Here is a 69758-nt window from a genome sequence, read left to right as displayed (position 1 = left end):
GAATCACAGAATCACAGAATCGTTTAGGTTGGATGGGACCTCTGGAGATCATCTAGTCCAACCTCCCTGCTCAAGCAGGGTCCTCTAGAGCATATTGCCCAGGATCACATCCAGACAGGTTTTGAATATCTCCAGGGAAGGAGACTCCACCACCTCTCTGGGCAACCTGTTCCAATGCTCTGTCACCCTCACAGTGAAGAAGTTTTTTCTCAGGTTCAGATGGAACTTCCTGTGGTTCAGTTTCTGCCCCTTGCTTCTTGTCCTGTTGCTGGGCACCACGGAGAAGAGACTGGCCTCATCCTCTTGACACTCCCCCTTCAGATACTTGTACACGTTGACAAGATCCCCTCTCAATCTTCTCTTCTCCAGGCTGAACAGGCCCAGCTCTTGCAGTCTTTCTTCATAGGAGAGGTGCATGGAGCCCTCTAATCATCTTGGTAGCCCTCCGCTGGACTCTCTCCAGGAGTGCCATGTCTCTCTTGGACTGGGGAGCCCAGAACTGGACACAGTACTCCAGGTGAGGCCTCACCAGGGCTGAGGAGAGGGGCAGGATCACTTCCCTCGACCTGCTGGCCACACTCTGCCTAATGCACCCCAGGAGACCATTGGCCTTCTTGGCCACAAGGGCACACTGCTGGCTCATGTTTAACTTGGTGAAGAAGGTGATTGGGCATAGTCAGCATGGATTTGTGAAGGAGAAATCACATATAATCAACCCAACAGCCTCCTACAATGAAATGACTGACTGGGGTGAGCGGAGAACAGTGGATGTTGTTCATCCTGACTTCAGTAAGGCTTTTGACACTGTCTTGCCCAACATCTTCATAGATGAAGTGATTTAGTATGGACAAGATGAGCAGGTAGTGAGGTGGATTGAAAATCTGCTGAACTGCTGGACTCAAAGGGTTGTGATCAGTGGCATGACGTCCAGTTGGAGGCCAGTCATTAGCAGTGCACCACAGGGGTCAATACTGGGTCCAGTCCTATTTAACATATTCATTAATGGTCTGACTAACAGGACAGAGCACACCCTCAGCAAGCTTGCAGATGATACAACATTGGGAGGAGTGGTTGATAGACAAGATGGCAGCACAACCATTCAGAGGGACCTCAATAGGCTGGAGAAATGGACAGAGAGGAACCTCATGAAATTCACCAAAGGGAAAGGCAAAGTCCTGCACCTAGGGAGGAACAAGTACATGCGCACCAGTACAGGCTGGAGGATGGCCAACTGGAAAGCTGCTTTACAGAAAAGGACCTGGGGATCCTGGTGGACAACAAGTTAACCATGAGCCAGCAATGTGCCCTTGTGGCAAGAAAGGTCAACAGCATCCTGGCCTGCACTAGGAAGAGTGTTGCCAGCAGGCTGAGAGAGGTGATCCTTCCCCTTGACTCATCACTGGTGAGATCAGATCTGGAGTACTGAACATTGAAGTTGCAGGCATGAAAGAGAGAACTGAGAAGTGTGTTGGGGTGCCTTATCACAGCTATCGGGTGGGGAGGGTACCAATTCAGAACAAAGATTCTGTGGCACAGCAGTTTCCAGCCTTTGCTTCTGAATACCCTGAAAACTTCTGGCATCATCAAAGGACTTATGGGAAGCCATCTGGGAAGCTTTCAGGAACTTGAGGACGCCTGTTGCTGCCAGAAAAGGATGGCTACAGGAGGCCTTGACTTCTAGCAAGTTTCAGCAGCTCTAATGACCTCTGTAAGCTCAAAAGGCTTTTCACAAAAGGGAGCTTGGAGCTTTTATTTCAGTTGACCCCTGATTAGGGAGGGTCAAGCTCCATTTTAGCCAGTGATTGGGAGAAGCCTATATAAGAGCCAGACCTAGAGTGCAGCTCCCAGAGTGTAGTGAATAGAGGCAGCAGGGAGTTCAAAAGGGGCCAGCTGTTGAGGCCAGTATCCATGTCCTCAGTTATGGTGGTAAGCAGCCACAAGGCATGTTTCCCTAGCGACAATTTGAACAACTTTCCCTGAAACACTGCAGTCCTCGACCCAGAAGAAGAGTGCAGCTTTGCAGGTCTCAGGCTGCAGGGAGTGCTTGGGGGCTCTGTAGGAGACGAGGTAGCTGTGGGAGATGGTCTTACATTGTATCGTATGATTAAGGGACTGGAGCATCTGTCATCTGAGGAAAGGCTGAGAGAGCTGGGATTTTTTAGCATGAAGAGAAGGCTTAGGGTGATCTTATCAATATGTTATCAACATACCTGATGTGGGCATGTAAAGGGGATGGAGTTAGACTCTTTTCAGGGGTATCCAGTGACAGGACGAGAGGCAAAAGACACAACTAGAAACATAGGAAATTCCATTCAAACATATGAAAATGTTTTTAGTGTGGGGGTGGTCAAACCCAGGAACAGATTTTTCCAGAGAGGTTGAGGAGTCTCCCTGTTTGCAGATATTCAAAATCCATCTGGACAGGGTCCTGTGCAACCTGTTCTAGTTTAGCTTGCTTGAGCAGGGTGATTGGACTAGGCAATCTCCAGAGGGTTCTCCCAGCCTCAACTCTTCTCTGATTGTATTAGCTAAACTTGCCTCTTCCAGATACCTGATTTTAATGTGGCACTGCACCAGGTGCTGAGGTGCAGGGATGATTTTTCCAGGATATGATGAAAAGTCTCTTCTCTTTACTGTTAGCCCTGAGTATGTGCTTTATTTTTTTTCTTCTTTTTTGCAGGTGAGGGATGCTTTGCAATGACTCTGTTGTCCTTGGACTTCTGACTGTGGGATTGACCTGATTTCTTCCCTCCCCACCACATATGCTGTGCATTTGCTGCCATGTGCCCTTTGTAAATCTCAGGAAGTGACTTTGAGGAAAGGGTTGGAGGGTCAGTAGATGAAGTAGGTGCATAGAAAGGGATGGTTCACTCTTTTATAGTGCAAGAACTATCAGGTATAAGGCTTGATACAAAAGGATGTTTTGGGGGGGTTTTTTTGTTTGTTTTTTTCATGCAATAGGTTGTTCAGACAGATCTCTCTGCTGGAGGAAGTTATCATTGCAAATGGATAGACGGGGGCAACAGAGGTATGGAAAAACTTTAATTAAATAGAAATTAGTCATTTTTAAGTACAAAGGAACCACATATGATTTAAAGTCCTTGTTCTCATGCCTGATAGCTGTAGGATTACTAGAGTAAAGTGTTCTTTGCAGATTTCTTGCTCTTGTACTCTGCCTCATGCATCTGTTTCTGGCCACTGTTGGATATGGGGCAAAAAGGATCTTTGTTCTTAACTAAGGGGAGTCAACAAATCTTACCTTGTCTGTGCTCTGAGTTAAAAAAAAAAAAGAGAGAGAGAGAGAGAGAGAGAGAGAGACCATAGTGACAAGCTTAGATGGAAGAGAGAAAGAGAGAGAGAAAACACAGTGACAAGCTTAGATAGAAACATCTAAAATATATGTTAAATCCCCACCTGCTCAACCTGACCCAATAGTCACAAGTGTCCAAAATCACATGGTTTGCAAGATTCAAGATCTGCAAGATTTGAACACAGAGAAACTGTCACGGCATAGAAAGATCTTCCCATTGTCATGCTGGGAAGCAAATTTGTGTTTGTGGATACAATTGTCTGAAGAAGAGGCTCTGCAGGGGACCCTGTTCCACCTTCAACTGAAGTTAGTGAGAGAGTCAGTTTGTATACAGTGGTTCAGTCTTTTTCAAACACTGTGGTACGTAGTCCACACAGTGATATACAGTCATACAAAAACATTTGTGTTTTCATTTCAGTGCCAGGTGACTTCTCTTTTGTGTCCTTTGAAGAGCTGGATTTTATTTCCCTCTTCCTCTATACATTTTTACTCCTGAATAAGCGGAAACTGTTGCAGAAAGGTTGCTATATACTGAAAATAAAATTATCAGTATTATTTTTTTGGTAGATGAGATAATACTCACTTCTCACTAAAACATCGCACATACTTGTGAAAATGAATATAGTTCCATTCAGGTTGTTAGAGATATTCTCACTTGAAGGACTTGATTCCTGATTTATTTTTAACAAACTTCCAGAAAGACAGAGACTTTTTAAAGAATATTTGTGTATGAGCTGCCCCAATTATATTAATACTCAATTAAATTTCATTCTACATTTTCTAAGCCTTTATGGACTTATTTATACTGGCACATCATTTTTTCTTGACAAATAAAAATGTGTCAATATTCACTCATTTTTCAGAGCTTATTTTGGTTTAGCTGTTGGTGACTTTTTTTGTCTTCATATGCCAGAAGTTATTTATTCATTAAGGTATGTGATGTTTAATATTTCTTTTTTGATATAGATGATTGCCATTTTTATAAGGGTCTTTGGAGGGCTTTTTTCCTGATTATATAGTCTCATTAGTTTTTTATTCCCAGTTTTTCTAATTTTATGAACTAGATTATTTGACCACTGATTTGGCTATGCTTTGGACTTTTTATTTATTGATATAGAATTTTAGCTGAGTTTGAGAATTTGGGGAACATGCAGTTATAGTTGACTAAAGTTGGCTTTTCATTTGATTTTTATCTGACTTTGATAATTTTGGTTAACGTTTACCTAGAATTGTGCAGCAATTTCTGAATCCTCAAATTTAGCTCTAAGATACAGAAGGAAATAGCAATATTTCATCTGATTCACAAATCTGACTCATTCCATGCTGTATTACTAGCTTGTTTATTAGCATTATTGTTGTTACCAAGTATAATGCTACATCTCTCTTTCTCTCTTTGTATATATAAGTATGTATACATATGAATATCAGTTCTGGTTAGCTTCCATGCAGGACAAAGAGAGGAAGTTCTGAAGACCTTCTGCCACAAGCCTGAGTACTTAACAGCTGTCCCTCCCATCACCTCCACTTTCTACTTAAACCTACCCAGGCCAGTGAGACTTCACACAGCCTATCATTGTGTTCTGACAGTTAGGCAGCCTTTTCCCATGCTAAGCCTTTGGTTGGCCACAGAAACACACCTGTCTTCACAGCCGCCCACAAACCACATGCTTGGAATGCTGTGGTTTAAAATTTGAGCTCTGTATTTGTCTTTTCTCTCTCTGTCTTGGTGCATCTCCTCAAAAAAACTGCAGGAGGAGCTCCAGTACTCCCAGTGAGGTGCTAGAAATCATGCTCCTCCTTGAGTTTTACTTCAGAGAAAAAGAGAAGAGATGGAGATCCCCATTCTTCCAGAAAAGTATCCTAGGCAGATGAGGGCAGGTTTTGGAGTGGAAACAGTATTTGGTTTGTGTGTGCATGGTTGTCCGACTCCTTTCAGAACTTGCTAGAAGGGCTACACTGCCTCTTTCCAGCAAAATGATACTCGACCTTCCATCACAATGCTTCTTGACCCCCAAATAATCTCAATTTGTATTTTAACCCAATTTCCCATTTCTGGAACAGCCCACTCTGAGCCTAGCTCCCAGCATATCCCCCTGATTTCATTACACAGTTATAAGTGGCTGCGTCCATGGCTCTTTCTTGCAAGGAGAGGGGTTTCTGGGACGCAGCTGTAAAGAAGGTGACTTCTCTCTTAAAGGATGGGATGGGCATTATGTTCCTGTGTGGGCAGCACCATCCCATACATTCAAGTCCTCTTCCATGGCAGAAATGTTTCTGGTAGTGGGTTCCCTGGAGATGGTGTAAGTGATTGTATGACACTGTGTATTTCCTAGGTCGAAGCATGAAGTCACAACTTTCACTTCTGAGAGGAAAGCTGAAAGTAGTGATTTAAAGTGGGATCTGTAACATCTGCTTGAGGAAATCCCTGAGCTGCAGATAGCTGAAGTAAGGACAGGGATAAGGAAGGAAATAGTGTCTGCCCTATATTTATAGCCCTTGCAAGACACCTGACATTGTCCAGACACACAGGCTACTGGGTTGAATGGCTCTCATTTTAACCCCCCACAGCCTTTCATACATGGAGACCAAATGTAGTACTGGGACAAACCTTGAGCATCAGTGTTCTCCCAAGTATCTGTTGGTAAGACTCTCAGGGTGCAATCACACAAATAGGGCAACTATAGCTTGCACAAGCATCTACATGAATAAGTACTTCCAAAACCATAAATAAATAATGCTCCACCCCACCGCACCCTAGAAAAAAAAATGCACATATTCAGATGGAGTCAGAGCTAACAATACAGAGAAGAGACTTTTCTTCATATGCTGGAAACATCCTCCCTGCACTTCAGCACCTGGTGCAGTGCTACACGGAAATCAGTGCAACACCACGTAACAGAAATTAGGCCCCCTCCCTATTCCATATACTGGATTTTTGAGACCAGTTTAGCTAATGCAATCAGAGAAACAGGAATGCTCAGACCATTACTCGCTTCAGAGCAGGACCAGAACACTGAGGAAAAGCTGGGCCATGCTGGAGAGAAGGCACAGGCAACATGCACTTCACTGCACAGCCTCTAAACTTTCCAGATGGGGCATAAATCCTCTCACGTTTCCAATTCCCTCCCTGAAAGGCACCTCCCTCCTCTGCCTTTCACTGCAAGCAAGGGTAAAGGCTAATCCTTGCACTAGCTATTGTCTGGCCCTAGTGTCTGACCTGTGGCTTCTTGAAGAAGATGCAGAGAAGTGTGGACTCCCTCTCAGCCAGTTGCTGTTCCATGCTGCTAAAGAGCAGCTCCAGTGTGAGCCAAGCACCGCAGTAATACACCACCTCACCACCTCACTTTGTTGCCTAGATCCTCAGTGTGAATCTGTTCTGGGACCTCTCCACTTTTCCCTCAAAGCAAACCCAGAAACCCTAATCCTCTATGTAGAAATTGTCGTCCTCCAGGCTGGAAAGCCCTGAACCCCCTGCCAGTAACAGAACATGTAGTAGTTGCTCATGCGGCACTGGAAGGTGCCTGCCGTACCCTCTCTCACTGCCAGTTCCCCCATGTGTTGCTCCAAGGCCACCTGGCCATTGTGGGGTTTCTCTTGTGGGGAACAAGAGAGAGCCACAGTCATTCCAAGAGTGCAATCCTGGCTGGGGATCTGTAATGTCACTGGTCCAGTGAGGAGGACGAAATTCTCCTCTTTGAACCAAATGAATGAAGATGGGCAGAGGAACAGCCTCTGTACAGGGAAGCACGCCTCATGAGGAGGGAAACATCACACCTCCCTCCTTCCATTTCCCTGTCAGACAGGGAGCTTTTCCTAACTTCCCCATTGGAAGCAGGTAGTTCTTGCACCAGGGGAATGAGTCCCTTTGTCCCTTTGTCCCTTTGTCCCTTTGTCCCTTTTGCCAAGCTGGGATGGCGAAGGACCCACTTTTCTGTCCTCAGCACAGCCCCACACCCACACAGGAAATATGGGGACCTCTCCTGGGCACACAGGTTTGTGTCGCTATGCCACCTTCTTCAAATTTGTGCTTGCAGTATAGACAGCAGTGCCTCTTCAGCAAACTGATGGTCCCACTCCTATGCAACAGGCCATGAGATGTGGGTGTAGCAGCCTTGGGAGGTGCCCCTGTGCCCTGTCCACTCTCATGCTGTGAAGGCAGTGGACCAGATGCAGTCACCCTTCCCACGGCTGGAACTGGAGCAGAGTTGTTCACACAGTTCCCAGAGTCTCGTGTTTCCTCATTCAACTTCCCTAGGATTGGCAATAACCCTATGCACACAGCAGCCCACATGGCCAGGCCTGCTCCCCCTTGCCTCTCTCCAGCTTGGCTCTGTCCACAGAGCTCCTCCGCCCATCTTTCACCTATCTGTGCCCCTGTCATCCTCTGGCACAGCAAAGCATGGCACCCACCCCGTGTCCTGGATACAGCCTAATGACTCCCTCAGGCTGTGACTCACATGCATACAAAGGGGGGGGAGGAGAGGAGTAGAGGAAATTGATTTTATTGGGGCACCCATGGATGTTTTGCACCCATGCAGTCCACTAGGACTGCAGACAGGCCAGTCTGCAGTATAACAAATCCCATCTGGTAGTCTTAGCAATATCATGGTGGCTGGCACAGAAGTCATTGGAAGTGTATGTGGCTGTCAGGGCATGCAACTGCAGGGAGCTCTTGGTCCTGGATTAGCCTGCAGAGATGGTACCTCAGCCTTTGAAGGACAGGGAATAGTGTGCAGCATCCTTTTCTGGATAGAGACTTCCCACATGTTCTGACTCTCCCCCATGCCAGATGTGGTTTGTACTGCCCTCAGCATCTCTGGAAATGGTACCAGTGGATCCTATACCAATGCATGGGTTCATGCAGCCTCAGCTGCAGAAATGGACACAACTCCTTGTTTAGTTTCAGATTGTTTCTATGCCTGTCTCAAAGTTGTGACTCATGCCAATAACTGGGCACAGCACCCTCCTTGCTGGAACAGCTCTGTCTCCCTGCTGTACCACAGCCATGGTCAGGGAAGGTGCTGGCTCCTCTCCACCCACCTTGCCTTGTCTCAGCAGGTCTTGAGGCATCATGCAGGGCAGTGCGGGCAGCTACACGAGTCTCTCCTAGGGTTCTGTATCTCTCCATCCCACTTACCTAGGAATGACAATAACCCATGCACACAGCAGCCCACATGATCAGGTCCTCCCTGCCTCGTCACTCCTCAGTTTCACTCTGTCCACAGAGATGCTCTGCTTGCATTTCTCCATCTGCGGCTCTGTGACCTCTGGCCCAGCCAGGCCTCTGCCCCATGCCACAGTCCCAGCCCAGTCACTCTGTCAAGCTGTGACATGCATGAAAAAAGTGGGGAGAAGAAGGGGAAGAAGTAAGTTGTTATCACAGGAGCTCCCACGGGTCCCTCACACCATAGCCCCTCTAGGGTGCAATAACAGAGCATGCTGTCAGGTAGCTCCAGTGCAGCAATGCCGAGGGTGCTGGAGCTCTCCTGGACCAGGCAGGAAAACTTATTGTGGGCAAAAGGAGCCGTGCAGCTGTCAGACTCTCACAGCCCTTCTTCTTGATGATTTAGTACAGGGGCCCACAAGGAACTGTGTGCTGGTCCTCAGGGCAGTGGATCAGCCTCTTGGTGTCCCCATCTCCCTTAGTGTTGTGGAGCGAGCTACTGCTCCCAGGCATAACCGCCCAAGCCTGGCCAGGGCACGCCCAGTCAAAGCCAACCCCACCCCCCCCAGCCCAATCCCTCTGCCACGACCCAGCCCTCTCCTCCTCAGCTCATTCCCTCCTGCTGCCCCTCCTTCAAATGCTTCTCCCTGAAGCAAGGGCCCTTGGTACTCCCACGCAACCAGGGCCACATGTGCCTGGGGCAGGTGAGAGCAGGGCTATGCTTGGCATTGCAGGGGTCATAGAGTCATGGGACTGACCAATCCAGCTCATTCCCCACTACTCCTGTTGGGCTCACCTGGGGACCACAGTGTTTGCACTCCTCAGCAGAACAGCAAGTCTCTTTTTTCTGCCCTCAGCGTGCTTGGGAGGGATCTGGAACTCCCAGCAGGACACTTCTAGTCATGGGTCAGGACAGAGTCCTGCCACAGTATCATGGTCTCAGCTGCTGCCAGGGAGGGTGACCAACCCACAAAGCCTCTGGGTCCTGTCCCCTCTTCCCCACCTCACTTCCACATGGTGCTCCAGAACCTGGTCCCTTGGGGAGGAGTTGCAGGGCAGAGGTGGGAAATGGAAGTGTAGAGAGTAAATGGGAAGCAGGAGCCCAATGGAGCTGGAGACTTCAGGGTGGGAGGAGAAAGGGGAGTTGCAACGCTGCGGAAGGGAACGTCCTCGGCAGAGACAGAGCAGGGCGCCTCTAGTCACTTCAGGTTGTCCAAGTGTGTCAGGTGTTGCAGGTTCCCAGCAGCCCCCAAACCCATGGAGGGATGGCACATTGTTCCAGCCAAGGGTGCCCTTAAGAACCTCTTGGTTGGGATCCCCCATATAAATCCATGCTGGCCCCCCGCATACACACGTGAGCCAGAAGTAACAACAAGAAGGAGAGACTTTTCACCTTGTCCAGGAGAAAATTGGCTCTGCAGCTCAGCTCTTCATGTTGCATCATTGTGGGGCTCCCTAAAGAACATGAGGTAGCCAGCCACACTTGATTCAACTTGGGCTTTCCTTGTGAAAATTGCAGTCATACAAGGCTCTTTGTGCTTCTTCCTCAAGATGTCTTTCCTTGTCATCTTCTGCGTGTGAGAGAGACTGAAGGAAGGAAGGCGGTAACAGCATGTTCATGGCTTTGGGTGGGCTTGCGAGAGGGTCTGCTGCTGCAATCGGTACCTGTGTGCCCCTTTCTGGGAAGGCCAGCCCAGGCTTGCCACGAGAAGGCTGGGAAGAGGGCCTGGATCCCTGCAGCATTCCGCTTCTACCAGGGCCCCACAAAACCACCAGCTGAGAGGGACTCACCCCAGGCAGCACACCCGAGGCTGTGGGGCTCTGAACCCCGCACCTGGGCAGAGCCAAATGTCCAAGCTGCACAAGAGCAAAGCTGTGATACCATGCTACGGGAACGAGTGTTTCTATTTCCGTGACCTCACAGGGAATCAGGAGAAGCACAGAGAGGAAACACATAATGAGTTCTCTAATCTGGAGGCACATTGCTCTCACAGACACAGCCACACCCAGGAAAGTCAGGCACACAGGAACACAGCCAGTAAAGAAGCAGGAAAGGCCCGATACTCGCTCCCTTGGCAGCAGCATCAGAGCACTGAGGAAAAGCTGCGCCATGCTGGACGGGAGGCTCAGGCAACGTGCACTTCACCGCACACCTCTGAACTTCCCAGAAGAGCTCACATCTGGGCCATAAATCCTCTCACATCTCCAAACACACCTCCCTGCAAGCACAGGAAAGGCCTGCTTTTGGAAACAGCTGGTGCCATCTTCTGACTTGTGGCTGCTGGAAGGAAATGCTGAGTTGTCTGGACTCCCTCTCAGCCAGTTTTTGTTCTACCCTGCTAAAGAGTTGCTCCAGTGTGAGCCAAGCACCGCAGTAATATACCGCTGTGTCCTCTTGCTTTGCTGCCCGGATCTTCAGTGTGAATCTGTTCTGGGAGCTCTCCACTTTCCCCTCAAAGTGACCCTCGAAACCCTCTCCGTAGGCACCACCCTGATTGTAAATCCAGACCAGAGAGCCCTGCAGCTTCTGCTGGTACCAGAACATGTAGTAGCTGCCCATGTTGCCTCCACTCATGCTGCACTGGAAGGTACCTCCCTCGCCTTCTCGCACTACCAGCTTCCCAGGGTGTTGCTGCAAGGTCACCTGGCCGTTGACTGCTGTGGAGAGCAAGAGGGAGCCGTGGTCACCTTGAGAGTGGGCAAGGGAGAATGCAACCCTCGTGGGGGCACTGCAATGTCACTGGGCCAGCGGGAGGACTACATCCTACTCCTTGAACCCAGTAGATGAAGTCATGGTCAGGGCCACAGCCCCAACACAGCAACCAGGCCCTGTGAGCAGAGAGACACCGTATCTCCCTCCCTCCAGTTCCCGCTCAGATAGGGAGCTGCTTCTGCCTTTCTCATTGGAAGCGGGTACATGCAGACCTCTCCTGGGCACATGGATCCCATGTGCCTCCCTCCTCGACTCTGTCCTTGCAGCATGCACTGACCGCACTTGCCGCCCTCCGCAAACTGCTTCTACCAGTGCTCCGCAACTGGCCCCGAGGTGTGAGCGGAGCAGTCTTATGCCCCTATGCCCTGCCTGTCCCCACGCTGCGGACGTCGAAGGCCGAAAGGAGGCACCTAACCCACCGCTGGAGGCTGAGCAGGGCTGCGCCCAGACACAAGCAGCAGATGAGGCCAGCGCGGTGGGGGTAGCTCAGGCTGCTGAACAGCCCCGCAGGACGCTGCAGGGTGCAGCGCCACGCTCCGTTCCCGGGCTGTCAGGGCTCCCCATCCTGCTCACTAAGGCTGGACAATGACCCCACGCAGACCCCGGTCCAAAAGGCCAGGCCTGCTGGGTGTAGCCTTCCCCTGCTCCTGAGGGCAAGGTGATTTGCAGGAGACAGCGTCCTCCGCATGGCAGCAGGAGCAGCTGGGGCCCGGGATGGGCCACAGGCACCCGCAGGCAGCCCCAGCCCGCCCAGCCCCGGGCGCCCCTCACCTGCCGGCGCCGCTGCGAAGGACAAGGCCAGGAGCCAAGGCACCATCCGGGGCGGCATCATGGCCTGCTGGAGTGGCGCCGGTCGGCGACAAGGCAGCTGCGGCGGGAGGAGGAGAGGAGCAGCGCTGAGCCCCGCTCGGCCCCGCTCCTGCCCGCACCGGGATCGCGGCCCCTCGCCGCCGCGGCCACGCTGCCGGCCCTGCCCCCTCCGGACCCGCCCCTCGCTGCCGCAGCCCCTCTGTGGGAGGCAAGGGGGGCCCGACTAGCGGGCCCGGCCAGGCCAGGCCGGGCGAGGTTCACCAGCAGAGAAGGAGCGCGGCGCCCCCACAGGGCCACAGCAAGAGACTTTTCTCCCAGGACGGCTGCCAGGGGGTCCGGGCTCTTTAGGCCTGTGGAGCCCTTGGAAAGAAGGACCCCGGGCAATGCCCCCACGGCAGTAGGGGAAAGCTGCTCACCTGCTCGCTGGCTGCTCCAGAAAGGAAAGCGGGGTGAGGGGCTGTGCGCTGTGTGGGAGCCGTGCAGGTGGCCAGGGACAGTCGGGAGCAAAGCAGAGCTAGGAGGGTGCTGCTGCACCCACAGCCAGGCCTGGGCCTTGGCCAGGCCCCACTCGGGTCAGCCCCAGGGACAAGTGGCAGCTCACAGGGTCCCCTGGCAGGACTCCCTCTCCATGCCGTGCACCCTCATCCTGCCCTGCCTCATCCCCGTCCCCTGCCCACCAGGCCACCAGGCCAAGGTGGGGAGAAGCATGGGGAAAAGAACCCAACACAGCCTCTCCCCCTGGCGTCCCGGCTCCGTCCGCAAGGGTGCAGGCCACACACCCACTCCAAACAAGCTGTGCCACGGTGTCACGGTCTTGGCTGGTGTCATCTTTTCCGCGCTGTCGCCAACCCCGCAGAGTGTGCAGCTCCTGCCCCTCCCTCTTCCTCTGGGTGCTCCAGCCTGATGCCTCCGGGAGGAGGCCCAGGGCAGGGGTGAGAAAGGGACATGAGGTGGGTAAAGGGGAGGCAGGAGCCCACGGGAACGAGGCAGCTGGGGTTGGGCAGGAAATGGGGGATGTCAGGCTGTAACAGGGGGAAGACCCTTAGCAGAGAAGTCCCCTAGGCACTCTAGTCTGGTCCCTTGGGGAAGAGGTCCAGGGCAGGGGTGGGAAACGGAGATGCAGAGGTTAAAGGAGAGGCAAGAGGCCACTGCAGATGGAGACTAGCGGGAGGAAGAGAAAGCAGAGATTCCAGGCCACGGCCAGGGGAAGGTCCTCAACAGCGGAGCAGGGCACTGCTGGCCCCTCAGGGCTGTCGCAGCAGGGGAGGCGCTTCTGCGTCCTCTGCAGCCCTTAAAACCTGTGGAGCACTGGGGCAGCTTTCTGGGGCATGTTTCTGGCCCAGAGCACCCATAGATCCTCATGGTTGGGATCGCCACAAAATCCCAAGCTGGCCCCCCATGTGCATATATGCGCATGGAGCCAGAAGTAAACAGCAAGGAGGAGAGACTTTGCATCCTGTCCTTTTCCTGGGGAAAATCTGCTCTGCAGCTCAGCTCTTTGCGTGCATTACTGTGGGGCTCCCTAAAGAACATGAGGTAGCTAGCCACGCTTGATTCACCTTGGGCTTTCCCTGTGCAAAAGCTCATGTTCAAGGCTTTGGGTGGGCTTGCGAGAGGTTCTGCTGCTGCAATCGGTACCTGTGTGCCCCTTTCTGGGAAGGTCAGCCCAGGCTTGCCTCCAGAAGGCTGGGAAGAGGGCCTTGTCCTGCAGCCAAGCACAAAAACACCCTGCCTGATTTTGACCCCCCTCCTCCCATTTCTACCTTTGCCTTGCCCGTGCTTGACTCACTGTGCCCACTGCTTAGCTCTCCGGTAGTGCAGAAATAGGTGGCTGTGTCTGCAGCTGCTGCAGAGAGCAGGTCCAGGGACAGCTGGTGATTTGGCTTTGCAAGAACGAAGCAAAGTGTTGGAGTCCCGGGAAAGGATACTGCAGCACTATGTGGTGCAGGTCTTTGCCAGGAGTCTGCCGGAGCCAGTCGCAAGCGTAGCTGCTGCCAGCGATGGGTGTGCCAGAGATGTGGCAGGTCAGGGTGAGAGGCTCTGAGCCCTTCCCTGTTGTGGGCCCAGGGGCCTCTGTGTGCACCTGAGAAAGAGCACCTGCAGGCACACGAGCCAAGCATGAGCAGATGGCAAGGGCTCAAGCAATCACTTTATCTACTCTCACATTTGCCTGGCCTCCTACTTCACACCTCCAAGAGCCTACAGCTACAGGCATGTGTTCTCAAAAGCTCTTGCTCCCGTTACATTCTCCGATCTGGGAAACAAGCGCTCAGGCAAAACCAAAGAAACCAGAAAGGCACCATGGATGATAAACGCACTCACACGTGTGTCCGCCAGGGCCCTCAGAGCCAGAGCAGAAGGGGAAAGTCCTGAAAGCTCTGACTTTTTGCAAGATGCCTTTGCAGTCCTTGAGGGGAGGTCCCGACTGTAAACATCAAACAATCTCATTCACAAGGCAAGGTGCACTTTTGTCCTTCCTGGATCATTCTGCATGACAAATGCCCTGACTCTGACTTCCCTTCTCTCCCAGGGAGCTCCAGAAATGACATTTGGCACAGGAATGTTGAGGGAATGTTGTTCTCCTCTTTTGACTGCAAGTTGCTCTGCTGGAATCTGAAAGACAAATCTGCAGGTCAAACAAAGGCTGTCTGAACGATTAAAAAGAAAACCCTCAGCCAAGTGAGCAGTGCTGTTAAGAATGCTCTTGTCTGTAGCGTTTAAGGTGCGTTGTTGTTTTGGAAATACATAGCTGCTGGTACATGCACGTGGTTGACACGGCACCAGTATGTACCCAAACCTGGAGCCGGGCTTTGGGAGGAAGGGGAGCAACTTGCATCCCTGTTAACTGACTTCATCTGCAGGGGCCACTGCTCCTTCTTGGAGCCTGAAGAGACTGAGAGCTGGCCATGGCTCTTCCTGGGCAGAGGGTCATGTATTTCTTCAGAGTACCCAACTGGCTGCTGCTGTGTGAGTCCCACCCACAGCTGGCCCTGGGCGCCTCACCTCCCGATACCAACACACGTTAACAGTTTTTGAAGCTGAAGCTGTATGCAGGACAGAGAGCTTTCAGCATAGCCAGGCGCTCCTCTGGCTGTGCTGGTTCTGCAGGTGCCCTGAGCAGGCAGAGGCCAGCTATAAGGGCCTTCCATGGGGACCCAGTGAGTCTGGGGAGGCTTTGGGCAGAGTCTCGGCTGCGGTTCTCCCTGTGCTGCTCAGCCTGCGTGGGAATTGGAGCCACACTGCAGCTCTGGGGTGGTGCAGAGCCGCTGTCGGCCCCGGCTTTCCCTGAGCTCTGGCGGCTTTCCAACCTCCCCCTTTGCAGGACCGGGTCACTCTAAGTGCATCAGAGGCTGCCTGTCTCCTCTGCTTGCCCCTCACACTGCCGAATCAGTAGGCTGCACTCAGTCGACCTGAACCATGCTTGCTACCAGAGAAGGGTTATTCACATACTGCGATGTAGTCCGTCCATCACAGGAGCCGGTCCAAATGGGTGGACCATGGAAACAGAGCTGTTCCCAATGCCCGTGCATTTTGGGAAGCTGAGGGGGAGCGTGGGGTAGTGAGAGAGGGAGATGGAGGCATACACAATGGTTAGCGCTCACGCAGAGCCAAGAATTACGTTGAATGTCCCCATTGGACTTGAACGCTGGCTTTGGGTCTTGTCAGGAGGAAAGGGGCGATGCCAGGAAAGTAACCATGTGTGGCAGGCCAGGGCTCACCCTGTGGCGTGCACTAATGGCCCATCTCTCACTGGCAGCAGCCCTAAGCTTGCGTGGCCAAAGCCTCCCCTCAGCAAAGCACAGCAGGGCTCTTCCCACCACAGTTTGCACAGACACACAGGTGCTCAAGCTTGGGCAACAGGTTAGGGTGTGAGGAGTCCTCACAGCCCCACAGGGCTGGGTGGGATGCAGGGGTGTGCTCCACTGCTGGGGGTGTGGCACCCCCCTTCCACTTACCTAGGACAAACAATTGCCCAACACATGGCAGCCCATGTGGCTAGGCCTGCTCTGTATCTCCTCTCCCGCTTGGCTCTGCCCGCAGAGATGCTCTGCCTGCTTTTCCCCTTGTCCGTGCCCCTGTGACCCCTGCCCAGCCAGCTGGAGGAGGGGCTGCTGCCCACGGCCCGTGTCCCAGCTAGAGCCCATTCGCTCCCTCACACCTGGGCTGGGCTCTGACACCCTCACCGCAAAAGGGAGCAGGGCAGGAAGCTGATATTGTCAGCGCACCCATGAGTATCTCTCATCGTGGTCCCTGCAGGGCGCAGTAATAGAGCTCGCTGTCAGCCAGGTCCAGCGCGGCGATGCTCAAGGTGCCGGAGCTCTCATCGGCCTGGCTGGAAAACCTCTTGCGGGCAAAAGGGGCTGTGTGGCTGTATGAACCCCCCCGGCCCTTCCTCTGGAGGATGTATTGCAGGGGCATACCGGCACGCTGCCGATACCAGGCCACGTAAACATAGGAGGTGTTGGAGCTGTAGGTGCATCGGAAGGTCGCTGAATGCTCTGCTCGCCCCCGCACTGCAGACATTGTTGGTTGGATCGTGTCACCTTGAAGTGATCCTGAAACCAGAGCAGGGCTCTTTATTCGCTCCTTCACTCCAACCAGCGCAAGGAAAGAGGCTGGGCTGGGGGCCGGGGGTGACGGAAACAAGAAATGCCGTTTCCAAAACCCAGACACGTTGGAAGCGCGAGGGAAGGGTGGGAAGGTGAGAGGGGCTGCGGGCAGGTCAAGTAGCCAGAGGTTGTTTGGGGATGTGAAATATGCTGAGCATTCCTGTCAGACTTGAACACTGCCTTTGGGTTTGGGGAAGAGGAAAGGAGAACTCTCAAGCAGGTAACTCCTTATGGCACCTGTGGGATTGGCCCACGGGTCACTTTGAAAGCCCAGTTCTCCCTGGGAACAGCCCTGAACACCCCAGCAGTTGCCTCCCCTCCAGCTCCCACAGCCAGGGCCAGAGGCCCCTGCAGCAGGTTTGTGGCAGGCTGCAGCCAGGTGTCCTGTTCCCATGTAACGGCACTGAGCTGTCAGGTGGAGTCCCAGGGCTGCAGGGCATGCAGGGCCAGAGGTACCTTTGCCCGTGGATTATTCCAGGCGGCCACGGCTCAACCCTCCTCCACCAGCACGTATTGCGTAAATCATGTTTGGAGCAGGAGGCCCACTTGAGGCCAGAACCAAGGGCCTGACAGGACTGCAGCCCCCGGTAGGTTTTCTGGCTGAAACTGGATCCATGGCAGCAGAGCTGCACAGAGCCGCTGGGCACTCACAGCCCTCTGCCAGCCTCCACCAGCTGCCCCCGGGCCTGCACCGCTGCGGGTGGATGATGCAGGGAGCAAGGCAGCGCACACACAAGGAGGCAGGAAGTTCACCAGCTGCTCTGGCATCCCCTTTCCAGGGACATGGAGAGACCGCATTGCCCCTCTAGCCTGGAAAAAAACACCGGCCCCGGAAAATCCCAAGGCTGCCCTCCTCGGGGCTGATCTTGGCCCTTTCCTGACATGTCTCGCAGCTCTCAAAAGCCTCCCTTTCCCTGCCGCGGCATCCAGGGCCCAGTGGGGAGGTTTCCATGGGAGAGCGCCCTCCGCACGGGAGCAGGAGCAGCTGGGGCCCGGGACAGGGCGGTTGGGTGCCCACGGGCAGCCCCAGCCCACCCAGCCCCAGCCTCGCTGCCCTCCCCGCCCACCCCTCACCTGCCAGCGCCGCTGCGAAGGACAAGGCCAGCAGCCAAGGCACCATCCGGGGCAGCATCATGCTCTGCCGGGCCGGCGCCAGTCGGGGCAAGGCAGCCCCGGCGGGAGGCGGAGAGGAGCAGCGCTGAGCTGCCCTCGGCCCCGCTCCTGCCCGCACCGGGATCGCGGCCCCTCGCCGCTGCCAACCCCCCCCCCCGCCCCCGCTCTCACAGCCCCTCTGTGGGAGGGGAAGGGCACACCCAGCTCCCAGCCGGCTCGACCCCAGGCAGATTCCCCAGCAGAGAAGGAGCACGGCGCCCCCAAAAGGCCAAGGCTCCTTTCCCTTTTCTCCCAGAACGGCTGTGCCGGTGTCCTGGCTCTTTAGGCCTGCGTAGCCCTTGCAAAGAGGGCTGGGCAACGCCTAGGGAACAGGGAAAAGCTGCTCTCCTGCTTGGTGCCCGCTCTGGAAAGGAGAGCAGGGGGAGGGGCTGTGGGCCCTGCGGAAGCAGGGGAGATGGCCAGGAACGGCTAGGAACAAAGCAGAGTCAAGGAGCGCGCTGCTCTGGCTGCAGCCAGCTCGGGGCCTTGGCCAGGCCAACCTCCAGCAGGCCACCACCCCCCCACCCCCCCCTTACAGGCTGTCGGCCCACAGCTTCCTCTCACAGGACTCTCCCCCTGGTCCGCACCTCCATCTTGCCCTGGCCGCCTCCCCTGCCCCCTGCCCACAGGGTTGAAGCACAGCATGGAGAAAAGACCTCCCCTCCCCCCAATCAGTTCTGATACTGCCCCCCTTTCAGTTCTCTGTTGTTGGGTACATGGAGTCTCCAGACGCTCTCAGCCCTTCTCCAGTCTCCGCTTGCCTCACCACTGAAAGGACACTCAGACACAGTCTCAGAGGATCAGGGAGAGAGCAGCAGGAAGCCCAGGGGCTCCTGCCAGCCACCCTCCAACTGCAGTGTCCCGCATCAAGAGCTGCTGCTCACCAGGGAAGGACCACGAGTCCCCTCTTGCCAACAGAGCTGATCTGCTCAAGGGCTGTACCGTGGGGCTCCCCTCCTCTCCCAGCTCTGTAGTTGCTCTGCTTCTTCCAGGCAGCCCCTCGACCAGCCCTGAGAGCTGCAATGTCTTCTTGCAGTATTGTGCAGTAGCAGCAGCAGTGCACGGAGCGGGAGCAAAGCACAGCTAGTGTGGGCATGTAAGCGCACAGAAAGGGCTCTGAGCTTTGTGGGGCTCTCCCAAGGACCAGGATCTCCTTCACCTCCCAGGAACGTGGCCAGGCAGAGATGTAGCAAGGCCAGCATCACCTCACCTCAGCCTGCTCCCCTTCCCAGACAAAGCTGAGAGACAGTACCTGTCCAACCCTTGCCCCCTGGGGGCAAGGTTGGCCTGAGCAGGGCCCTGCTTGTCTTGGGACAAGTGGTGGGAGTCAGTAGAAAGCACAGCTCTAGCTTGGTGATCGCCCACTGCAACAGTCATCCCTGGAGGCTTGGAGGAGGAGAAGCAAAAGAGCAAAGATGTAATGTGCCGGTACCAGAACAGACTGCCTCCCCTCGTTCTGTGCTGCAAGGTGCCTCCCTCACCATCACATGGGGCCCACTCACGGAGCTCCTCATCCTACGCCCTCGTCTTTGCCCTTGTCCTCGCAGGACTGACTGCAGTGCCCGGAGGGGAAACTGCTGGGCCCAGCGCAAAGCAAGGAGCCCGGAGGTGCAGGTATAGCAGCCTTGGGAGGTTCCCCAGTGCTCTGCCTGTTGCCATGCTACAGAGGCCATAAGCTGCACTGAGATGCCTCATCGGCAGCTGGAAGTGGAACAAGGCTCTTCCCAATGTGCTCTGCAGGGACACATGAGGGTCAGGCCAGCAGGGCTGCGAGGACTCAGCACAGCTCCACGGGGCCAAGCAGGGCACAGGGCACGCTCAGTTCCCAGGGTGCCAGGGCCACCCATCACGCTTCTCTAGGCAGGGCAATAAGCCCGTGCATGTGGCAACCCACATGATCATGCCTGCACCACTTTGCCTCTCTCCAGCTCAGCTCTGCCTGCTATGCTGCTCCACCCACATTTCCCACCCCATCTGTACCACTGTGACCTGTGCCCAGCCAAGGTCCCTCCTCAGCACAGCCCAGTCCCTTCCTCAAAGCAGGGCGGGACTGAGACAAGCATGGATGCAAAATGGGGGAAGGGAGGAGTGGAAGAAGTGGAAGCAGCCCCAAATCACACCTGAAAACACAGCAGGGCTGTTCTCACAGGGATTCACTGCAACAAGCACAAAGAAAACATGGGGCGGGGGGGGGAGCATGGAATGGGGACAAGCTACAGGAAACGCCCGTGTTAGAGCTGAAGCCTGCCCTTCTATCAGTGGTGCAAGAAAGGGGTGGTGTGGGGAAAGGTCCCACTTGCCGCACCTGTGCCATTGCCGCATGGTGAGCAGCCATGGCCCCAAACCTGCGTGGCACTCCCCTCGCCGCCAGCTCCCACACTCTGGGCCAGGGCCACCGGCAGGAGGTTTGCGTAAGGGCGCAGCCGGATTTCCTGTCACTGTGGCAATGGCACAGAAATAGTAGGCGGAGTCCTGGGGGTGCAGGCCATGCAGGGCCAGAGATGCCACGGCCTGCAAATTGTTGCGGGAGGCAGTGGCTCGACCCTCCACAGCCGTACCGTAACGAATGTAGGTAGAATCATGGCTAATGGTGGCGACCCACTCGAGTCTGGCGCCGGGGGCCTGACGGTACCAAAATAAATGATAATCATTGAAGTTGAAGCCGTATCCCTGGCAGGAGAGGCGCATGGATTCCCCAGGTGCTTTCAGCTCTCCTCCAGCCGCCACCAGGCGCACCTGGGCCTGCACGCCTGTGGACAGAGAGTGCATGGAGCAAGGCAGTGCACACACACACACACACGGTGGCAGGCAGTTCACCAGCCGCTCTGGGGTTCCCTTCCTGGGGACATGGAGACCCAGCATCATCCCTCATCCCCCTACCCTGGGAAACCCACTGGCCCTGGAAAATCCCAAGGCTGCCCTCCTCAGGGCTGAACTTGGCCTTGTCCTGAAATGTCCCCCAAATCCTGGAAACCTCCCTCTCCCTGCCATAGAACCTCATCCCCACTGGGGAAGGCAATTTGCAGGGGCAAGCACATCCCATGGCAGGGCAGGTAGCTGCTGGGGCCCGGCACAGGGCACAGGCTCCTGTGCACAGCCCCAGCCCGCCCAGCCCCGGCCTCGCCACCCTCCCCGCCTGCCTCTCACCTGCCGGCGCCGCCGCGAAGGACAAGGCCAGCAGCCAAGGCACCATCCGGGGCGGCATCATCCCCGGCCGCGCCCGGGGCTGAGGCCAGCTGGGGGCAAAGCAGCCCCGGCGGGAGGCGGAGAGGAGCAGAGCTGAACCACGCTCAGCCCCTCTCCCGCACCCACCGGCATTGTGGGTCCACACCGCGGTACCGCTAACCACTCTGCTCGCCCCCCGCCCACACCCGTCCCGCCCCCGCCGCCCCCGCCGCCGCTGTGGCCCTTCTGTGGGAGCAGGAGGCGGGGTGCAGGGCCGGCCCGGTGGAGGTGCATCAGCAGAGAAGGCCCGCAGCGCCCCCACAAGGCCACGGCTCCTTTCTCTGTTTTCCCCAGGCAGCGGCACGAGTGCGCGGGCTCTCCAGCCCTGCAGAGCCTCGTAAAGAGGAAGCCTGGGCAGCGCCTCAGAGGCCGCAGGGAAAAGCTCTCCTGCTCGGTGGCTGCTGCAGAAAGAAGAGCGGATGGGGGCTGCAAGCCATGGGGGAGCCCTGCAGACGGTCGTGGCTGGCATGGAGGAAAGCTAAGGCATGGAATGGCCTGCTCTGCCTGCATATGGGTCAGGGTCTCCTCAGCCAGGCCCAGCTCGGGCAGCCCCACCACTGGGCTCTCAGCTGGGGCTTATGGGGCAGATGTGGAAAGGGGAACTGTTACAGGAAATGTTTACGTTAGATGTGCGACCTGTTGCTGGGTCTGGGGTGTAGCAAAGAGAGATGGAGGGACTACTTCCATTTTCAGGACAACCGGGGTCACCCCACAGAGTGCTGTGATAGCCCAGCTCTGCCTGGGAACAGCCCCAAGTGCCCCCACACCCCGCCCCACCACTCATCTCCCCCTCCCCCCCCCCAGCTCCCACACCTTGGGCCAGGGGCCCTGGCACGAGCTTTGTATAAGGGCAAAGCTGGCTTTCCGGTCCCTGTGGGAACGGTGCGGAAGTAACCGGTGGAGTCCCAGGCGTGCAAGGCGTGCAGTGCCAAGATGCCTCAGCCCATGGATTGTCCCAGGAGGTGGTGGCTCAGTCCTCCACCACTGGTACGTACTTAATGAACGAGGAATCGTAGCTGGTGTAGGAGGCCCACCGGGGGCTTGATCCCAGGGGCCTGCTGATCACAGAATCACAGAATCATTTTGCTGGGAAGGGACCTCTGGAGATCATCTAGTCCAACCTCCCTGCTCAGGCAGGGTCCTCTAGAGCATATTGCCCAGGATTACATCCAGACAGGTTTTGAATATCTCCAGGGAAGGAGAGTCCACTACCTCTCTGGGCAACCTGTTCCAATGCTCTGTCACCCTCACAGTGAAGAAGTTTTTTCTCAGGTTTAGGTGGAACTTCCTGTGGATCAGTTTCTGCCCCTTGCCTCTTGTCCTGTTGCTGGGCACCACGGAGAAGAGACTGGCCTCATCCTCTTGACACTCCCCCTTCAGATACTTATACACGTTGATGAGATCACCTCTCAGTCTTCTCTTCTCCACCCTGAACAGGCCCAAGATACCAAAGCACGTTGTGGTCCTTGAGGGTGAAGCTGCATAGATGGCAGGAGAGGTGCATGGAGGCCTCAGCTGCTCACAGCCCTCCCTCGGCCTCCCGCAGCTGCACCTGAGCCCTCACCCCTGTGGACAGAGAGCACAGGCCAGGGGCTGGGGCCGCTCAGAGACAAAGCATCCCTGGCACGAGGCAGACAGGAGCAGAGCTGAGCCACTCTCAGCCCCTCTCCTAGCTGCACAGGGATTGTGGCCCCTCCTGCAGCAGCAGCAGCCCTCAGCTCAGCAGCACCGCTGACTCTACCCACCCTGCCTGCAGCAGCCCTTTCAGTGGGAGGAGAAGGGGGGACGCAAGACCAGATTGGACCAGGCCAGGGGAGGGTCATCAGCAGAGGGGGAGTGTGGCATTCCTAGAAGGCCACAGCTCCTTTTCCTTTTCTCCCCGGATGGCTGTGAGGGTTTACCAGCTCTTTAGCTCTATGTAGCCTCATAAAGAGGGACCCTAAGCAAAGCCTCCGAGGTGATAGGGAAAAGGTGCCCTCCTGCTCAATGGCTGCTCTGAAAAGGAGAGCGGGGTGAGGGGCTGTGAGCTGTGGGGAGTCATGGAAACGGGCCAGGATGGCCGGGAGACATGGAGCAGAGGCTGCTAGGTCGGGGCCTTGGCCAGACCCAGCTTGGGCCAGCCCCGGGGGTGAGCTGTCATCCTACAGTGTCCTCTTGTAGGACCTTGTCCATGCCTGGCACCCCTACACTGCCCTGGCCTCACTCCCTGTCCCCTGCCAAAAAGGCTGAGAGACAGAGTGGGGATCACCCGCTCCCCCTACAACCCACTCAACCACATCCCCTCCTCAACCACATCCCATACTCTTCCCTATAGCACGCCATGGTTCCTCCACCCTGCACCCTCACTGCACTCTAGCCTGCCTCCTGCTCTCCCTACTTGCACAGGAAACGTAGAGACCTCTCCTAAGCAAACAGCTTGCTACCTCTGGGCCTCCCTCCTTGACCTTGTCCTCTCTGGAAGGAATGTGGGGAAATGGAGTGCAGAATTGTTGTCCTTTCTTCCTTCCAGGTTTGAATGCACCTTCACGGTCTCACAGAACTCTTCCTTTCTATGTGTTAGCGGTGTTTGGTGAGGGATCTGGTTTATTTTGTGCTGGGGGCTATGTGTATCCCCCCGTGTCACACATCTGTTCTTTTGTTACCCTAATGGGAGTGCTAAGAACTGAAGGGACCCTCCACAGTGCTGCTCCTTTTCTCTGTGTGTGGCTGTCCCCCTATATCCAAAAGAGGGTTCCGGGGAGAGAGGATGGACACTATTCAGGTGGGTTACACTGGGGCGCAGAAGGTTTCCCGTCACTCTGGAAAGGGTGGAGAAGTAGCAGGCAGAGTCCCGGGGTGCAGAGCCAGAGAAGCCTCATACCAGGAACTGCAGCAGGAGTGGGACCATCCCTGGCTCAGTGGGTGTGCAGGGCTCTACATTCTGGCCTCCCAAGCTGGCCCTGCGGGTAGCAGATTGACATCCTTGTGCCCCCACACCTCTTGGCACTGCAGAACTGCTGTTCCCAGATAGGACCCCTGAGCTGGGCCTTTCTTGGCCGGGATACCGAAGGCAGAGCCACCCCTATGCCACTGCCTCCACCCTGCCCAGGCATCCTCTTCCTCTGCTCGCTCCACCCTGCCACCCCTTCTCCCGCTGCCTCTCCCCGCCCCAGGGGCCACCTGGCCACCTCCAAGTGGCCAAGGCCCACAGGGCTCACGGCAAGCCGAAGAGGCACCATGCTCAGTGCTGCAATGAGGCTACTGGAGCACAGGTGTGGGCTTGGCCTCCTCCCCACCTCATCCCCCACAGATAGCGTGGGGCTCAGCAGGGGACCACAGTGTTGGTGCTCCTCAGTAGAATGGGGGGGGCTCTCTTCTGTGTATCACGCTGCTTCGGAGGGACCCAGAGCTTCCACTGGGACATCTCCATCCACAGGCCAGGGCACCTGCCAGGACCAAGCCCTGCCACCCCGTCATCATCCCAGCTGCTGCCACATTTTGGGGACAGTCGTCACCCCCACCAGGGTGTTGAGCTCCCTCACTCCATCTTCCCCTAGGCACTCTAGTCTGGTCCCTTGGGGAAGAGGTCCAGGGCAGGGGTGGGAAATGGAGATGCAGAGGTTAAAGGAGAGGCAAGAGGCCACTGCAGATGGAGACTAGCGGGAGGAAGAGAAAGCAGAGATTCCAGGCCACGGCCAGGGGAAGGTCCTCAACAGCGGAGCAGGGCACTGCTGGCCCCTCAGGGCTGTCGCAGCAGGGGAGGCGCTTCTGCGTCCTCTGCAGCCCTTAAAACAACAAGGAGGAGAGACTTTGCATCCTGTCCTTTTCCTGGGGAAAATCTGCTCTGCAGCTCAGCTCTTTGCGTGCATTACTGTGGGGCTCCCTAAAGAACATGAGGTAGCCAGCCACACTTGATTCAACTTGGGCTTTCCCTGTGCAAATGCTCTCAGGGCTCTTTGTGCTTCTTCCTGACCAACTCTTGCCCTTTCACGTTGTGTGTGTGAGAGAGACTGAAGGAAGGAAGGCGGTAACAGCATGTTCATGGCTTTGAGTGGGCTTGCGAGAGGGTCTGCTGCTGCAATCGGTACCTGTGTGCCCCTTTCTGGGAAGGCCAGCCCAGGCTTGCCACGAGAAGGCTGGGAAGAGGGCCTGGATCCCTGCAGCATTCCGCTTCTACCAGGGCCCCACAAAACCACCAGCTGAGAGGGACTCACCCCAGGCAGCACACCCGAGGCTGTGGGGCTCTGAACCCCGCACCTGGGCAGAGCCAAATGTCCAAGCTGCACAAGAGCAAAGCTGTGATACCATGCTACGGGAACGAGTGTTTCTATTTCCGTGACCTCACAGGGAATCAGGAGAAGCACAGAGAGGAAACACATAATGAGTTCTCTAATCTGGAGGCACATTGCTCTCACAGACACAGCCACACCCAGGAAAGTCAGGCACACAGGAACACAGCCAGTAAAGAAGCAGGAAAGGCCCGATACTCGCTCCCTTGGCAGCAGCATCAGAGCACTGAGGAAAAGCTGCGCCATGCTGGACGGGAGGCTCAGGCAACGTGCACTTCACCGCACACCTCTGAACTTCCCAGAAGAGCTCACATCTGGGCCATAAATCCTCTCACATCTCCAAACACACCTCCCTGCAAGCACAGGAAAGGCCTGCTTTTGGAAACAGCTGGTGCCATCTTCTGACTTGTGGCTGCTGGAAGGAAATGCTGAGTTGTCTGGACTCCCTCTCAGCCAGTTTTTGTTCTACCCTGCTAAAGAGTTGCTCCAGTGTGAGCCTATCAGCACCGCAGTAATATACCGCTGTGTCCTCTTGCTTTGCTGCCCGGATCTTCAGTGTGAATCTGTTCTGGGAGCTCTCCACTTTCCCCTCAAAGTGACCCTCGAAACCCTCTCCGTAGGCACCACCCTGATTGTAAATCCAGACCAGAGAGCCCTGCAGCTTCTGCTGGTACCAGAACATGTAGTAGCTGCCCATGTTGCCTCCACTCATGCTGCACTGGAAGGTACCTCCCTCGCCTTCTCGCACTACCAGCTTCCCAGGGTGTTGCTGCAAGGTCACCTGGCCGTTGACTGCTGTGGAGAGCAAGAGGGAGCCGTGGTCACCTTGAGAGTGGGCAAGGGAGAATGCAACCCTCGTGGGGGCACTGCAATGTCACTGGGCCAGCGGGAGGACTACATCCTACTCCTTGAACCCAGTAGATGAAGTCATGGTCAGGGCCACAGCCCCAACACAGCAACCAGGCCCTGTGAGCAGAGAGACACCGTATCTCCCTCCCTCCAGTTCCCGCTCAGATAGGGAGCTGCTTCTGCCTTTCTCATTGGAAGCGGGTACATGCAGACCTCTCCTGGGCACATGGATCCCATGTGCCTCCCTCCTCGACTCTGTCCTTGCAGCATGCACTGACCGCACTTGCCGCCCTCCGCAAACTGCTTCTACCAGTGCTCCGCAACTGGCCCCGAGGTGTGAGCGGAGCAGTCTTATGCCCCTATGCCCTGCCTGTCCCCACGCTGCGGACGTCGAAGGCCGAAAGGAGGCACCTAACCCACCGCTGGAGGCTGAGCAGGGCTGCGCCCAGACACAAGCAGCAGATGAGGCCAGCGCGGTGGGGGTAGCTCAGGCTGCTGAACAGCCCCGCAGGACGCTGCAGGGTGCAGCGCCACGCTCCGTTCCCGGGCTGTCAGGGCTCCCCATCCTGCTCACTAAGGCTGGACAATGACCCCACGCAGACCCCGGTCCAAAAGGCCAGGCCTGCTGGGTGTAGCCTTCCCCTGCTCCTGAGGGCAAGGTGATTTGCAGGAGACAGCGTCCTCCGCATGGCAGCAGGAGCAGCTGGGGCCCGGGATGGGCCACAGGCACCCGCAGGCAGCCCCAGCCCGCCCAGCCCCGGGCGCCCCTCACCTGCCGGCGCCGCTGCGAAGGACAAGGCCAGGAGCCAAGGCACCATCCGGGGCGGCATCATGGCCTGCTGGAGTGGCGCCGGTCGGCGACAAGGCAGCTGCGGCGGGAGGAGGAGAGGAGCAGCGCTGAGCCCCGCTCGGCCCCGCTCCTGCCCGCACCGGGATCGCGGCCCCTCGCCGCCGCGGCCACGCTGCCGGCCCTGCCCCCTCCGGACCCGCCCCTCGCTGCCGCAGCCCCTCTGTGGGAGGCAAGGGGGGCCCGACTAGCGGGCCCGGCCAGGCCAGGCCGGGCGAGGTTCACCAGCAGAGAAGGAGCGCGGCGCCCCCACAGGGCCACAGCAAGAGACTTTTCTCCCAGGACGGCTGCCAGGGGGTCCGGGCTCTTTAGGCCTGTGGAGCCCTTGGAAAGAAGGACCCCGGGCAATGCCCCCACGGCAGTAGGGGAAAGCTGCTCACCTGCTCGCTGGCTGCTCCAGAAAGGAAAGCGGGGTGAGGGGCTGTGCGCTGTGTGGGAGCCGTGCAGGTGGCCAGGGACAGTCGGGAGCAAAGCAGAGCTAGGAGGGTGCTGCTGCACCCACAGCCAGGCCTGGGCCTTGGCCAGGCCCCACTCGGGTCAGCCCCAGGGACAAGTGGCAGCTCACAGGGTCCCCTGGCAGGACTCCCTCTCCATGCCGTGCACCCTCATCCTGCCCTGCCTCATCCCCGTCCCCTGCCCACCAGGCCACCAGGCCAAGGTGGGGAGAAGCATGGGGAAAAGAACCCAACACAGCCTCTCCCCCTGGCGTCCCGGCTCCGTCCGCAAGGGTGCAGGCCACACACCCACTCCAAACAAGCTGTGCCACGGTGTCACGGTCTTGGCTGGTGTCATCTTTTCCGCGCTGTCGCCAACCCCGCAGAGTGTGCAGCTCCTGCCCCTCCCTCTTCCTCTGGGTGCTCCAGCCTGATGCCTCCGGGAGGAGGCCCAGGGCAGGGGTGAGAAAGGGACATGAGGTGGGTAAAGGGGAGGCGGGAGCCCACGGGAACGAGGCAGCTGGGGTTGGGCAGGAAATGGGGGATGTCAGGCTGTAACAGGGGGAAGACCCTTAGCAGAGAAGTCCCCTAGGCACTCTAGTCTGGTCCCTTGGGGAAGAGGTCCAGGGCAGGGGTGGGAAACGGAGATGCAGAGGTTAAAGGAGAGGCAAGAGGCCACTGCAGATGGAGACTAGCGGGAGGAAGAGAAAGCAGAGATTCCAGGCCACGGCCAGGGGAAGGTCCTCAACAGCGGAGCAGGGCACTGCTGGCCCCTCAGGGCTGTCGCAGCAGGGGAGGCGCTTCTGCGTCCTCTGCAGCCCTTAAAACCTGTGGAGCACTGGGGCAGCTTTCTGGGGCATGTTTCTGGCCCAGAGCACCCCATAGATCCTCATGGTTGGGATCGCCACAAAATCCCAAGCTGGCCCCCCATGTGCATATATGCGCATGGAGCCAGAAGTAAACAGCAAGGAGGAGAGACTTTGCATCCTGTCCTTTTCCTGGGGAAAATCTGCTCTGCAGCTCAGCTCTTTGCGTGCATTACTGTGGGGCTCCCTAAAGAACATGAGGTAGCTAGCCACGCTTGATTCACCTTGGGCTTTCCCTGTGCAAAAGCTCATGTTCAAGGCTTTGGGTGGGCTTGCGAGAGGTTCTGCTGCTGCAATCGGTACCTGTGTGCCCCTTTCTGGGAAGGTCAGCCCAGGCTTGCCTCCAGAAGGCTGGGAAGAGGGCCTTGTCCTGCAGCCAAGCACAAAAACACCCTGCCTGATTTTGACCCCCCTCCTCCCATTTCTACCTTTGCCTTGCCCGTGCTTGACTCACTGTGCCCACTGCTTAGCTCTCCGGTAGTGCAGAAATAGGTGGCTGTGTCTGCAGCTGCTGCAGAGAGCAGGTCCAGGGACAGCTGGTGATTTGGCTTTGCAAGAACGAAGCAAAGTGTTGGAGTCCCGGGAAAGGATACTGCAGCACTATGTGGTGCAGGTCTTTGCCAGGAGTCTGCCGGAGCCAGTCGCAAGCGTAGCTGCTGCCAGCGATGGGTGTGCCAGAGATGTGGCAGGTCAGGGTGAGAGGCTCTGAGCCCTTCCCTGTTGTGGGCCCAGGGGCCTCTGTGTGCACCTGAGAAAGAGCACCTGCAGGCACACGAGCCAAGCATGAGCAGATGGCAAGGGCTCAAGCAATCACTTTATCTACTCTCACATTTGCCTGGCCTCCTACTTCACACCTCCAAGAGCCTACAGCTACAGGCATGTGTTCTCAAAAGCTCTTGCTCCCGTTACATTCTCCGATCTGGGAAACAAGCGCTCAGGCAAAACCAAAGAAACCAGAAAGGCACCATGGATGATAAACGCACTCACACGTGTGTCCGCCAGGGCCCTCAGAGCCAGAGCAGAAGGGGAAAGTCCTGAAAGCTCTGACTTTTTGCAAGATGCCTTTGCAGTCCTTGAGGGGAGGTCCCGACTGTAAACATCAAACAATCTCATTCACAAGGCAAGGTGCACTTTTGTCCTTCCTGGATCATTCTGCATGACAAATGCCCTGACTCTGACTTCCCTTCTCTCCCAGGGAGCTCCAGAAATGACATTTGGCACAGGAATGTTGAGGGAATGTTGTTCTCCTCTTTTGACTGCAAGTTGCTCTGCTGGAATCTGAAAGACAAATCTGCAGGTCAAACAAAGGCTGTCTGAACGATTAAAAAGAAAACCCTCAGCCAAGTGAGCAGTGCTGTTAAGAATGCTCTTGTCTGTAGCGTTTAAGGTGCGTTGTTGTTTTGGAAATACATAGCTGCTGGTACATGCACGTGGTTGACACGGCACCAGTATGTACCCAAACCTGGAGCCGGGCTTTGGGAGGAAGGGGAGCAACTTGCATCCCTGTTAACTGACTTCATCTGCAGGGGCCACTGCTCCTTCTTGGAGCCTGAAGAGACTGAGAGCTGGCCATGGCTCTTCCTGGGCAGAGGGTCATGTATTTCTTCAGAGTACCCAACTGGCTGCTGCTGTGTGAGTCCCACCCACAGCTGGCCCTGGGCGCCTCACCTCCCGATACCAACACACGTTAACAGTTTTTGAAGCTGAAGCTGTATGCAGGACAGAGAGCTTTCAGCATAGCCAGGCGCTCCTCTGGCTGTGCTGGTTCTGCAGGTGCCCTGAGCAGGCAGAGGCCAGCTATAAGGGCCTTCCATGGGGACCCAGTGAGTCTGGGGAGGCTTTGGGCAGAGTCTCGGCTGCGGTTCTCCCTGTGCTGCTCAGCCTGCGTGGGAATTGGAGCCACACTGCAGCTCTGGGGTGGTGCAGAGCCGCTGTCGGCCCCGGCTTTCCCTGAGCTCTGGCGGCTTTCCAACCTCCCCCTTTGCAGGACCGGGTCACTCTAAGTGCATCAGAGGCTGCCTGTCTCCTCTGCTTGCCCCTCACACTGCCGAATCAGTAGGCTGCACTCAGTCGACCTGAACCATGCTTGCTACCAGAGAAGGGTTATTCACATACTGCGATGTAGTCCGTCCATCACAGGAGCCGGTCCAAATGGGTGGACCATGGAAACAGAGCTGTTCCCAATGCCCGTGCATTTTGGGAAGCTGAGGGGGAGCGTGGGGTAGTGAGAGAGGGAGATGGAGGCATACACAATGGTTAGCGCTCACGCAGAGCCAAGAATTACGTTGAATGTCCCCATTGGACTTGAACGCTGGCTTTGGGTCTTGTCAGGAGGAAAGGGGCGATGCCAGGAAAGTAACCATGTGTGGCAGGCCAGGGCTCACCCTGTGGCGTGCACTAATGGCCCATCTCTCACTGGCAGCAGCCCTAAGCTTGCGTGGCCAAAGCCTCCCCTCAGCAAAGCACAGCAGGGCTCTTCCCACCACAGTTTGCACAGACACACAGGTGCTCAAGCTTGGGCAACAGGTTAGGGTGTGAGGAGTCCTCACAGCCCCACAGGGCTGGGTGGGATGCAGGGGTGTGCTCCACTGCTGGGGGTGTGGCACCCCCCTTCCACTTACCTAGGACAAACAATTGCCCAACACATGGCAGCCCATGTGGCTAGGCCTGCTCTGTATCTCCTCTCCCGCTTGGCTCTGCCCGCAGAGATGCTCTGCCTGCTTTTCCCCTTGTCCGTGCCCCTGTGACCCCTGCCCAGCCAGCTGGAGGAGGGGCTGCTGCCCACGGCCCGTGTCCCAGCTAGAGCCCATTCGCTCCCTCACACCTGGGCTGGGCTCTGACACCCTCACCGCAAAAGGGAGCAGGGCAGGAAGCTGATATTGTCAGCGCACCCATGAGTATCTCTCATCGTGGTCCCTGCAGGGCGCAGTAATAGAGCTCGCTGTCAGCCAGGTCCAGCGCGGCGATGCTCAAGGTGCCGGAGCTCTCATCGGCCTGGCTGGAAAACCTCTTGCGGGCAAAAGGGGCTGTGTGGCTGTATGAACCCCCCCGGCCCTTCCTCTGGAGGATGTATTGCAGGGGCATACCGGCACGCTGCCGATACCAGGCCACGTAAACATAGGAGGTGTTGGAGCTGTAGGTGCATCGGAAGGTCGCTGAATGCTCTGCTCGCCCCCGCACTGCAGACATTGTTGGTTGGATCGTGTCACCTTGAAGTGATCCTGAAACCAGAGCAGGGCTCTTTATTCGCTCCTTCACTCCAACCAGCGCAAGGAAAGAGGCTGGGCTGGGGGCCGGGGGTGACGGAAACAAGAAATGCCGTTTCCAAAACCCAGACACGTTGGAAGCGCGAGGGAAGGGTGGGAAGGTGAGAGGGGCTGCGGGCAGGTCAAGTAGCCAGAGGTTGTTTGGGGATGTGAAATATGCTGAGCATTCCTGTCAGACTTGAACACTGCCTTTGGGTTTGGGGAAGAGGAAAGGAGAACTCTCAAGCAGGTAACTCCTTATGGCACCTGTGGGATTGGCCCACGGGTCACTTTGAAAGCCCAGTTCTCCCTGGGAACAGCCCTGAACACCCCAGCAGTTGCCTCCCCTCCAGCTCCCACAGCCAGGGCCAGAGGCCCCTGCAGCAGGTTTGTGGCAGGCTGCAGCCAGGTGTCCTGTTCCCATGTAACGGCACTGAGCTGTCAGGTGGAGTCCCAGGGCTGCAGGGCATGCAGGGCCAGAGGTACCTTTGCCCGTGGATTATTCCAGGCGGCCACGGCTCAACCCTCCTCCACCAGCACGTATTGCGTAAATCATGTTTGGAGCAGGAGGCCCACTTGAGGCCAGAACCAAGGGCCTGACAGGACTGCAGCCCCCGGTAGGTTTTCTGGCTGAAACTGGATCCATGGCAGCAGAGCTGCACAGAGCCGCTGGGCACTCACAGCCCTCTGCCAGCCTCCACCAGCTGCCCCCGGGCCTGCACCGCTGCGGGTGGATGATGCAGGGAGCAAGGCAGCGCACACACAAGGAGGCAGGAAGTTCACCAGCTGCTCTGGCATCCCCTTTCCAGGGACATGGAGAGACCGCATTGCCCCTCTAGCCTGGAAAAAAACACCGGCCCCGGAAAATCCCAAGGCTGCCCTCCTCGGGGCTGATCTTGGCCCTTTCCTGACATGTCTCGCAGCTCTCAAAAGCCTCCCTTTCCCTGCCGCGGCATCCAGGGCCCAGTGGGGAGGTTTCCATGGGAGAGCGCCCTCCGCACGGGAGCAGGAGCAGCTGGGGCCCGGGACAGGGCGGTTGGGTGCCCACGGGCAGCCCCAGCCCACCCAGCCCCAGCCTCGCTGCCCTCCCCGCCCACCCCTCACCTGCCAGCGCCGCTGCGAAGGACAAGGCCAGCAGCCAAGGCACCATCCGGGGCAGCATCATGCTCTGCCGGGCCGGCGCCAGTCGGGGCAAGGCAGCCCCGGCGGGAGGCGGAGAGGAGCAGCGCTGAGCTGCCCTCGGCCCCGCTCCTGCCCGCACCGGGATCGCGGCCCCTCGCCGCTGCCAACCCCCCCCCCCGCCCCCGCTCTCACAGCCCCTCTGTGGGAGGGGAAGGGCACACCCAGCTCCCAGCCGGCTCGACCCCAGGCAGATTCCCCAGCAGAGAAGGAGCACGGCGCCCCCAAAAGGCCAAGGCTCCTTTCCCTTTTCTCCCAGAACGGCTGTGCCGGTGTCCTGGCTCTTTAGGCCTGCGTAGCCCTTGCAAAGAGGGCTGGGCAACGCCTAGGGAACAGGGAAAAGCTGCTCTCCTGCTTGGTGCCCGCTCTGGAAAGGAGAGCAGGGGGAGGGGCTGTGGGCCCTGCGGAAGCAGGGGAGATGGCCAGGAACGGCTAGGAACAAAGCAGAGTCAAGGAGCGCGCTGCTCTGGCTGCAGCCAGCTCGGGGCCTTGGCCAGGCCAACCTCCAGCAGGCCACCACCCCCCCACCCCCCCCTTACAGGCTGTCGGCCCACAGCTTCCTCTCACAGGACTCTCCCCCTGGTCCGCACCTCCATCTTGCCCTGGCCGCCTCCCCTGCCCCCTGCCCACAGGGTTGAAGCACAGCATGGAGAAAAGACCTCCCCTCCCCCCAATCAGTTCTGATACTGCCCCCCTTTCAGTTCTCTGTTGTTGGGTACATGGAGTCTCCAGACGCTCTCAGCCCTTCTCCAGTCTCCGCTTGCCTCACCACTGAAAGGACACTCAGACACAGTCTCAGAGGATCAGGGAGAGAGCAGCAGGAAGCCCAGGGGCTCCTGCCAGCCACCCTCCAACTGCAGTGTCCCGCATCAAGAGCTGCTGCTCACCAGGGAAGGACCACGAGTCCCCTCTTGCCAACAGAGCTGATCTGCTCAAGGGCTGTACCGTGGGGCTCCCCTCCTCTCCCAGCTCTGTAGTTGCTCTGCTTCTTCCAGGCAGCCCCTCGACCAGCCCTGAGAGCTGCAATGTCTTCTTGCAGTATTGTGCAGTAGCAGCAGCAGTGCACGGAGCGGGAGCAAAGCACAGCTAGTGTGGGCATGTAAGCGCACAGAAAGGGCTCTGAGCTTTGTGGGGCTCTCCCAAGGACCAGGATCTCCTTCACCTCCCAGGAACGTGGCCAGGCAGAGATGTAGCAAGGCCAGCATCACCTCACCTCAGCCTGCTCCCCTTCCCAGACAAAGCTGAGAGACAGTACCTGTCCAACCCTTGCCCCCTGGGGGCAAGGTTGGCCTGAGCAGGGCCCTGCTTATCTTGGGACAAGTGGTGGGAGTCAGTAGAAAGCACAGCTCTAGCTTGGTGATCGCCCACTGCAACAGTCATCCCTGGAGGCTTGGAGGAGGAGAAGCAAAAGAGCAAAGATGTAATGTGCCGGTACCAGAACAGACTGCCTCCCCTCGTTCTGTGCTGCAAGGTGCCTCCCTCACCATCACATGGGGCCCACTCACGGAGCTCCTCATCCTACGCCCTCGTCTTTGCCCTTGTCCTCGCAGGACTGACTGCAGTGCCCGGAGGGGAAACTGCTGGGCCCAGCGCAAAGCAAGGAGCCCGGAGGTGCAGGTATAGCAGCCTTGGGAGGTTCCCCAGTGCTCTGCCTGTTGCCATGCTACAGAGGCCATAAGCTGCACTGAGATGCCTCATCGGCAGCTGGAAGTGGAACAAGGCTCTTCCCAATGTGCTCTGCAGGGACACATGAGGGTCAGGCCAGCAGGGCTGCGAGGACTCAGCACAGCTCCACGGGGCCAAGCAGGGCACAGGGCACGCTCAGTTCCCAGGGTGCCAGGGCCACCCATCACGCTTCTCTAGGCAGGGCAATAAGCCCGTGCATGTGGCAACCCACATGATCATGCCTGCACCACTTTGCCTCTCTCCAGCTCAGCTCTGCCTGCTATGCTGCTCCACCCACATTTCCCACCCCATCTGTACCACTGTGACCTGTGCCCAGCCAAGGTCCCTCCTCAGCACAGCCCAGTCCCTTCCTCAAAGCAGGGCGGGACTGAGACAAGCATGGATGCAAAATGGGGGAAGGGAGGAGTGGAAGAAGTGGAAGCAGCCCCAAATCACACCTGAAAACACAGCAGGGCTGTTCTCACAGGGATTCACTGCAACAAGCACAAAGAAAACATGGGGCGGGGGGGGGAGCATGGAATGGGGACAAGCTACAGGAAACGCCCGTGTTAGAGCTGAAGCCTGCCCTTCTATCAGTGGTGCAAGAAAGGGGTGGTGTGGGGAAAGGTCCCACTTGCCGCACCTGTGCCATTGCCGCATGGTGAGCAGCCATGGCCCCAAACCTGCGTGGCACTCCCCTCGCCGCCAGCTCCCACACTCTGGGCCAGGGCCACCGGCAGGAGGTTTGCGTAAGGGCGCAGCCGGATTTCCTGTCACTGTGGCAATGGCACAGAAATAGTAGGCGGAGTCCTGGGGGTGCAGGCCATGCAGGGCCAGAGATGCCACGGCCTGCAAATTGTTGCGGGAGGCAGTGGCTCGACCCTCCACAGCCGTACCGTAACGAATGTAGGTAGAATCATGGCTAATGGTGGCGACCCACTCGAGTCTGGCGCCGGGGGCCTGACGGTACCAAAATAAATGATAATCATTGAAGTTGAAGCCGTATCCCTGGCAGGAGAGGCGCATGGATTCCCCAGGTGCTTTCAGCTCTCCTCCAGCCGCCACCAGGCGCACCTGGGCCTGCACGCCTGTGGACAGAGAGTGCATGGAGCAAGGCAGTGCACACACACACACACACGGTGGCAGGCAGTTCACCAGCCGCTCTGGGGTTCCCTTCCTGGGGACATGGAGACCCAGCATCATCCCTCATCCCCCTACCCTGGGAAACCCACTGGCCCTGGAAAATCCCAAGGCTGCCCTCCTCAGGGCTGAACTTGGCCTTGTCCTGAAATGTCCCCCAAATCCTGGAAACCTCCCTCTCCCTGCCATAGAACCTCATCCCCACTGGGGAAGGCAATTTGCAGGGGCAAGCACATCCCATGGCAGGGCAGGTAGCTGCTGGGGCCCGGCACAGGGCACAGGCTCCTGTGCACAGCCCCAGCCCGCCCAGCCCCGGCCTCGCCACCCTCCCCGCCTGCCTCTCACCTGCCGGCGCCGCCGCGAAGGACAAGGCCAGCAGCCAAGGCACCATCCGGGGCGGCATCATCCCCGGCCGCGCCCGGGGCTGAGGCCAGCTGGGGGCAAAGCAGCCCCGGCGGGAGGCGGAGAGGAGCAGAGCTGAACCACGCTCAGCCCCTCTCCCGCACCCACCGGCATTGTGGGTCCACACCGCGGTACCGCTAACCACTCTGCTCGCCCCCCGCCCACACCCGTCCCGCCCCCGCCGCCCCCGCCGCCGCTGTGGCCCTTCTGTGGGAGCAGGAGGCGGGGTGCAGGGCCGGCCCGGTGGAGGTGCATCAGCAGAGAAGGCCCGCAGCGCCCCCACAAGGCCACGGCTCCTTTCTCTGTTTTCCCCAGGCAGCGGCACGAGTGCGCGGGCTCTCCAGCCCTGCAGAGCCTCGTAAAGAGGAAGCCTGGGCAGCGCCTCAGAGGCCGCAGGGAAAAGCTCTCCTGCTCGGTGGCTGCTGCAGAAAGAAGAGCGGATGGGGGCTGCAAGCCATGGGGGAGCCCTGCAGACGGTCGTGGCTGGCATGGAGGAAAGCTAAGGCATGGAATGGCCTGCTCTGCCTGCATATGGGTCAGGGTCTCCTCAGCCAGGCCCAGCTCGGGCAGCCCCACCACTGGGCTCTCAGCTGGGGCTTATGGGGCAGATGTGGAAAGGGGAACTGTTACAGGAAATGTTTACGTTAGATGTGCGACCTGTTGCTGGGTCTGGGGTGTAGCAAAGAGAGATGGAGGGACTACTTCCATTTTCAGGACAACCGGGGTCACCCCACAGAGTGCTGTGATAGCCCAGCTCTGCCTGGGAACAGCCCCAAGTGCCCCCACACCCCGCCCCACCACTCATCTCCCCCTCCCCCCCCCCAGCTCCCACACCTTGGGCCAGGGGCCCTGGCACGAGCTTTGTATAAGGGCAAAGCTGGCTTTCCGGTCCCTGTGGGAACGGTGCGGAAGTAACCGGTGGAGTCCCAGGCGTGCAAGGCGTGCAGTGCCAAGATGCCTCAGCCCATGGATTGTCCCAGGAGGTGGTGGCTCAGTCCTCCACCACTGGTACGTACTTAATGAACGAGGAATCGTAGCTGGTGTAGGAGGCCCACCGGGGGCTTGATCCCAGGGGCCTGCTGATCACAGAATCACAGAATCATTTTGCTGGGAAGGGACCTCTGGAGATCATCTAGTCCAACCTCCCTGCTCAGGCAGGGTCCTCTAGAGCATATTGCCCAGGATTACATCCAGACAGGTTTTGAATATCTCCAGGGAAGGAGAGTCCACTACCTCTCTGGGCAACCTGTTCCAATGCTCTGTCACCCTCACAGTGAAGAAGTTTTTTCTCAGGTTTAGGTGGAACTTCCTGTGGATCAGTTTCTGCCCCTTGCCTCTTGTCCTGTTGCTGGGCACCACGGAGAAGAGACTGGCCTCATCCTCTTGACACTCCCCCTTCAGATACTTATACACGTTGATGAGATCACCTCTCAGTCTTCTCTTCTCCACCCTGAACAGGCCCAAGATACCAAAGCACGTTGTGGTCCTTGAGGGTGAAGCTGCATAGATGGCAGGAGAGGTGCATGGAGGCCTCAGCTGCTCACAGCCCTCCCTCGGCCTCCCGCAGCTGCACCTGAGCCCTCACCCCTGTGGACAGAGAGCACAGGCCAGGGGCTGGGGCCGCTCAGAGACAAAGCATCCCTGGCACGAGGCAGACAGGAGCAGAGCTGAGCCACTCTCAGCCCCTCTCCTAGCTGCACAGGGATTGTGGCCCCTCCTGCAGCAGCAGCAGCCCTCAGCTCAGCAGCACCGCTGACTCTACCCACCCTGCCTGCAGCAGCCCTTTCAGTGGGAGGAGAAGGGGGGACGCAAGACCAGATTGGACCAGGCCAGGGGAGGGTCATCAGCAGAGGGGGAGTGTGGCATTCCTAGAAGGCCACAGCTCCTTTTCCTTTTCTCCCCGGATGGCTGTGAGGGTTTACCAGCTCTTTAGCTCTATGTAGCCTCATAAAGAGGGACCCTAAGCAAAGCCTCCGAGGTGATAGGGAAAAGGTGCCCTCCTGCTCAATGGCTGCTCTGAAAAGGAGAGCGGGGTGAGGGGCTGTGAGCTGTGGGGAGTCATGGAAACGGGCCAGGATGGCCGGGAGACATGGAGCAGAGGCTGCTAGGTCGGGGCCTTGGCCAGACCCAGCTTGGGCCAGCCCCGGGGGTGAGCTGTCATCCTACAGTGTCCTCTTGTAGGACCTTGTCCATGCCTGGCACCCCTACACTGCCCTGGCCTCACTCCCTGTCCCCTGCCAAAAAGGCTGAGAGACAGAGTGGGGATCACCCGCTCCCCCTACAACCCACTCAACCACATCCCCTCCTCAACCACATCCCATACTCTTCCCTATAGCACGCCATGGTTCCTCCACCCTGCACCCTCACTGCACTCTAGCCTGCCTCCTGCTCTCCCTACTTGCACAGGAAACGTAGAGACCTCTCCTAAGCAAACAGCTTGCTACCTCTGGGCCTCCCTCCTTGACCTTGTCCTCTCTGGAAGGAATGTGGGGAAATGGAGTGCAGAATTGTTGTCCTTTCTTCCTTCCAGGTTTGAATGCACCTTCACGGTCTCACAGAACTCTTCCTTTCTATGTGTTAGCGGTGTTTGGTGAGGGATCTGGTTTATTTTGTGCTGGGGGCTATGTGTATCCCCCCGTGTCACACATCTGTTCTTTTGTTACCCTAATGGGAGTGCTAAGAACTGAAGGGACCCTCCACAGTGCTGCTCCTTTTCTCTGTGTGTGGCTGTCCCCCTATATCCAAAAGAGGGTTCCGGGGAGAGAGGATGGACACTATTCAGGTGGGTTACACTGGGGCGCAGAAGGTTTCCCGTCACTCTGGAAAGGGTGGAGAAGTAGCAGGCAGAGTCCCGGGGTGCAGAGCCAGAGAAGCCTCATACCAGGAACTGCAGCAGGAGTGGGACCATCCCTGGCTCAGTGGGTGTGCAGGGCTCTACATTCTGGCCTCCCAAGCTGGCCCTGCGGGTAGCAGATTGACATCCTTGTGCCCCCACACCTCTTGGCACTGCAGAACTGCTGTTCCCAGATAGGACCCCTGAGCTGGGCCTTTCTTGGCCGGGATACCGAAGGCAGAGCCACCCCTATGCCACTGCCTCCACCCTGCCCAGGCATCCTCTTCCTCTGCTCGCTCCACCCTGCCACCCCTTCTCCCGCTGCCTCTCCCCGCCCCAGGGGCCACCTGGCCACCTCCAAGTGGCCAAGGCCCACAGGGCTCACGGCAAGCCGAAGAGGCACCATGCTCAGTGCTGCAATGAGGCTACTGGAGCACAGGTGTGGGCTTGGCCTCCTCCCCACCTCATCCCCCACAGATAGCGTGGGGCTCAGCAGGGGACCACAGTGTTGGTGCTCCTCAGTAGAATGGGGGGGGCTCTCTTCTGTGTATCACGCTGCTTCGGAGGGACCCAGAGCTTCCACTGGGACATCTCCATCCACAGGCCAGGGCACCTGCCAGGACCAAGCCCTGCCACCCCGTCATCATCCCAGCTGCTGCCACATTTTGGGGACAGTCGTCACCCCCACCAGGGTGTTGAGCTCCCTCACTCCATCTTCCCCTAGGCACTCTAGTCTGGTCCCTTGGGGAAGAGGTCCAGGGCAGGGGTGGGAAATGGAGATGCAGAGGTTAAAGGAGAGGCAAGAGGCCACTGCAGATGGAGACTAGCGGGAGGAAGAGAAAGCAGAGATTCCAGGCCACGGCCAGGGGAAGGTCCTCAACAGCGGAGCAGGGCACTGCTGGCCCCTCAGGGCTGTCGCAGCAGGGGAGGCGCTTCTGCGTCCTCTGCAGCCCTTAAAACAACAAGGAGGAGAGACTTTGCATCCTGTCCTTTTCCTGGGGAAAATCTGCTCTGCAGCTCAGCTCTTTGCGTGCATTACTGTGGGGCTCCCTAAAGAACATGAGGTAGCCAGCCACACTTGATTCAACTTGGGCTTTCCCTGTGCAAATGCTCTCAGGGCTCTTTGTGCTTCTTCCTGACCAACTCTTGCCCTTTCACGTTGTGTGTGTGAGAGAGACTGAAGGAAGGAAGGCGGTAACAGCATGTTCATGGCTTTGAGTGGGCTTGCGAGAGGGTCTGCTGCTGCAATCGGTACCTGTGTGCCCCTTTCTGGGAAGGCCAGCCCAGGCTTGCCACGAGAAGGCTGGGAAGAGGGCCTGGATCCCTGCAGCATTCCGCTTCTACCAGGGCCCCACAAAACCACCAGCTGAGAGGGACTCACCCCAGGCAGCACACCCGAGGCTGTGGGGCTCTGAACCCCGCACCTGGGCAGAGCCAAATGTCCAAGCTGCACAAGAGCAAAGCTGTGATACCATGCTACGGGAACGAGTGTTTCTATTTCCGTGACCTCACAGGGAATCAGGAGAAGCACAGAGAGGAAACACATAATGAGTTCTCTAATCTGGAGGCACATTGCTCTCACAGACACAGCCACACCCAGGAAAGTCAGGCACACAGGAACACAGCCAGTAAAGAAGCAGGAAAGGCCCGATACTCGCTCCCTTGGCAGCAGCATCAGAGCACTGAGGAAAAGCTGCGCCATGCTGGACGGGAGGCTCAGGCAACGTGCACTTCACCGCACACCTCTGAACTTCCCAGAAGAGCTCACATCTGGGCCATAAATCCTCTCACATCTCCAAACACACCTCCCTGCAAGCACAGGAAAGGCCTGCTTTTGGAAACAGCTGGTGCCATCTTCTGACTTGTGGCTGCTGGAAGGAAATGCTGAGTTGTCTGGACTCCCTCTCAGCCAGTTTTTGTTCTACCCTGCTAAAGAGTTGCTCCAGTGTGAGCCTATCAGCACCGCAGTAATATACCGCTGTGTCCTCTTGCTTTGCTGCCCGGATCTTCAGTGTGAATCTGTTCTGGGAGCTCTCCACTTTCCCCTCAAAGTGACCCTCGAAACCCTCTCCGTAGGCACCACCCTGATTGTAAATCCAGACCAGAGAGCCCTGCAGCTTCTGCTGGTACCAGAACATGTAGTAGCTGCCCATGTTGCCTCCACTCATGCTGCACTGGAAGGTACCTCCCTCGCCTTCTCGCACTACCAGCTTCCCAGGGTGTTGCTGCAAGGTCACCTGGCCGTTGACTGCTGTGGAGAGCAAGAGGGAGCCGTGGTCACCTTGAGAGTGGGCAAGGGAGAATGCAACCCTCGTGGGGGCACTGCAATGTCACTGGGCCAGCGGGAGGACTACATCCTACTCCTTGAACCCAGTAGATGAAGTCATGGTCAGGGCCACAGCCCCAACACAGCAACCAGGCCCTGTGAGCAGAGAGACACCGTATCTCCCTCCCTCCAGTTCCCGCTCAGATAGGGAGCTGCTTCTGCCTTTCTCATTGGAAGCGGGTACATGCAGACCTCTCCTGGGCACATGGATCCCATGTGCCTCCCTCCTCGACTCTGTCCTTGCAGCATGCACTGACCGCACTTGCCGCCCTCCGCAAACTGCTTCTACCAGTGCTCCGCAACTGGCCCCGAGGTGTGAGCGGAGCAGTCTTATGCCCCTATGCCCTGCCTGTCCCCACGCTGCGGACGTCGAAGGCCGAAAGGAGGCACCTAACCCACCGCTGGAGGCTGAGCAGGGCTGCGCCCAGACACAAGCAGCAGATGAGGCCAGCGCGGTGGGGGTAGCTCAGGCTGCTGAACAGCCCCGCAGGACGCTGCAGGGTGCAGCGCCACGCTCCGTTCCCGGGCTGTCAGGGCTCCCCATCCTGCTCACTAAGGCTGGACAATGACCCCACGCAGACCCCGGTCCAAAAGGCCAGGCCTGCTGGGTGTAGCCTTCCCCTGCTCCTGAGGGCAAGGTGATTTGCAGGAGACAGCGTCCTCCGCATGGCAGCAGGAGCAGCTGGGGCCCGGGATGGGCCACAGGCACCCGCAGGCAGCCCCAGCCCGCCCAGCCCCGGGCGCCCCTCACCTGCCGGCGCCGCTGCGAAGGACAAGGCCAGGAGCCAAGGCACCATCCGGGGCGGCATCATGGCCTGCTGGAGTGGCGCCGGTCGGCGACAAGGCAGCTGCGGCGGGAGGAGGAGAGGAGCAGCGCTGAGCCCCGCTCGGCCCCGCTCCTGCCCGCACCGGGATCGCGGCCCCTCGCCGCCGCGGCCACGCTGCCGGCCCTGCCCCCTCCGGACCCGCCCCTCGCTGCCGCAGCCCCTCTGTGGGAGGCAAGGGGGGCCCGACTAGCGGGCCCGGCCAGGCCAGGCCGGGCGAGGTTCACCAGCAGAGAAGGAGCGCGGCGCCCCCACAGGGCCACAGCAAGAGACTTTTCTCCCAGGACGGCTGCCAGGGGGTCCGGGCTCTTTAGGCCTGTGGAGCCCTTGGAAAGAAGGACCCCGGGCAATGCCCCCACGGCAGTAGGGGAAAGCTGCTCACCTGCTCGCTGGCTGCTCCAGAAAGGAAAGCGGGGTGAGGGGCTGTGCGCTGTGTGGGAGCCGTGCAGGTGGCCAGGGACAGTCGGGAGCAAAGCAGAGCTAGGAGGGTGCTGCTGCACCCACAGCCAGGCCTGGGCCTTGGCCAGGCCCCACTCGGGTCAGCCCCAGGGACAAGTGGCAGCTCACAGGGTCCCCTGGCAGGACTCCCTCTCCATGCCGTGCACCCTCATCCTGCCCTGCCTCATCCCCGTCCCCTGCCCACCAGGCCACCAGGCCAAGGTGGGGAGAAGCATGGGGAAAAGAACCCAACACAGCCTCTCCCCCTGGCGTCCCGGCTCCGTCCGCAAGGGTGCAGGCCACACACCCACTCCAAACAAGCTGTGCCACGGTGTCACGGTCTTGGCTGGTGTCATCTTTTCCGCGCTGTCGCCAACCCCGCAGAGTGTGCAGCTCCTGCCCCTCCCTCTTCCTCTGGGTGCTCCAGCCTGATGCCTCCGGGAGGAGGCCCAGGGCAGGGGTGAGAAAGGGACATGAGGTGGGTAAAGGGGAGGCGGGAGCCCACGGGAACGAGGCAGCTGGGGTTGGGCAGGAAATGGGGGATGTCAGGCTGTAACAGGGGGAAGACCCTTAGCAGAGAAGTCCCCTAGGCACTCTAGTCTGGTCCCTTGGGGAAGAGGTCCAGGGCAGGGGTGGGAAACGGAGATGCAGAGGTTAAAGGAGAGGCAAGAGGCCACTGCAGATGGAGACTAGCGGGAGGAAGAGAAAGCAGAGATTCCAGGCCACGGCCAGGGGAAGGTCCTCAACAGCGGAGCAGGGCACTGCTGGCCCCTCAGGGCTGTCGCAGCAGGGGAGGCGCTTCTGCGTCCTCTGCAGCCCTTAAAACCTGTGGAGCACTGGGGCAGCTTTCTGGGGCATGTTTCTGGCCCAGAGCACCCATAGATCCTCATGGTTGGGATCGCCACAAAATCCCAAGCTGGCCCCCCATGTGCATATATGCGCATGGAGCCAGAAGTAAACAGCAAGGAGGAGAGACTTTGCATCCTGTCCTTTTCCTGGGGAAAATCTGCTCTGCAGCTCAGCTCTTTGCGTGCATTACTGTGGGGCTCCCTAAAGAACATGAGGTAGCTAGCCACGCTTGATTCACCTTGGGCTTTCCCTGTGCAAAAGCTCATGTTCAAGGCTTTGGGTGGGCTTGCGAGAGGTTCTGCTGCTGCAATCGGTACCTGTGTGCCCCTTTCTGGGAAGGTCAGCCCAGGCTTGCCTCCAGAAGGCTGGGAAGAGGGCCTTGTCCTGCAGCCAAGCACAAAAACACCCTGCCTGATTTTGACCCCCCTCCTCCCATTTCTACCTTTGCCTTGCCCGTGCTTGACTCACTGTGCCCACTGCTTAGCTCTCCGGTAGTGCAGAAATAGGTGGCTGTGTCTGCAGCTGCTGCAGAGAGCAGGTCCAGGGACAGCTGGTGATTTGGCTTTGCAAGAACGAAGCAAAGTGTTGGAGTCCCGGGAAAGGATACTGCAGCACTATGTGGTGCAGGTCTTTGCCAGGAGTCTGCCGGAGCCAGTCGCAAGCGTAGCTGCTGCCAGCGATGGGTGTGCCAGAGATGTGGCAGGTCAGGGTGAGAGGCTCTGAGCCCTTCCCTGTTGTGGGCCCAGGGGCCTCTGTGTGCACCTGAGAAAGAGCACCTGCAGGCACACGAGCCAAGCATGAGCAGATGGCAAGGGCTCAAGCAATCACTTTATCTACTCTCACATTTGCCTGGCCTCCTACTTCACACCTCCAAGAGCCTACAGCTACAGGCATGTGTTCTCAAAAGCTCTTGCTCCCGTTACATTCTCCGATCTGGGAAACAAGCGCTCAGGCAAAACCAAAGAAACCAGAAAGGCACCATGGATGATAAACGCACTCACACGTGTGTCCGCCAGGGCCCTCAGAGCCAGAGCAGAAGGGGAAAGTCCTGAAAGCTCTGACTTTTTGCAAGATGCCTTTGCAGTCCTTGAGGGGAGGTCCCGACTGTAAACATCAAACAATCTCATTCACAAGGCAAGGTGCACTTTTGTCCTTCCTGGATCATTCTGCATGACAAATGCCCTGACTCTGACTTCCCTTCTCTCCCAGGGAGCTCCAGAAATGACATTTGGCACAGGAATGTTGAGGGAATGTTGTTCTCCTCTTTTGACTGCAAGTTGCTCTGCTGGAATCTGAAAGACAAATCTGCAATCCTCGTTTGCTGTTTCTGTTGCTATGGTCCAGAAGTACCAAGCTGAGTCCCAGGGATGCATGGCACATAGGTCCACAGTCTCCTGGGCCCAGAGTATGTCCCAGGAGGTGGTGGCTCAAGCCTGCACAGTGGTCCCATGCTTCATATTACCTGATTGGCTGCTGAGGCCCTCTTGAATCTGATCCTGGGCACCTGATGATACCAGCTGAAGCTGGATGCATGGCAGAAGAGTCATATAGAGTGCCTGGGCACTCACAGCCCTCCACTGGCCTCCAGCAGCTGCCTGTGGACCCACACCGCTGCAGACAGGGAGTGCAAAGAGCAAGGCAATGCATGCACAGGATGAGAGGTGATTCACTTGCCGCAGTGGGTTCCACTTGCCAGGGACATGGGGAACTGGCACCGCCCCTCCACCTGGGGAAACCTACTGGCCCCAGAAAATCACCCCTCCTTGGGGCTGATCTTGGCCATCTCCTGAAATGTTTTGGAAATCCTGAAAGCCTCCCTCCCTCTGCCACAGTGCCTGGTCCATATCAGGGAAGACAATTTGCATGGGTGAGTGTGGAAGTAGAAAGAGCTGGGTCCCAAGATGGGGTCCCAAGATAGGGGAACACGCACTCGTGTGCAGCCCCAGCCCACCCAGCCCTGGACTTGCTGCCCTCCCCAGACAGCTCTTACCGGCCAGCACTGCTGCAAGGGACAAGGCCAGCAGCCAAGGCTCCATCCTGGGTGGCATCATTCCCTGCCAGGCCAAGGGTCAGGGACTGGGGCCTGTCAGGAGCCAAGCAGCCATAGCAGGAGGCAGAAAGGAGCAGAGCTGAGCAGTGCTCAGCCCTGCTGCTGCCTGCACTGCCCCTCACTGTGGCAGCACTACTGACTTTACCCCCGCAACTCATCTCTTCAACCCATCCGCAGGTTCATCAGCAAAGGAGGAGCGTGGGAGAACTTGGACCCCAGAAGGCCAAGGCTCCTTTCCCTTTTCTGTCCAGACAGCTGTGAGGGTCTTCTGGCTCTTTAGCCCTTTTAAAAAAGGGAATCTGGGCAATGCCTCCAACACAGTAAGGGAAAACTGCTCACCTACTAGATGTCTGCTCTAGAAAGGAAAGGGGTAGGAGTGGCTGGGGGATGGTGGAGCCATGGGCATGGCTGGGGATGGCCAGAAACACAGCAGAGACAAGGAGCACCCTGCTCAACCCACAGCCCATTTGGCACCTTGGCTAGGCCCAGCTCAGGCTGGCCCCAAGGTCAGGCTTCTGGCCCAAAGCGACCCCTTGCAGGACCCTCCCTGTTCCCTGTACCTGCAGCCTGGCATCACTCTGTCCCCTGACCACGGGGCCAAGACACAGTATGGAAACAACCCTCCTCATGCCCCCATTTCTGATACTTTCCCCTTTGGCCCCATACAGTTCCTCTACGATGCTCATCTTCAGCCCCCTGCTGCGTCCTCCTGCCTCTTGTGGGCAGTTTGGGGCCCCCTAGGCTGCAATGTTGCCCTGCTGGGACCCTGGCACTGCTGGGCTGCCTTGCCTTGGCCCCTTCCTCACTGCACAGCTGGCAGAGAGGGGCACCATGGGGTCCATCAGGAGTGGACCTTGCCCCCTGCTGTTCTCTCAAGCCCCAGCTCTCAAGCGCTGGGATCGTTCCCCAGTGGCTGTCTATTGTATGAATCTCTGGCTGTCAGGGAACGCAGCTGCACAGAGAACTGGTTGGTGGGGATGTCTCTGGTGATGCTGATTCTCTTTTGGAAGAGTGGGGCACAGTCAGTTTGCACACCTCCAGAAATCGCAGCCATCCACTCCCGGCTCTCTCCTGGTTTCTGTTTGTGCCAGTGGCCCACAAACATATCAGTGGAGGGTGGTTCCCCATTCACAATGCACATGAGAGGACAGACTGTGAGCCCTTGCCCTTTGCCAAGGCCCAAATTTCACAAGTGTCATTCAAGAACAGTTGTGCATGCAATACAGGATAGCGGGTAGCTTTGGCAGATGCCTGGGGTGCACAACACTGGGTTCATCTTGCTTCATCTGCAGAGGAGGAAATGTGGTCCTGGAAGGTGGGGCCATGCCCAGTGTCTTGTTGTAGTTCAGGAGATAATTGCATGGATCCACAGCAGGTTCAGGCATGCTGCTGTATCCTGCCCCACCATATCAACAGGGCACGCAAGAGTCTCCAAATGCTGCAGGTGAGAAGTGCTCAGATACTATTTCCCCTCAAATTCTAGCACTGTTCTAGCTCCTCTTCTCAAGCCATAAGCCCTGTAGATAAGCCATCCTAGTCTTCTCCACCTGCCACAGCCTTCACCCACTTCTGCCCAAACAGGAGAATGGCATTCTATGAAAGTGCTCCTTTGTGGTTATTCTCAGAAACCAAATGCATCAGTCTGCAGTTTAACATTCCCCATCTGGTACTGCCCTCACAATGTCATGATGGCTGCTACAGAAGTCAGTGTTGGTGTATGTGTATCAGCAAGTGCAGCTGCAGGGAGCTCTCATTCCTGGATTAGCCTGCATGGGTGATGCCTCGATCTGGTAAGGAGGTGGAGGAGAGTGTGCAGTCCTTGTTTGGATAAAGACTTCCCAGTTATTCTGGCCCTCCCAGGCCAGAAGTAGTTTGCACTGTCACAGCATCTCCAGAGACAGCACAGGTGAGTGGGAGTCTGTTGCGCTGTGAGGGGGTTGAGCAGCCTCCACTGTAGAATTGGGCACAGCTCCTTGGTGAGCTTCAGATATTTTTTGTTGCTATCTCAAGGTGGTGTCTGGAGCCCAGAAGGACAGGGCTCAGCAACTTCCTTCCTGGAACAGCACAGTCTCCCTGTTACTCCCCGACCATGGCCAACAAAGGTACCAGCCCCTCTCCACCCACCCTTGCCTTGCCCCAGCAACTCTTGAGGCACCATGCAGGGCAATGCAGGGAGGTATACACCCCACAAAACATAATTCCCCAACGAGCTTTTTCCTCCCCCTCCAATGGTATAGAAGGCCAAGAGCAAATCGACCCTGTCCTCCACAACCACATTCCTTCCTGCCTCCTAAGGGACCTTTTCTGGCAGGCTCCCCTCTCTCCCTAGGAGCTTGTCACCACAATAGCCTATCCTCTTTTCATGCTGTTCTTCCTTGCATCAGTACCACTATAGCTGGCATAGAAGTAGGTGGCAGTGGCAGTGGGTGTCAGGCTGTGCAGGCACAGGGAGATCTTGTTCTTGGCTTGGTCTGCAGAGAAAGCACTGCAGCCTTAGAAGGTCAGGGTGCAGTGGATGAAGTTATTACCCATACAGATCATGCTATATGTCTACCAGGAGTCTGGCAGAACCAATGCCAACTTCACAGAATCACAGAATCACAGAATGGCCGAGGTTGGAAGGGACCTCTCGAGATCATCTAGTCCAACCCACCCTGCTCAAGCAGGGTCCTCTAGAGCACATTGCCCAGGATCGCGTCCAGGCGGGTTTTGAATATCTCCAGCCAAGGAGACTCCACTACCTCTCTGGGCAACCTGTTCCCATGCTCTGTCACCCTCACAGTGAAGAAGTTTTTCCTCGTGTTCAGCTGGAACTGCGTGTGTTTCAGTTTGTGCCCGTTGCCTCTTGTCCTGTCGCTGGGCACCACGGAGAAGAGTCTGGCCCCATCCTCTCGACACCCTCCCTTCAGATAGTTGTACACATTGATGAGAATGCCTCTGAGTCTTCTCTTCTCCAGGCTGAACAGGCCCAGCTCTCTCAGCCTTTCTTTATAGGAGAGGTGCTCCAGTCCCCTCATCATCTTCATAGCCCTCCACTGGACTCTCTCCAGTAGTGTCATGTCAACTTCTACTGTCATTGGAAACAGAAATAGCAGAGATAGTACAGGTGACCGTTAGAGAGCTGGAAGGAGACCTTCCCTTCCCTGGGACCTAATGCCACCAGGCATGTCTGGGAAAAAGTACCTGAAAAGACATGGAGCATGTGTGAGGGTTGGGCAAAACAGTCTGTCCCACCAAGAGGAGACTGCAAATGGTTACTGATCCACAGCCACTGACACCTCTTACCCCATCTCCAACCTCCCTGCAGAAGGGGAAGGTCCTGACAAGAAGTACAATGCACGTCTCTTGCCATATGATATTGATTAGTCACAGGCTCCCACACTCCCTTCCCAAGCAGGCGCTACAGCAGAAGCAAAGGGCAGTTAGGAAAGCTTTCAGGATGGCCAGGTGCTCCTCCAGCCATGCCGGCTCTGCAGGTGCCCCAAGCAGGCAGAGGACCACTATAAGGAACTGGGTGGGGGCCTAGCTGGGCTGGGGGTGTGTGGGGAGGCTTTGGGCAAGGTCCTGAATGTGATTCTCCCTGCACTACTCTGGGCTGTATGTATGAGGTGGCACAAAGCAACCATTCACCTTGGCTCCCAGCTGGGAGGGAGATTGCATAGCACATCAGGGAGGGTGAAATCCCAGTATCTGGTGAGCAGGTGGGTGGTGATGGGCAGAGAAACCTTCCTGGCAGGAGGAATGAAAGCTTCCAGGAGGTAGATAGCCCATTTCCCTCACACCCTAGCAGACTCGCAGCTGTTTCTGAGTTTCCCTTGGAGTGGATGTTTTCTATACCAGAGAATGGAACCCTTTGTCCCTGCTCAGCTGGATGGGGATGGGAACTTTTTTCTGTATCCAACACAGCACTTCACCCATTCTGAAAATGTGCCTCTCCAAAGCAAAATGTCCTTATGCCTCCTTGTCCTCACAAGGCCCTGTGAGGAAACTGCTGGGACCAGCGCAAAGCAAAAGACCCTGAGGTGCAGGTGTAAGAGCATGGGGAAGACAGAATTTTTCCCCAATGCCTCCGCATCCCAAACTCCCTCGGGGCTTCTACAATCCAAACAGGAGAAGTCGGGGTAAGGAGAGGACAGATCCAATGATGAGAGTTTCTCAAATCCAGGGGAATGGACACAGAAAGGTGCCAGGCCCTCCTGCTCTCACTACCCAGGCTCCCCTAACTCCACTGCACAGGATTGTACAGCTGTTGAGACTGCTGATCTGACCATGTAGAGCTCTGTGTGGGCTCCCCGGCCTTACACACCCACAGACTCCACATGGCCTAGCCACAGCAGCAGGAGAAGCTGGATGTGAGCAGGGCAAGAAATGGGCTAGAGAGCTGCATAAGGACTCTGCCATGGGGATTCGAATGGGGTGATTCTCAGGTACTCTGATCCTGCAGAGTGCCAGTCCTAACCTTAAGCCACTGGACTTGGGAGGCAACTGCAGCCAGGGGCGCTTCTGGGGGCAGAGGGGTGGAGGTTGCAGATAGGTACATGAGTGAGGAGGTGTCAGGGGCAGAATTCAGAGGCAGCATCTGGGCAGAGGAGAGCCAAGGGGGAGTTAACGGCAGAACAAGGGGAAGAGGGCATGTGAAGAAGCACACAGGAGATCTGGGATCTGAAAAGGTCACCTCCCGTGGAGGAAAGGAAGTTTCTGTCATGCTTCTGCCATGCTTCTGCGGGCTATGGGAAGGCTCCCTGGCACAGAAATACTGGGCGGAGTCCCAGAACTGCAGATTGTGCAAGGTCAGAGACACCTTGGCCTGGCAATTATCCCAGGAGGCCGGCTTGACCCTCTACTACAGCACTGTATTTCGCTGTGCTACCCAAGGGGCTGCAGATGTAGGAGACCCACTTGAGGGTGCAACCTGGTGCCTGATGGTACCAGCACATGTCAGAGTTCTTGGAGGTGAAGCCAGATCCATGGCAGGAGAGGTGCACAGAGTTCTCAAACTCTTACAGCCCTCCACCAGCCTCCTCCAGCCGCACCTGGGCCTGCATCACTGTGGACAGAGAGAGAGTACTCTGTGCATGTACATGGCAGGAGATGGTTCGTGAGCCAAACCAGGGCTCCCTTACCAGGGACATGGAGAGCCACAATCTGCCCCCTACCCTGGGAAACCACAGGCCTCGAAAAATCTTAAGGCTGCCCTGCTTGGGGATGTTTTTAACCCTCATCCAAAATATTCCCCATCTTGGAAAAGTTCCCTCTCCCTGCTGCACACCTTGTTCCCAGCAGGAAAGGCACGGTGCATGCCCAGCATAGGATGAGGAGGATTTGGGCCACATGATGGGGGACAGCTGCCCACAGACACCTCCCCTTTCTCGCAGGAGGGCTGTCCAGCAGGAACCAGGATAGATTTTTGTGGGGAGACCAGCCAAGATGGGTGATGGGTGTTGTAGGAAAGCTCTACTTGCAGTAATTTAGTTCAGAGAGAGCCTTTATTCTCATACATACACACTGACAACTGCAGGGGAAGCATGTCCAATGCACAGATCAGGCCAAGACTTCCCCAATCAGCATAAGTAAATGGCTTATACACATTTCTTTGGTTCGTATAGTTACTATCTATCACTCTCTTCATTGCTATATATATAAGGGAAAGAACAAAGATAATGGAATTTTCCAGTAGAAAACTCTGCAACTTCTAGCCAGTTCTATCCAGTTTGAATTCCTGGCAAGCCAAGCAAGGAGTTGGGGCATATATACAAAGTTCAAGGTTTCTTTCTTTGTTAGCCTTGCTACTATTGTTGATTGTCTTTTACTTCGACAGTATGCCAGAGATGTCATAGGCAAGGATGAGAAACTGAAACCTGTCATGTAAGGGGTCAACAGGCCTCTGTCTGTGCCTGAGAAAGGGTATCTGCAGACATGGGAGCAACGATGAACAGGTCGTGAGAGCTCAAGCAGTCACTTTAACTCCTCTGCCACTTCCCTGGGCTCCTGCTTTGGATCTCCAAGATCCTGGAGCTGCAAGCACACCTGCTCGGAAGCTCTTGCTCCCATTACATTCTCAGATCTGGGAAACAAGCACTCAGGCAAAAGCAAACATACCATAAAGACACCATGGGAAAAAAACATTCACACACTTGCAAGCCAGGGCCCTCAGAGCCAGACCAAAGAGAAAAATCATGAAAGCTTTAATGTTTTGCAAGATGCCTTTTCAGGCTTCAAGGAAGGCCTTCAAGGAAGGTTCAGACTGCAAACATCGAAAATCTCATTCAGAAAGGAAGGTGCAGTTTTGTTCTTCCTGGATCATTTTGCTTGACAGATTCCCTCACTCTGACTTTTCTTCTCTCCCAATGAGCTCCAGACATGATTGGTAAGGGAATGTTGTTTTCTTCTTTTGAACTGCAAGTTGCTCTGCTGGAATCTGAAAGACAAATCTTTAAGTCAAACAAGTTGCCTGTGTGGGTGAAAAGAAAACTTTCAGCAGACTAAGCAGTGCTGTTGAGAATGGTTTTGTCTTTGGAATTCACAGTGTATTTCCTTTTGTAAATACGCAGAGGCAGGTATATGCACATGCACAATATGGCACCAGTATGTCCCTGGAGACAGTGACAGAGAGGAATGGTGATCAGGAGGGGCAGCTACTGTTTGTAGCAAGTCTGGGATCTCCCTGAAGTGTTTAGTGATGGCCCAGCTCTCCATGGAATCAGCCCCGAGTCCCCTCAGCGGTCGTGTCCCCTTCAGCTCCCATACCTAGGTCTAGGGGCCCCAGCAGGAGGCTTGAGTCAGGCGGCAGATGGGTTTCCTGTCCCTATAGAAACAGTGCAGAAATATTAGGTGGAGTACCAGGGGCACAGGGTATGCACGGCCAGAGAAACCTCGGCCCAGAGAATGTCTCAGGAGGTGGTGGATTGACCCTGCACTGCAGTGCTATAACGAATGGTAGATAACCCATTCTTGTCTGGCACTGGGCACCTGACAATACCAAAGAAAGAAGACTTCATGAAAGCTGAAACTGAATCCATGACAGGTAAGGAGCATGTAGTTACTAGGCACTCACAGCCCTCTGCTGGCCTCCACCAGGTACACCTGGGCCCCCAGCCCTGCAGATGGGTTCAAGGAGAAGAGTGGTGCATGCACAAGTTGGCAGGTGGTTCACCAGAAGAGCCAGCAGAAAAGGAGATCTGCACCTAACACTGTGCTCTGCATGCGAGCAGAAGGAGCTGGGTCCTAGGATAGAACATGGGCACCCGCAGGCAGCCCCAACCTGCCCGGCCCCGGGCTCGCTGCCCTGCCTGGCGAGCTCTCATTTGCCAGCACCTCTGCAAAGGGCAAGGCCAGGAGCCAAGACACCCTCCTGGGTGGCATCATGCCCTGCCAGGCCAAGGGTCATAGGCTAGTGCCTGGGGCAAAGCAGCCCTGGCCAGAAGCAGAGGATAGCAGAGATGAGCTGTGCTGGGCCTTGCTCCTGCCTGCACTGGGATTGTGGCCCCTCACCACAGCAGCGCTAATGATTTTGCCCCCTCCCGTCCCATGCCACTCCAGCCCTGCTGTCACGGCTTCTTCAGTGGGAGGGGAAGGGGGCACCCGGCCAGGCTGGGGCAGGTTTATCCACCTGAATATCCACCTGAATGAGAAGGAGTGCACCGCCCCGAGAAGGCCACGGCTACTTTCACTTTTCTCCCCAGAAGGCTGTGAGGGTGTCCCTGCTCTTTAGCTCTGCCTAGCCCTTAGAAAGGTGCCCTGGCAGTGCCTCCCAGCAATAGGGAAAAGATGTTCGCTGCTCACTGGCTGCTCCAGAAAGGAGAGCGTATTGGGGGCTGTGGGCGAGCCATGAAGATGTCCAGGGATGTCTGGGAGCAAAGCAGAGATATGGTGCACCCTGCTCCACCCACAGCTGGGGCTTCACCTTGGCCAGGCCCAGCTCAGGCTGTTCCCGGGGATGGGCTGTCAACCCGCAGCATCCCCTTGCAGGACCCACCGCATGGCCCACAAGCCTGCGGGGTGCACTCCCTGTACCCTTCTCATAGCGCTGAGATAGCTTTGAGAGACGACCTCCAATGTTCAAAGAGCGAGTGTGGCTGCCTCATGGGGTTCCCTTGTGTCCTGCCCATCCTCACACTGTGTGGGCTGCAGATTGAATAGAGGTACCTTACCCCACACCTGGGAATGGAGCAGGGCTGTTCTCATCACATTCCACAGGGAAACATGGGGGTTGGACTGGGAGGGCAGGTTGTGCTATAAGAGGCCAGCACAGCCCCATAGGACTGTACGGCGTGCAGGGGTGTTCTAATTTCCTGGAGTGCTGGGTCTCCCCATCCCTTTTAGCTAGAATGGGCAATAACGCTCACGCACGCTGCATCCCACAAAGCCAGGCCCACTCTGCTTTGCGTCTGCTCACCTCATTTCTGCCTGCTTTTCCCCTGTCTGTGCCTCTGTGACCCCTGGCATGGTACAGCCTGGCCCACACACCATCTCCTGGGCACAGCCCAGTCACTTCTTCGGGAGTGGGTTGTGCTGTGACACCCATGAATGTGAAAGGGGTGAAGGGAGGAAGAGAGGAAGTTGATGCTGTCAGGGCAGCCATAGAGGGTCTCTCACTGTGGTCCCTGTAAGGTGCAATAATAGAGGGTGCTGTTGGCCAGCTCCAGGGTAGTGATGCCCAGGGTCCTGTAGTTCACATGGGCCTAGGAGGGAAATCTCTTGTAGGCAAAAGGAGCTATAAGGCTACAGGAACCCAACCTCCTCCCCCCCACAACCCCTCCTGCAGGATGTACTGCAGGGGCCCCCCAGGATGCTACCGGTACCAGGCCACATACATAAACATAGGAGGCATTTGAGCTATACGTGCATCAGAGAGTATGCAGGTGTCCTGCTCACTCCCACACTGCAGACATTGGTTGCTTAGCTCTTGTCACCCTGAAATGAGACTGAAGCCAGAACAGTGCTGTTTCCTTATTGCTTTGCTCCATCCGGCAGATGAAAATGAGCTGAGGAGGGGGCACTGGAAACAGGAAATGCTATTTGCAAAACCCTAATGCTTTGGATGACCAAGGGAAGAAGGGGAGGGAGGGATAGCAAGAGAGGGACTGCAGGTAGGCAGAGTGGTCAGAGCTCTTTTGGAGAAATCAAATATGCTGAACATCCTCACTGGACTTTTAACACTGCCTTTGAATCTTGTACGGACGAAAGGGACAACGCTGGGAAAGCAACCATTTGCAGCATGGCCAGGATTGTCTTGTGGTGCACAGTGATGGCCTGACTCTCATTGGGAGCAGCCCTGAACCCCCTGGCACCTGTCTTCATTCCATCTCCCACACTTGAGGCCAAGGGCTCCAGCAGGAGGTTAGTTTTGGGGCACAGTGGGGTTTCCTGTTCCAGTGGGAACAGCACAGAAGTGTCAGGCAGACTACCCAGGGGTGCAGGGCCAGAGACACCTGGACCAGGGGAATATCCTATGGTACCAGAGGTAATCTGGAAGGTGCTGTGCTGTGGGGCGCTGCTCTGCCCTCCACAGAAGGCAGAAACAGTTCTGTTGCTCCTATGCTTTCCATTGGATGATAGGACACTTAAAAAAGGTGTGGGAGGGACCCTGGCAGGAGGTTTGTGTTAAAGTTCAGATGACTTTCTTATTACTGTGGTGATGGCACAGAAGTATTGGGCTGAGTCCTGAGGGCGCAGGGCACGTAACTCCAGAAACGCTTTGGCCTGGGGATTATTCCGGGAGCTCGTGGCTCGACCCTCTACTACTGGTGCGTACTGGATGTTTGAAGAATCGGCGCTGATGTAGGAGATCCACTCAGGTCTGTTGCCGGGGGACTGTCGGTACCAGCGCACAGCAAATGTCTCAAAGCTGTAGCCGGATCCATGGCAGGAGAGCCTCACAGCATCACCAGATGCTTGCAGCCCTCCGCCAGCCTCCACCAGCTGTACCTGGGCTTGCACCCCTGTGGATGGAGAAATCAGGGAGCAGGGCAGTGCATGCACACAGAAGGAGGGTTTCCTGTTCACCAGTCACTCTGGGGTCCCCTTCCTGGGGTCAAGGACAGCTGCAATCTGCCCTCTACCTTGGGAAACCCACTGGTCCTGGAATTATCTCGAGGCTTTCCTCCTCAGGGCTGATCTTGCTTTTTCTTACCATGTCCCTGATTTCCTAAAAGCATTCCTCTCCCTGCCATGGCGAGGAAAGTGATTTGCACGGGAGAGCATGCCTCCACATGGGAGCAGGAGCAGCTGGGTCCCAGAACAGGGCACAGACCTTCGCAGGCAGCCCTAGCTCACCCAGTCCCAGGGTCACTGCCCTCACCGGCCGGACCTCACCTGCCGGCGCCACTGCGAAGAACAAGGCCAGGAGCCAAAGCACCATCCTGGGCAGCATCATGCCCTACTGGGCCGGGGGCCTGAGCTGGTCGAAGGCAAAGTAGCCCTGGCAGGAGGCAGAGAGGAGCCGAGCCGAGCTCGCCCCACTCCTGCCCACACTGGGCTTGCAGCCCCTTGCTGCCGTAGCGCAAACAACTCTGCACCACCCTTTAGGGGAAGGAGAAGGGGAGGACTCAGGGCGGGGCTGAGCGAGGGCAGGTCCGTCAGCAGAGAAGGAGTGCAGCGCCACTGATCGTTGGGACTGTCCCAGGATACAGAAGCTGCAAGTGTCACCTGCCTCAGTTTCCCCACCCATTCCCCCACGCAGGCCTGTATCAAGCTGGGGCAGAGGGCAGGGCCGGGGCACCCCGTGGCTCTTCCCAGCTGGGCTCCCCCTGACTCCCTCCCACCGCAAGATGAGTGGGGCCATCCCGGACACACAAGTTGTACAGGGCCAAACATGCTGGGCTCCGGAGCTGATTCTGGGGGCAGTGGATGGTTCTCCGAGTGCTCCCATATCTCTTGGCACTGTGGAGGAAGATCAAACTCTGCCCTTTTTTGGTAGGGTGGGAGCATACATGGAGCAGGTGAGGGACCCTTGGCAGGAGGTTTGTGTCAGGGCACAGCTGGGTTTCCTCTCTCCATGGGAAAGGTGCTGAATTAGTGGTCTGTGTCATGGGGGTGCAAGGTGCACCAGACTTGAGACACCTTGCTCCAGAAGTTCTCCTAGGAGCTCGTGGCTCTCTTGGCCACCACAGCCTCATATTTCTTTGCAGTGCCCCAGAAGCTGCTGATAAAGGAGACGCATTTTATCCTGGACTCAAGTGCCTGCTGTTACCATAGGATAACATAGTTCCTGATTCTGAAATTGGAGGTTTGGCAGGATACGTATACATTGTCACCAGCTGCTTTCAGCCATCATCCAGGCTCCACCAGGCATACTTGGGCCCATACCCCTGCAAGGGCACATGAATACAGTCACAGTGGATTGGGAATGTCAGCAGGGAACCTGTGGACTCCCTTCAGCCACCCTCCACCTGATCTTGTCCGTTGCCTAGGGCTGCTGCTCCTCAGGGAAGTACTGTGAGTCCCCGTATGGCAACAAAACTGATGGATTCAGGGGTCACATTGTGGGGCTTTCCTCCTCTCAGGGCTCTACAGATGTGCCGGGAGGCCTCCGCAGAACGACCGAACCAGTTGATAGGCATTTTGCCCTGGTAAGGTAATTCGGCGGGCTCCCGACACTAAACAGGTTTGGGTGGTAGTATATGTGTCCCTACTCCTTATGAATGAGTTTACAATTGTAACAGGTAAGTAACAAAGTGTAATGAATTAATGAACGGGAACAATAACAACTATAATAATATTGATAACAATATAACATAATCACAAGGTATTAGCTCATTTACAATAGTATACCTGAACCTTCAGTATAAAAGTAAATGAAAATGATTATATATTTACACATACACACACACAGAGGTTTGAGTTTAAAAGACAATCAACAAAGACACACAGAAGTGGTGTGGTGGGGGCGGGGGGAAGGGTTAAGCAGGCCGCACCCAGAGTGGGGAGCGCCGCTTCCAGGTCCAGGGACCTGCACTCTAAGCAAGCCGCTATCCACAGAGGGGGCTGCCGCCCAGCGTGAAGCTCTTAGCAGGCCCCACACACCCAAAATGGAGGGGGGAGGAGTGTGCTGCCTCGTGGCCAGAGGCCCTACGATCAAGCAGGCCACACCAGAGAGGGTGAGCCGCCTCGCCCTTACATGGATAACTCAAGTGTCCGCGGTAAATCAGGATCCTTAATCCCTGAGCTGGCGTCCCAGGTCAGGGGACTGGGGGGAAGTGCGGCGTGTCCCTGAAGTCCAGCGTTAGCGGTGGACCTCCTCCACTGGCTGTCCCACAGCCTCCAACAGAGCCGTCTTCAATTGGGGAATATACCCTTGGCTTCTTCAGGCCTTGAAAAAGACCACTAGTGATTTCAGCTCTTCTTCTTCTTCTTCTGCCTCCCTGGATCGCCAACAAGGAACCCCCCCCCCCCTCAATATAAGGGCATGTGGCATGTGGCTCTTTATAGATAGACCGCGTTGTGACCGCAGGCATCCAAACACTGCCATTGGTCACATTTAGTCCGGATCCGCGTTTTGAATCCGTCACCAGCATGTGGACCTGCCTGCCAACCAGTGCCTAGGTCTGCTCCCCTTCTAGAATGATCCCCTTGATTGACAGTCACCCTCACCAATGATTTGATAACATAAGGGTGGGACACAAGGGCCAACTAACTAAGGGTCACACAAAGGACAGCATGATTAACAGGACATACAAACTGCAAATAAAACCTTTTTAACAGATTTGAAACATAACTTTCAATCTATTAAAGGTTCTACTTTGATAACAGATGCTCCCATTTTTGCAGAAGAACCCTTGTACAGGCCATGGGACATCAATTTCCTAGGCAATATTGACTCTCCCAGGAACCCTTCTGGGGAAGAGGACCTGCCTCAACTCCCAGACCTGTAGCCAAGAGAAGACAAAGCCAGGACCATCCTGCCTCTACTCTCTCTTCTTTCCCCAGACAGAGTTCTAAACACAGAGCAGCCAGAATCCAGTTCTGCCATTCTTCTGTTATCCATGGGATGACAGGACACATAAAAAAGGTGAGGGAGGGTCCTGGCAGGAGGTTTGTGTAAAAGCTCAAATGTCTTTCTTGTCAGTGTGTAGATGGCATAGAAGTAGAAGGTGGAGTCCTGGGGGTGCAGGGCATGCAGGGCAAGAGGTGCCTCAGCCCAGGGATTACCCAGGGAGGCAGTGCTTCAGCTCTCCACTGCTGGCCTGTATCTTTTTGTTGAGCTCAAGGAACTGCTAATGCAGCCTGGCCCCAGGCACCTGCTGATATCAGTGCACACCAAATGTCTTGAAGCTGTAGCCTGATCCTTGGGACAATAGGTGCATGGCACTTGCAGACCTCTGTTGGCCTCCACAAGCTGCACATGGGCCTACACCACTGTGGATGGAGAGCAGTAGCTATACCAGGCAGTGAGGGCAGGCACAGGGACACAGAAGAGTCATGGCAGGAGCTCTGTGTGAACAGCTCTAACCTGCGTCCTGGATGCTGTAGAGGAGGGCAGGGGTGAGAGGTCACAGCAGGGGGACATACATGCTGGGCAGAGGGAGATGCCTGGGGAGGAGGGCATCCAAAGGCTGAAGGCCACATGTATGAGTGGTCCCATCCTGGGTATTTGGAATGGAAGGTTCTCATGTGTGGGGTTGTGACCACAAGGCGGGCAAGAGAGGGCTGGATACCAGTGGAGGGAGACACTCAAATTTCATGAGGGGTTAAACAAGATAGATTTAATAAAAGACTTACTTACACTCCAAGCTGCACAAGGAGCCCTGGGAACCACACAAAGGGGTCACTGATGGAAGGCACAGGTTGGATGCCTAGGCAAGACTCAATTTGTTGTATCCTAAGGGCCCCTTAAATCAACTAGAACTATTTCTGTATCTCGGCTATGCTAACCTTCAGTAGGTACTGTCTGGGAAGCAGCTGGACGTTGCTGACAAAACAGAACGTGCATGCCTGACCCTGATGGGGATTTGGGCAGTGTATATATCACATACTCTGCCAGTCATTGACTCCTCGCCAGATCTTCCACAGATGTTCTCGCTACAGGGGGCTACAACACAGGCAAAGACCAAAAGGCATAAAAGCATGGCAGGATCCTCGGGAAGGGTTTGCTTGGTTGACTGAGATGACTCACAGAATCACAGAATGGTTGAGGTTGGAAGGGACCTCTGCAGATCATCTAGTCCAAATCCCTTGCTCAAGCAGGGTCGCCTAGAGCACATTGCACAGGACCCTGTCCAGACAGCTTTTGAATATCTCCAAGCGTGAAGACTCCGCAACCTCTCTAGGCAACCTGACCCAGTGCTTAGTCACCCTTACAGTAAAGAACTTTTTCCTCATGTTTGGATGAAACTTCCTGTGTTTCAGTTTGTGCCCATTGCCTCTCGGACTATGGCACCAGTGAGAGGAGTTCTTCCCTTTAGATATTTAAATGCATTGATGAGATCCCCTCTCAATCTTCTCTTCTCCAGGCTGAGCAGTCCTAGCTCTCTCAGCCTTTCCTCATATGAGAGATGCTCCAATCCCTTAATTATCTGTGCAGCCCTTTGCTGGACTTGCTCCAGTAGCTCAGTATCTCCCCTGGGGAGCCCAGAACTGGACACAGTACTGCAGATGTGGCCTCACCACTGATGAATAGAGGGCAAGGATCACCTCCCTCAACCCACTGGCAATGCTCTTCCTGATGCACCCCAGGATACCATTGGCCTCCCTGGCCACAAGGGCACATTGTTGGCTCATGGTCAACTTGTCGTTCACTAGGAGCCCCAGGTCCTCCTCCTCTGCAGAGCTGCTTTTCATCAAGTCAGCTCCCAACCTGTACTGGTGCATGGTGTTATTCCACCCTAGGGGTCGGACTCTGCACTTCCCTTTGCTGAACCTCATGAGGTTCCTCTCTTCCCATCTCTCCAGCCTGTTGAGTTCCCTCTGAATGGCAGCACAGCCCTCTGGGGTATCAGCCACTCCTCTCAGTTTTGGATCATCAGCAAACTTGCTGCCCCTTCATCCAGGTCATTGATGAATAAGTTGAACAAGATTGGACCCAGTATTGATCCCTGGGGGACACCACTAGCTATAGGGCTCCAACTAGACTCTGTGCCACTGATCGCAACCCCCTGAGCTCTACCATTCAGCCAGTTTTCCATCCACCTCAGTGTCTGCTCATCTAGCCTGTACGTCTCAGCTTACCTATGAGGATGTGATGGGAGACAAAAGCCTTGCTGAAGTCCAGGTAGACAACATCCCCTGCTCTGCCCTCATCTACCCAGTCAATCATTCCCTTATAGAAGGCTACCAGGTTGGTTACGCCTGACTTCCCCTTTGTGAATCCATGCTGACTACTCCTGATCACCTTCTTATCCTTCATGAGCTTGGAAATGGTGTCCAGGATGAACTGCTCCATCACCTTTCCAGGGATGGAGGGGAGGCTGAGAGGCCTGTAGTTCCCTGGCTCCTCCTTCTTGCCCTTTTTGAAGACTGGAGTGACGCTGGCTTTCTTCCAGTCCTCAGGCACCTCTCCTGATTGCCACAACCTTTCCAGGATGATTGAGAGTGGCCTTGCAATGACAACTGCCAGCACCCTCAGCGTGTGGAAATCGTGGTATTGAAAGGAACTAGGATTCTACAGGCTGTGTGTCAGCAGGGAAAGTCCTATGCTTTTAACACTGCTGCCTAAGGGTCCCTGCTCTGGGATCCAGGCCATGCCCTGCCCCTTAGGGAGAGTAGGAGGACTGTGGGGAGTAGAGAGGCCACCACCCAATCCTGGGCTGCCCTTGCAGGAGGAAAGGAGAGAGGTGAGAGGGGGCTAGTGAGGGGGAGGTCCCCTTCCCTGACAGCAGCTGAGAGAAGCTTCCTGAGGTGTCTTGGCACAGCCTGGACACAGCAGGAAAGATCATGCAGTAACAGGTCCTCAAGGCTATGGGGAGAATGGATCAAGCTTGGTCCCACCTGGGCTAAGGGCTGCACAGACCAAATCGCCTTTGGGTCTCCAGTGCTATCAGCCAGACACCAAGCAGCCCCTGAGGCCCCCATTGTCATCATTATTTCTTGCTGTCACCTCATCTCAGGGCCAGGGGATGCCTGTGCAGAGCTGTCTTGCCTTGTGGGTTGCAATGCTGTTTGTCACTTGCTTGGGTATTTCTTAGCACCTGCAGCTGGGACAGGGACTCAGCCAGGCACAGCTCTGGGCTACTGGATGCTGTTGTCTAGCAGCACTGGTATCTGCATCGCCAGTCCCCAGTACAGCTGAGATCAGCCCCTACAGAGTGATGATGTAACCAGGGAATAACCCCCGGTTGATAACTTATAAGTTCAGGGGTGCTGTAGGTTTCCTTGAGAAGCATTGGTTTCTGTGTCAGGAACTGGGGAGAGCTGTGAGTGTCTTATCTTACCTGCAAACAGCTCCGTGGTCATGCATATCTAGATCTCTGGTCTGAATTTCTCTGCATGCATGGAGTCTTAGAGAAATATAGGGAGGTGTTGGGATGTGAGAAAATGTTGGAAGGGTTGATATCGGAAGGAGAGGATCATTTCAAGGGTCAAAGCACTGCCAAGGGTGGAGGATGAATAGCCTCTCCCCTCCTCTGCTGTGCTGGGTGATACAGATTTTGCACAAGCAGAAATGGAGCTTAACTCACTGTGGAGCGTCACAGCACAGCAATAAACCGCGGTGTCCTGGAAAGAGACAGACGCTATTTCCAAAGGGGCTGTTTTATTCTTGTACACAATGGAGAATTGACCATTCCGGAACCTGTCATTTCCTGCAGCTTTAAAACCTTCCAGGATATACCTGAAGGTGTCTCCTGGGAGCTGGCGGTACCAGAAGAAATTCAGAATTCTGTCACTATCCGCAGGTATGTACAGGCAGGGTAGAACCACATTCTGCCCAGCTGTGGCCAATATCTCTGAGAACCGCTTCTCCAGGTTTCCTCCAATGAGACCTGCAATACAGGGAGAAATGTGCATGCAGGCCAGCTCTCTTCTTTCTCTCACTTGCTCTATATTTAATGCTGCGTCTGCCCCCAAGCCCTTCTACATTTCCAAAGATGCGTCCTACCATTACCCTCTCTGCATTCCTCACTGGTACTGTTGTCTTGTCAGCGCAGATCTCTGCACTGCCTACTGAAAAATCATGGGAGATAATAGGAAAGGCATGAATACAACCCACCTGCCTGGATTAGCAGGACATAGGCGGGTACAGAGACAGTGAAGATCATTTTGCCAGTTCCGAAATCCCTGCCCCTGGGGAGATTCTCAGCATAATGCAGGAAAACATGCTCTCCGAGGCCCAACGATATGGCCACTTCCCGTGGGTGAGCCAGGGCATGTAGGAAAGGGTCGTGCCTCCAGGCAGAGAGGGGAGGACTGAAACCCATTCCCTGTTTGCCTCTGCTTGTCTTGGTGGCAGAGCGCAGGGTCTCTTGATTGCTCAGGGCTCTGGGGAATGCAGATGTAGCATTCTTTTTAAAAGAGTTTCAGATCTTGCTTAATTTCTCCTCTGGCGTTTTGGAAGCTGCAGTTCAGTATTCCTGCACAGACAGGACCTCAGAGATGTGGGGGAACAGGACAGGAAGATGATAAGGAGGGGAAATAAAAGGTAATTTAATGGGTAAAATTTCAAATTCCTAGAGTTGAGAAATGGAGTCCTGATCCCAATGGGTTGGACCCTCTAGATACCATCCATGGTGGGGCAGGCTCGAGGAGGAAGAGGGAGAGTGACGTCAGAGCAGAGGGACCCACAATTCCATCTCCAGCTTTGCCCTGAACCTGTGCAGGACATATGGACAGGGCTTGGCACTCCCCAGAAACTGCCAGCATCCCTCCACCCAGCAAGGACAGAAGGAGAAGGGGACAGGGACAGGAGGTAAAAACCTGGTGTTTGGAGCCAATGGGCATAGATGTTGCGAGGAGCAGCCCCAGCACCAGGAGCAAGGGCTGCCAGGCAGAGCAACTGTGACTTTCTCTCGCTCCAGTCTCCTGGTGGGTACTTTCTGCAGGGAGGGCAAAACATCCCTTTACCACTGTGTGTCTAAATGCACAGTAATATACTCCACTGTCAGCCAAGGCTGTGTCCTCCTTTTGCAAGGTGAGGTTTGCCCTGTAAATCACATCCCCTCGGTCAAAATCTGCCCAGGTGGTGAATTTCCCTTGGATGAAGTGGGTACCGCTCTGGGTGGACCAGGCAGTGCCCAGGAGGTACTTGGGTTCCCCACTCCCAGCTGAGTGGTACCAAGAGAAGGAAGGATTTCTGTCCAAGGTGGTAAAGTTGCAGACGAACAAGATGGATTGCTTGACTGATATGAGCACCTCAGGAGCTGTGATGGCAAGGAGCTGGTTCAGTGCAGCAACTGTGGGAAGGCAACAAGGCAGCCACAGTTGCCCATTTGGACATTGCCTGCTGTATTCTCCCCCACTCCTCCGTCCATTATTCTCAGCCTTCTCCCCTTCCACTACCCCTACCACAAAGTTTCAAGGCTGGGGGGGGGGGGCGGGGGCTGAGGGGTAAAGGAAGCTGGCAGGGGGACCCTGACCCAGCTTGGAGCTGCGCTTCTCCCACCCACAGAGAAACAAGGGAGAGCCGATGGCTCCATTGCATCCCGGTATTGGGGCAGTGCCTCGCAAAATGAAAGCTCTGGAGAGCCATTCTTCCCTGTGAAACAGAGGGGAGGAACCAAGGACAGAATCTAACTGGACTCAATTACTCCTGAGGGGTCCTGCTGTGAAAGGGTCTCCCCAAAGGGTGATCAGACAGAGTTGGGGTTTGCAGTGCCAGTGCCCTGCACAGCCAAGAATGGCTCCAGCTCTAGACTGATGCTGCTGCTGGAGGCTATTTTCAGGGGTTGTTTGGGTTTCTCATGGGGGCTATCAGTTTGTATGTGGGAAACCAGGGTTGCAGGAAGGCTATGCATGTTCCAGCTCATCTGCAAACAGCCCATGGTTCTGCGTGCCTGGAGAGCTGGTCTTCAGTATTTCTGCTGGACAGAAGCAGGGACACAAGGTAAATGGGAGAAGATAGGTGATACTAGACAAGGAAAACACAGCTCATCTAGGGGAGGGGAAAAAAAATTGCCAGAGCTGGTAACTGGAGAATGCATAAGGGATGAAACCCTCTGTCCCCAAGCAGATTACAAATTTAACTATTCCCCAGAGTCTGCAGGGTTAGCATCTGCATCTCTGGGTGGACAGGGGAAGTGGCAGGAGGGTTTTGAAGGGCCTGGTGTCTTAAATGCCTCTGTCAGCCAGTTACCCCTGACGATTTACAAGGGGATATATGAGAATTGCTGCGATCCCAGGGAAAACCAGGAGGAGAGGTCCCACCCTGCCTTCCTTTTCTGTACCCTGCACCGTGTGCCCAGAGCTGGGCAGGAGGTAAGTGCGGGAAATTAGACCACTGGCCCCAGCAATTATCCCTTAGCAGTGCCCCTGCCCAGTGTGACACTTACCGAGGAGAAAACAGGCAGTCACAGACCTCAGGACACTTGCTGACCTCATTGTCACCAGGACCCTGAGCGACGGGCCGTCTCCATGTAGGTGCTTCAGCACCTAACAGTAACTTCTCTGTGGGGATGACTGCCGGACTCCCCCAGACTGGGGAAAGGATGGGAAAGGAGATGCGGCAGGGTACCTGGACCAGTGGACGATGATTTGCAGAGCTGCAGCCACAGCAATAGGAACAAGGGCTCTTGCGCAGCGAGATGGGACGGGACGCACAGTGCATGCCCTCGCCTGACCTGCGTGGTGTCTCCTCCCAACCCAGGGCTAGGCAGGTCTGAGCCCAGGTGGGCGGGAGCAGGAGAACCGCTCCGGGTCGGGGGTGGAGAGGGACGAGGCGGCCCCGGTGGGCGGAGCGGCAGCGCCCCCCGGTGGGCCCAGGAGGGGCGTGCCACCAGCCCCAGCCCCCGCCCTGGCCCCCTGCCCCCGCCCCGCACACCCGGCCCCACCCGCCCGCGGCGGTTCGTGCCCGACCACAGCCCCGGCCTGTCCCATCGGGTCTCCCACAGCGCAGTAATACACCGCCGCGTCCCGCCGCTGGGGCCGGGCGAGCTGCAGGGCGCTGGACCGGCGGTCTGCGGCCACGAGCAGGGTCCCCAGAGGGTCCTGCACTGCTTGAGACCCTTTGAGAGCACTCACGATGAACGCGGGGCCTCGGCCTGGGAGCTGCTGGTACCAGTAGATGAACTCGTAGGACTGTATGTTGGGGTGTGAGCAGGTGATGCTGATGCCGGTGCCCTCGGTGGCCTCTGCCAATGGCTCCTGCTGCACTTGAGCTCTGCCCACTGCCAAGGAGAGAAAGAAGAATAAACTCAGGAAATCATTTTCATGTCCTGCCATGACTGCCATTTTCCTGGAAAAAAAAAATCTGACAGAAACAATCAGGTATGTGGAAAGCAGAGGAGATGGAGAGTTCGGAGTAGGTGGAAGAGGAAAGAAGAAATGCAAACCCACTGATGAAAAGAACAGACAAGGACTTGCCCTTTTCTAATTGGTAGACAGAAGGAGGGATGAATTATGGGGTAAAGATCGACTCATTGATGAAGAGAACAAGGGAGGTATGCAGGGCATCAGAAGAGTTAGGCTGGGAGGAATGAGTAGATGGATATGTAAGCAAAGGAAGGAAGGGAGGAAAGGAGTGAGAAAGCCAGGTGTGGAGGAGGAATGGACCTCTGTGAACATGGAGGGAAGATGGGATCTGATCACAGCGAAGGATGAATGGGAGGAGGGTCGAAGGAAAGGAGGTCTGTGAAGAAGTTTGAGGACCAGAGGCAAAGGTGGCCCTGAGGGCCCCGGACCCCACAGGGCTTCACCCGGGGCACTGCCCCAGCCCCCGCCACTGCCAGCCCTGCGCACCCAGGAGCACCGTGGCCAGCACAGCCAGCCCCGCGTCCCGGCACCGCCGCATCGCATCACCCTGCTGCCCGTGTCTCATTGCCTGCCGCCAGCACCGGCTCTGTTGCAGCGCTGGCGCCTCCTCTCGACCACCGGCGGCAGCCCTGGAGCTGAGCCCTGCCCCGGCGTGAGCCCCACTCTCATCTGTGCCTGGGCTGGGAGTGTTCCTGAGTGCAGAGGGGAAGTGACACTCAGTGGGGCCGTGGCACACAGAGGCAGTGGGGCCAGGTGGCAGCTCTGCTGCTGGACAGTCCGGGAAGGTGTGGTGCTTCTCTGGAACCCTCCTAGCATGCCTGCAAGCATGTCTTTCTTGTCACCTAGGCCATGGAGCTCCGGAGCCGCTACTCCAAGTGGACGAGTGGGTCCCCAAACCTACTTCCCACTGTCTCAGGATGGGATGAGCTGAAGGAGAAAAGCTGGGGACATTTATTGTCCTAGCAGAAGATCTGAGGTCACTGATAGGGCAGGAAAGTGGCAGGCTGAGAGGAGCTAAAGCGCGTTTCTGTGTCCACCCATGGAAGGTGGGCCAGAGCGGGGCTGTCCAGTGTCAGGTCTGCTGTTGGTGCCAGGGGCTCCTGGGAAGATCCCTACATCTCTGTGCAGGTTGGAGGGGGCCTGGGCAGTGCAGGGCCAAGGGTGCTGTGGGTAAGGATACCTATAGACCTATCCAAAACGGGAGACACAAAGAGGGACATTTTGGTAAAAAGCACTTTTGGAGGACTATGAGAAAGTGAATTTCTCTGCAGAACAAGAGCAGTGTGACTGCCTGGGAGCTCCAGGCTGGGAGGACATTGCCCATGGGTCACCCTGGCAGCAGGGGAGGCAGCAGGACCATACTGGAGAGTGGTGCTGAAGAAGCAGAGCTGAACAGAGCTGCTTCTGCCCCAGCCGGCAGCTCCTCCGCACAAGGTTCTGCTGAAGCTGATGTGCCAAGGGCTGCTTGAGGGATGTGGGATACAGTGCCAGCCCCAGTCTTGGCCCTGGCCTTAGCCTCAGTCCAGGTCCCTGTCCCAGTCCCAGTCCTGGTTCCAGCCCCCCTTCCTCCTGGGCATGCCTGCCATGCACCACCTGAGAGGCAACAGTGCTGCAGCTCCTTGACAGGCGAGTAACTCCTGTGTCTGGGCAGTGTGAGATGTCTGTCTTGCCCAGAGTGAGGGGCCTCCAGGCTGTGTTGGGGTCAGCCTGGACACTGTCCACGTAGCCCTCGTACTCCCAGCCCCAGGGCAGTTGGGGATGGCAAGGAGACAAGCATAGCTCCCTCCAGATGCACGTCCCAGCTGTCCCCACTGGAGTACACACATCGGTCCTCACAGCACCTTTGAACACCAAAGTACTGTGAAAAATCTGACTTGAGATTCCTCGATGAGACACTTAACAGTTAGAGCTTTACTTGCTTTTGGACTGTGGTTACTTGTCAGTAATAACCCTTGGCTCTTGCACAGTAAGTCTCCACGAAGAAATGCAATCATATAGGGGTCCAACAGGGCCACAAAGCATGTCAGTGGAATAATGCTGCTCTTGAAGATAGTGAGCCCACCAGTCCAGTAACTCTTACCACAGGCTAGATGAGTGACAAGCAGCAGCACATCATAGAAGAAGCTGTCTACTTCATATCTGAACATGTCAATGTCTGAACATTGGGGCCACAAGAGGGCAAACAAATGCTGAGTGTCAGTCTTGCTAATGAGTAGAGAGTGGCCTCAACTTAAAGGCCTCCCACGAGGTAGGCAGACGACCTCAGTTTTTCTAGTGATATTTGCCTTTTAATTTTAGTTGGGGCAAGGAAATCAAAGGAAGGAGCCCACATCACCAGGAGTCATAGACAAAGTCTCTTCCATTCCTTGGGTCTCCATCAAAAAGAAAGAGGCAGGGAAAGGGGAGAAGATTACACGAAACACATCCCAGCATTTCTCTGCAGCTCTTATAGCCTATATTGAAATACTGCTGATACCAGTGGAGAGAGACACTCAAAGTGTCACTCAAAGTTCTTTACTGTAAGGGTGACTAAGCACTGGGTCAGGTTGCCTAGAGAGGTTGCGGAGTCTTCACGCTTGGAGATATTCAAAAGCTGTCTGGACAGGGTCCTGTGCAATGTGCTCTAGGCGACCCTGCTTGAGCAAGGGATTTGGACTAGATGATCTGCAGAGGTCCCTTCCAACCTCAACCATTCTGTGATTCTGTGAGTCATCTCAGTCAACCAAGCAAACCCTTCCCGAGGATCCTGCCATGCTTTTATGCCTTTTGGTCTTTGCCTGTGTTGTAGCCCCCTGTAGCGAGAACATCTGTGGAAGATCTGGCGAGGAGTCAATGACTGGCAGAGTATGTGATATATACACTGCCCAAATCCCCATCAGGGTCAGGCATGCACGTTCTGTTTTGTCAGCAACGTCCAGCTGCTTCCCAGACAGTACCTACTGAAGGTTAGCATAGCCGAGATACAGAAATAGTTCTAGTTGATTTAAGGGGCCCTTAGGATACAACAAACTGAGTCTTGCCTAGGCATCCAACCTGTGCCTCTGACCCATGTGTCCAGCAGTCTCCCATCAGCAACCCCTTTGTGTGGTTTCCGGGGCTCCTTGTGGGCTAGGCCCAAACTCTTTTGTTGGTCTGTGGGTTTTTGTGGCCCAACAGAGCAGCTGGTGCCTTGCAGCAAAGGCAAAGTGCATTTGTATGATATCCTGGGCTGCTTTGCAATGCTGGAAACACTGGGTGCCATGCGAGCCTTGGTTGATCCTGTTTTTTTTGCATGACCCATTTCTCTTGCTTGCCTTTGTCCCCACGAATAAAAGACTCCCACACGTGGCGAAGAAACAAAGCTCCTTCTTTGAGGATATTGTAACAAATGGCCAGGGAGGGGTGTGCTAAATGGGGGACAGCTAATGTTCAGGTAGGGGAAGATTCTAGGAGTGTCCCAGGCTGTTCAGCACACTCAGGTGTCCTCAGTGTGTAGAATATGAAGCATTTTAGAGCATTGTTTTAGCTCAGCTAAAATAGAGCCGTGTCCTGTAGGAGGCCACCACCTCCCCATGCTTTTTGGAGAAGAATGCAAGTCAAACTCACAGATCAAGTTGATCAGCTGGAAATTACCTGTCAGGCATTCTTGAAATGCCTCTGAAATACCATCCTGCCCTCCATTCTGGGTGACAGAGTGTGCTCCTACCTCTGCCCCTTTCCCTGCCTTGACCCTGCCCCTGCCACTGCCCTGCTCAGTGTTTACAGTCTGCTCAGTGAGTAACGGGCATTCAGGGATGGGGAGAACAGGCAGCCCACATGTAAGGGCAAGTTGTGTGTCTGTGTTCAGGGGAGCCCAAGAACTGCTTTGCAGCCCTATGTGGCTCACACAGCAGAGGCCAAACACTGGACAGGACTCTGCTGCCTCTCACCTTGGCATATAGTCTCTGACAGCACCAGGGGAGGGCAGGGGTTGGGGGCAGAAAGGATGGGGAAAGAGGGCCTAGCTTCTCTCCCCAGAGAGAGGAGCACAGCTGTGGAGGAAGTGAAGCCTCATTCAGTAACTCAGAGCCCTCTTATGCCCTGGGGTGAGCCTTTGGCTCTTCCCTGAGTAGGCACTATATATATACACACCATAGATGCCTCACTGATCATTGGTCCTTGTGTTCAGCCAAGTCTTCTGCTGACCCACATCCATGCACGCCATCAAGGGAGGAGCTCATTACCGTGGTAGTGTTCCTGGTGC

The 69758-nt window shown here is 56.2% G+C and overlaps 1 long non-coding RNA gene and 3 gene segments (V, D, J or C); all 4 read right to left on the bottom strand.

Annotated features, from left to right (window-relative positions):
- Nucleotides 1-14676: 14676 nt before the first annotated feature.
- Nucleotides 14677-21108, bottom strand: LOC104144829 (Ig heavy chain V region 6.96-like). The segment is given in 3 exon segments: nucleotides 14677-16553; nucleotides 20318-20509; nucleotides 20907-21108. Coding segments are annotated over 3 exon segments (570 nt in total).
- A 4227-nt stretch (nucleotides 21109-25335) lies between these two features.
- On the bottom strand, nucleotides 25336-36026 carry LOC138062233 (Ig heavy chain V region 6.96-like). The segment is given in 5 exon segments: nucleotides 25336-26047; nucleotides 27329-29526; nucleotides 31140-31469; nucleotides 35234-35425; nucleotides 35823-36026. Coding segments are annotated over 3 exon segments (570 nt in total).
- A 4225-nt stretch (nucleotides 36027-40251) lies between these two features.
- Nucleotides 40252-42230, bottom strand: LOC138062235 (uncharacterized). Its single transcript, XR_011136317.1, has 2 exons — nucleotides 41790-42230; nucleotides 40252-40963 (listed from the first exon to the last, which is right to left on the bottom strand). It is a non-coding gene; the product is annotated as an uncharacterized lncRNA (long non-coding RNA).
- A 19891-nt stretch (nucleotides 42231-62121) lies between these two features.
- Nucleotides 62122-69637, bottom strand: LOC138062234 (T cell receptor alpha variable 4-like). The segment is given in 4 exon segments: nucleotides 62122-63522; nucleotides 64618-64762; nucleotides 65306-65451; nucleotides 66023-69637. Coding segments are annotated over 3 exon segments (270 nt in total).
- Between the last annotated feature and the right edge of the window lie 121 nt (nucleotides 69638-69758).

This window comes from Struthio camelus, chromosome 25, assembly GCF_040807025.1.
Source record: "Struthio camelus isolate bStrCam1 chromosome 25, bStrCam1.hap1, whole genome shotgun sequence".
NCBI lineage: Eukaryota > Metazoa > Chordata > Aves > Struthioniformes > Struthionidae > Struthio > Struthio camelus.
The sequence above is the reverse complement of the archived record's forward strand: the minus strand, read 5'-3'. Positions and strand labels throughout refer to the sequence as shown.